At 34.3% G+C, this 69,816-nt stretch overlaps 9 protein-coding genes and 1 pseudogene across 12 annotated transcripts in view; 2 read left to right on the top strand and 8 right to left on the bottom strand.

The window, feature by feature from the left end:
* The window catches only part of LOC18045788, a 4,178-nt gene extending 1,496 nt beyond the window's left edge, over positions 1-2,682 (bottom strand). Inside the window, exons 1-2 of the mRNA XM_006440207.2 lie at positions 1,003-2,682; positions 41-187 (exon numbers count right to left, since the gene is read on the bottom strand). Of these exons, the coding sequence (XP_006440270.1) occupies positions 41-187; positions 1,003-2,544 (1,689 nt within the window). The 5' untranslated portion in view covers positions 2,545-2,682. The remainder of the gene's footprint in view (positions 1-40; positions 188-1,002) is intronic.
* A 9,944-nt stretch (positions 2,683-12,626) lies between these two features.
* LOC18045787 (ethylene-responsive transcription factor ERF038) lies at positions 12,627-14,144 on the bottom strand. Of its 2 annotated transcripts, none has more exons than XM_024188978.1 (2): positions 13,306-14,144; positions 12,627-13,063 (listed from the first exon to the last, which is right to left on the bottom strand). In XM_024188978.1, the coding sequence occupies exons 1-2, from the start codon at positions 14,016-14,018 to the stop codon at positions 12,916-12,918; spliced, it is 861 nt and encodes a 286-aa protein (XP_024044746.1). In that variant the 5' UTR covers positions 14,019-14,144; the 3' UTR covers positions 12,627-12,915. The 2 variants fall into 2 exon arrangements, with proteins under 2 accessions (XP_024044746.1, XP_024044747.1); XM_024188979.1 differs by having other exon boundaries at positions 12,627-13,060.
* A 5,722-nt stretch (positions 14,145-19,866) lies between these two features.
* Positions 19,867-21,544, bottom strand: LOC18047110 (annotated as a pseudogene).
* Positions 21,545-21,718: 174 nt separating this feature from the next.
* On the bottom strand, positions 21,719-27,867 carry LOC18047109 (peroxisomal acyl-coenzyme A oxidase 1). Its single transcript, XM_006440201.2, has 14 exons — positions 27,610-27,867; positions 27,120-27,228; positions 26,949-27,010; positions 26,552-26,761; positions 26,164-26,251; positions 25,921-26,083; positions 25,382-25,580; positions 24,689-24,886; positions 23,657-23,788; positions 23,364-23,484; positions 22,953-23,063; positions 22,800-22,869; positions 22,317-22,500; positions 21,719-22,213 (listed from the first exon to the last, which is right to left on the bottom strand). Exons 1-14 carry the CDS (start codon positions 27,745-27,747, stop codon positions 22,004-22,006), a joined length of 1,995 nt encoding a protein of 664 aa, XP_006440264.1. The 5' UTR covers positions 27,748-27,867; the 3' UTR covers positions 21,719-22,003.
* A 3,034-nt stretch (positions 27,868-30,901) lies between these two features.
* On the bottom strand, positions 30,902-33,480 carry LOC18047108 (O-fucosyltransferase 30). Its single transcript, XM_006440200.2, has 2 exons — positions 32,477-33,480; positions 30,902-32,361 (listed from the first exon to the last, which is right to left on the bottom strand). The coding sequence occupies exons 1-2, from the start codon at positions 32,923-32,925 to the stop codon at positions 31,320-31,322; spliced, it is 1,491 nt and encodes a 496-aa protein (XP_006440263.1). The 5' UTR covers positions 32,926-33,480; the 3' UTR covers positions 30,902-31,319.
* A 358-nt stretch (positions 33,481-33,838) lies between these two features.
* LOC18047107 (transcription factor KUA1) lies at positions 33,839-36,613 on the bottom strand. Its single transcript, XM_006440199.2, has 3 exons — positions 35,893-36,613; positions 34,977-35,185; positions 33,839-34,627 (listed from the first exon to the last, which is right to left on the bottom strand). Exons 1-3 carry the CDS (start codon positions 36,173-36,175, stop codon positions 34,118-34,120), a joined length of 1,002 nt encoding a protein of 333 aa, XP_006440262.1. The 5' UTR covers positions 36,176-36,613; the 3' UTR covers positions 33,839-34,117.
* A 4,011-nt stretch (positions 36,614-40,624) lies between these two features.
* Positions 40,625-45,303, bottom strand: LOC18047106 (2-oxoglutarate-Fe(II) type oxidoreductase). Of its 3 annotated transcripts, XR_002906646.1 has the most exons (12): positions 45,112-45,263; positions 44,848-45,040; positions 44,669-44,743; positions 44,455-44,506; positions 43,948-44,069; positions 43,179-43,279; positions 43,042-43,100; positions 42,664-42,720; positions 42,454-42,499; positions 41,715-41,794; positions 41,331-41,457; positions 40,625-41,155 (listed from the first exon to the last, which is right to left on the bottom strand). XR_002906646.1 is itself a non-coding variant. In XM_006440196.2 (11 exons), the coding sequence occupies exons 1-11, from the start codon at positions 45,187-45,189 to the stop codon at positions 41,394-41,396; spliced, it is 927 nt and encodes a 308-aa protein (XP_006440259.1). In that variant the 5' UTR covers positions 45,190-45,303; the 3' UTR covers positions 41,174-41,393. The 3 variants fall into 3 exon arrangements, 2 of the variants coding, with proteins under 2 accessions (XP_006440259.1, XP_006440258.2); XM_006440196.2 differs by lacking the exon at positions 40,625-41,155 and having other exon boundaries at positions 41,174-41,457; positions 45,112-45,303; XM_006440195.2 differs by lacking the exon at positions 40,625-41,155 and having other exon boundaries at positions 41,174-41,457; positions 41,660-41,794.
* Positions 45,304-45,532: 229 nt separating this feature from the next.
* On the bottom strand, positions 45,533-51,610 carry LOC18048196 (E3 ubiquitin-protein ligase HOS1). Its single transcript, XM_006440192.2, has 10 exons — positions 51,263-51,610; positions 50,640-51,030; positions 50,168-50,302; positions 49,872-50,047; positions 49,294-49,701; positions 49,029-49,187; positions 48,260-48,757; positions 47,524-47,661; positions 46,259-46,986; positions 45,533-46,127 (listed from the first exon to the last, which is right to left on the bottom strand). The coding sequence occupies exons 1-10, from the start codon at positions 51,368-51,370 to the stop codon at positions 45,947-45,949; spliced, it is 2,922 nt and encodes a 973-aa protein (XP_006440255.1). The 5' UTR covers positions 51,371-51,610; the 3' UTR covers positions 45,533-45,946.
* A 3,747-nt stretch (positions 51,611-55,357) lies between these two features.
* LOC18048195 lies at positions 55,358-56,935 on the top strand. Its single transcript, XM_006440189.2, has 3 exons — positions 55,358-56,160; positions 56,265-56,336; positions 56,438-56,935. The coding sequence occupies exons 1-3, from the start codon at positions 55,588-55,590 to the stop codon at positions 56,441-56,443; spliced, it is 651 nt and encodes a 216-aa protein (XP_006440252.1). The 5' UTR covers positions 55,358-55,587; the 3' UTR covers positions 56,444-56,935.
* A 4,901-nt stretch (positions 56,936-61,836) lies between these two features.
* LOC112100327 lies at positions 61,837-64,152 on the top strand. The gene is made up of 3 exons (XM_024189490.1): positions 61,837-61,893; positions 62,947-63,541; positions 63,638-64,152. The coding sequence occupies exons 1-3, from the start codon at positions 61,837-61,839 to the stop codon at positions 64,150-64,152; spliced, it is 1,167 nt and encodes a 388-aa protein (XP_024045258.1).
* The last annotated feature ends 5,664 nt before the right edge of the window (positions 64,153-69,816 follow it).

Genomic DNA, 69,816 nt, shown 5'->3' with positions numbered 1-69,816 from the left:
TGGAATAGAAAAGCACTTAAGTGTGCATGGATGAACATACCTGCAGCTGCTCCCGGATAGTAGGAACAAATCTGCATAAGCTATGAAGCTTTGATTTGCTAGATCTAGCTTGTTCGGCATGGAAAACAGTATTTACATTTTTTATAAGGTCCATAAGCTCTCTAGATGACGTCAACATATTCAGAACCTGATTACAAGAAACGAATGAACAAACAGGAGAAGAAACAATGAAACATGAAAGATTTAGAACAAAGACTGAGCATTAACATGGTTCAGCAACTATACTGCATATATTATTGTAATACATATATCTATTAATCTTCAAAAGAAAGAAAGAGAAAAAAAAAAAGAAACATACACCTTATTAAGAAGCTATTGTTTGCAAAACTTTGATACGAAAGAGATTATAGCAACAACACTTGTTTACGGATTCCCCCCCACCCCCCCAAAATAAAAAAAACAAAGGGAAAATGTAAAAGGAGAGAAGAAAGATTGATAAGAAATTAACCAAAATTATGCTAACATTGGTTATATAATTTGTGACTTACGAAACATGTCGTTATTGATTTGACGCTAACCAAACAAGTCATTGTACATCACCAGGTTCAAATACAGCATGCACTCTTGCCATCGATAAATCATCCCAAAAATAATACTGCAAATTCACAAAATATACTGAACAAATTGAGTTATGACCAGAAAGGATCATAGCAAAGAGATACTGTCCGACCAACAGGACATTATCAAAGCTTATCAATTCTTAAGGCACCGAGCTATTAACAATAAATAAACCAAATGCCACACAGTCAGTCCAAACATGAATTCACCACAGCTAAACAAAAGTCAAGTCAAGATTTAACGTTGAAGATCAAGAACTCAAATAGTTCTCAACAATCTTAGGTACAACACTGAAACTTTAAAGGATAATGCATGTAAAATTTATAGTTTAGATACCCATAATGAGACATATTAATTCAGCCAAGATTCGGATAGAAAACAAACCTTCAATACCATCTGGAGAATATATTCAGGATCAGTGTGGAGAAACTTGTGGGCAAACCCAATAAAATGCATAACCAAGGAACTGTAGTATAGATAGTTCGATAGCACATAGCCCTGCCACAAAGACGAATAACCACAATCCTGGGATCGAGAATCCTCCTTCCTAGCATTCTTAGTACACCCATTTATAAGTGCATCAAATCCAACAAAATCATCAATGGTAATACTCCATGGCTCCATATAACAAACCCAGATGGAAAACACCTCGGATGCATTCTTGATCGAAGTCCCCACCGGACAAAACAAGAATGTCCTCAAAATAAACCTGTACAATGGCCTTTGTATCCACACATTCCAAGACCCGACAGCAGACACACAAGGCACCACTGACGCCAAATCCCCACTCTTCACAATGCTATCAAACAAGACTGAAGGTGAATCTGTAACCATCCACTTCGGACTCCCACTACACTCCGCATTACTCTCACACTGATTCGTAGCCAAAACTGAACTCAAATTCAGATACTTAACAAACAACTTGACCAACTCTCCTAACCCACTTGTAGGCGGAATCTCCCTCAAAACCACCGACAACCGAGGTGACACACCAAACCACTTGCACACATTAACACTCAAAGGCGAAAAATCATTATCAATCAGCCAATAGTTCAGAAATGCATCAACCAGAAACTCCGCACACAATAAAACTGAACCATCATAACCACTAGTGTAATTCAAAAGTGAGCTACGATAGGGGTGCTGGTGCATATTTAGATCACTAATAGGCACAAATTCACGTAAATATGCATACAATAGGCGTAAGTAAAGATTACACTCAAATTTTTGCTCTGGTACACGCTTAGCATTGCTAGAAAACCCAGGAATTGAATATGTCCAATTCTCTAACCTGAATTTCTCCTTTTTGGTCCTTTTAGTTAAGAGATTGTCAACATTGTTTTCATTATTTGCTCTGCATATTGGGTAATAAGCAAACCAAAACATGTAATACTCGAAAACATTTAACTGAACCTGGTACACTGAACCTGGACTCTTAATTGAATCAGCTTTCGCTTTACCTTTGAACAGCGGGCACAAATTTGAGAGAATTTTAACGTCCTTTTCAGAAGAGAGCATGAACCGGGCCCATTCCGGTAATCGTTCTGTCGGGAAGACGAATTTGACCAGAGATTTACGGTCAATGGAGAAAATCGAGTTGAAAACGACGCCGTTGGGCGAGAGGAGATGAAAAACCCTAGAGGCGAAATCAGGATCGTTCGATGAGGAAACAATGTCGATCCAGCTTGAACATTGGGGAGGTGACGTGGCGGAGGAGTCGTTGGTGAAGCCGAAGAGTTTGAGGATGAGAGTTGGGAAGGTTATGGAGAAGAAGTGGCGGGACTGATCGGACGAGCGCGAGTGCAGGAAGGTTTCAATGGTGGCGCAGGCGGAGATGATTTGCTGCGGAGTGGAGGATGATATGATCTTGGAGGCGAGGTCTTGTGATTGGGAGATCGAATCGACGGTGTAGGAGTTAGGGATCATAGTTTTAAAGGGTGGGAGATTTCAGTGTGTAGGCCTCAATGCTTAGGGATGATACGGTATTATGGTATGCCTCAGACCTTAGGGTTTTGATTCCCCTTCGAAGAAAAGAGAGGAAGCCAAAAGGAGGTTTAAACGAGGCAGCGGGGCAAATGTGGCGCGTTTTAATGGGGGTGAACCATGGGTACGTGGCGGCAAACTAGGGCTCTCTTGTTGACGATTGTGATTGGCTGTGGGCCCTACGTTTAAATTAAAATTTAAAATGTTCCGGTTCGATTACGGCAGGGAATCGAGGAAACGGTTTGATCAAAGTGGGCGGGAATAATCTCGACTTGTCCGGAGATGTAGGGTCAGGATCTTGCCACGTAAATTTGAATACAAAATGTGTGGCTCTCAAAACGTGTATTATATATATTATTAGATTATTATAATTATGTGGCAAGATGAACGAATTACGTAGTTAAAATTTATCCTATGTTGATGGTCACATTGTTTATGTGAATGAAACAACTGAAGACTTTTGAAATTCTGATACGTTCAAAAAAATTTTTTTTTTTCAAGGAATGATGGATACAATTTGAAAATTATAGGTTGGTGTTACTTTCATGGGATAGGATTTTAAATTAACCTCTAGAATTAACATAAACGACATCTTTAAAAAAAAAAAGGGGTACCACGACTGCAATTAAACAAAATAAATAAACAAGTAAATGCCAAAACCTATTCTACAAAAAAAGATTTCTACTTTGAAGGACAAAACATCATAGAAAAATGACACAATTATATATATATATATATATATTTAAATTGCATTACAAATTTGACTAACATTTATAATTAAAAAATGTTAAAACTTGCTAAAATCAACTTTGGTATAATATAGTGTAATTATTTAGACTCGTTTTATATTTTCTATAAAATATTGGTGCCTCCATTAATCGGTAATTGGAATTGAATGAATCGTAATGGAGATTAGAAATCAAAATAAATTATTTACTTTGTCTTTAGAATCACAATAGATTATTGCAAGTTACTAAAATGATCTTAATTGATTATTGTCATTATTTATTATAGTAATTGTGATTATATTTATTATTATTATTCAAAATAATTAATTGTTGTTGTTGTTCCTGCTGCTGTTGTTAAATACCGAAGGACCTATTTGTAAATATTCTAAAATTTTTGGGGACTAAAATATAAAAGTGACAAAACTTATTGAGAGCAATTTGAAAATTATGAAAATTTTACGAGGTAAAATGGAGAGTTCAAGGAATGAGAATTTGATTTCCAACTCCTCCATAGGAATTAAGTTTCCATTCTTTAATCTCAAAAATATGTAGGCTCCATATATATTATTCTCATTTCTCTTTCTACTTTAACAAGTAAACATTATCAACCATTTTCATTCCGGATTCTGATTCCCTAATCCTACAAGTAAACACACCCCAAAAGTACTTGGAAGAAAATTTTCTCTATTGCCATAATTTGAACTTGAGAAAATGAACAATAAAATATTCGGTTTTTTTTTATAGTCAATATTTTATTTAAAGTTATCTTAATCATTACAGGAGTAATGATATCCCACATTTTATCCCAAATGATGCATAATTTATTGAGTAGTTAGTAATTCTTTACAAAATCTAAGTGAAATTAATCGTATCATCTCACCAATCAACCGATGAGTGCCACATCATCTGAGATTATTTTTTAGATAAAAAATTAGAATGTATAACATTACTCTTAAAGGAAGTGTTATAAGAAACATATATTATTTTTTTAAGTATTTTAATGGGATATAAAAGAAAAGGAGTCATAAGAGGTTCTTAGAAAGATGCCGAGATAACATCACTCCAGTTTCAGCCCGACATATTTCAAATCCAAACTGGTTCCAGATGGTTCTTAAGGCCCACAAAATTGAGCCAGTTTGTTGACGGATTGGTAAACGTTGGGCCAGTCTCATTCAGCTTACATGATCCACGCCAATGAAATTTTGAACTTCAAAAAAAAAAAAAGGCAAAGCAAATTGGAGGAAGAAAGACAAAAAATATTTTAATTTTTGTCTCGTGTTACGCCACAAGGCTGCTGAAAAAGAGATACCCTTCAAAAGAAGAAGAGAATCCTCAATGTCTTATTCGACTGTCGCCCCCCAAATTTGATGAAACGTGAAAGGCAATGTGCTACTGCAACTTCACTTAAAAGTCATGCATAATAATAAGAAGATGCCAAGATTGTGCCAATTCATGCGCAGTTGATGCCCCCACTGAGCCTGTACCGTCTGTCACTTGTTTCCAACGTCACAGGACCGCAACGTCAACAAATTAAACACCACGCCCGATTTATTTTTATTTTCACTCATGAGTCATGCCATGCACGCTCAAATTATCTCTCCCGTATACTTTTGTGCGGTCCAAAGTAGAGTAGTAGTCGATTGTAAGAAAAAAATGGTCCTATTTTTCTTCTCCAATTGTTTAGTAGCGTAGTAGTAGTCGATTATAAGAAAAATGTGGTCCCATTTTTTCTCCAATTGTTGATCTCTTACTAATTTAATTGAGAGTGACCGTACAGCTCGATGAATTTGATGTGATACTCTTATTATTTGTTTTCATAGAGAAAGATGTTGCAACTATAAAGACGGAGATATAAATTTTATTTAAAGGGGATGATAACTTTGAACAATGATAGATACAAATTTCTTCAAATAATAATAATAATAATAATAATTTTAGGGTGGAGAGTTTTGACCCTTGAAAAAAAAAAGGCTGGAAACCATAGGATCTATTTTATAACTTTTCAAAGGAGGCATAAGGCAAAGGCTTTGACCGGACAGGAAAGAAGCTTTTTTTAATTTATAGGGACATTAGCCCCCGCTTGTCCGTCCCGGCAACACTGAAATGTTCCTTTCGACTTGTAGATTGAATGTAATTGGCGACTATTCAGGACACTAACTAGGGGGCAGAAGAATTAATCAGGGTCTGAATGTTGTTTGCTTTGAACTTTCACTTGTTAGTGATCCTCATGAGGAGATGTTTCCAAAATCTAAAATGCACGTTTGGTCTTACACAATGCTAAATAACTGCTAATCAAACGACACTGTATACGTAAATTAGGTGCTAGTCAACCGGGTATAATCGAACATGTATTAATATAGAATTAATACGTTTGAAGTTGCTTGTTCGAGTAAATATTTGTTTATTCCCTATATTTTAGCCTAAGTGTCCGTTTAATCCCGGTATTTTAAAAAATATCTCAAAAAACTCTTGTTGTTAGTATGTAACACTTGTGTCCTTACTTTTTCTTTGCTTTTATAGTAATACCCTTACAACAATATTCTTGAAAATATTAATCAATTTATCTACAGAATAATTAGTTAACAAATTAACCTTAAAAGTAAAGTAAAAATAAATGTAATTTTTTTGGTTATTTTACTTATAGGATTATTTTTTTTATAAATAATTATTAGCAAGATTATAATTGCAAGGTATTAAACATTGCCAGAATTATTTTATTTTAAACAATTAAAAGATTGTCGTAAGGGTATAAAAAGCACTAGTTCATTCATACCAATAATTATTGATTAATTTGCTAATAAATAATTATGGTTGATTTATTAATTAACTTTTACCATGGATTAGATAATTAATATTTCTAAAATTGTAAAAAAGGTATAATTGTAAAAGACAAGAAAAATAAGGGCAATAGTGTCACATAATTCAATAACAAGAGTATTTTGAGATATTTTTCAAAGGGTAAGGCTATTTGAACCACCAAAATACTCACAAAACCTACCTTTTAATGATTTTTTTATTACTAAAATATCTCAAAAGCAAATTACAAATATAGACAAGATAATATGTTTATTTTATTTTTTTTAAAAAGGCTCTTTCCATCTTCATCTCCTTTGCATTGTTCTCTCTCTTTGTTCAATGGGGTATTGATTGGATCATATTCAATGGTATTGAATTAATTGGAATCGTAGAGGATAATTGCTTAAGAGATATTCTTTGTCAATGAAAGAAGGAAAGTGCAGGAGGAATGAAAGTTAGTTGCTTGCTTGATCTGGCCTTACTCCAAAGTTTAAAGATGATAGAATTTGAATTTTGTTTCTCACATGCTACGGAAATAAAGATTAAAGGAAGTTGGATTTAGGTAATAAGTTCTTTCTAACGCAATTTCTTATTACTCGGGTGTGTTTTTAGTCAAGATTTCTATATTTGTGTGCGAGAATATAGTGCAAATAAATAGTGGAGAAATTTTTTTTTTTTTTTTTGGTGTGATTTATGATTTTGTTATTTGGTGTAATAACGAAAATACATTCAAAGGTTAATGGGACAAAAAACAATGGATGGAAAAATGAATATGAGAGTAAAACCTTAACATTTAATGGTGGAGAAAAATCTATAAATACTTGTAGAGATAGAGAAAGGACAGAGAAGCTGTGAAAATTTTTTTGCACAAATTATAATAGTTTTGTTCAGTAAAGATATAATTGGTATTGAGATGGATTTGGAAAGTAAAACATAAAATTTTAAATTATGATGATGGGTTTGTTAAGTAGTTGGGTTTAATAAGTATTTTAATAGGTTCAAATAATCCTATAATTTTTCAAAATATAAAAACTAAACAGATATTTAACCTATAATATAGGGACATTCATACTTGTTTAATAATAATTAGTCATGTGGAGTTCAAATAATAATAATAAAAAAGTATTCATGTCATTATTATTATTTTTTAGTTATCAGATTTGTGTGCCTTTTGACTTTCGCATCTTGTGAAACCCACCGTAATAGCCAAAAGTAAGAACTATCTCTTATTCGGATGAACAATCGAATGATGTTGTTTTAGACTTCTCTCTTTTAGTGGCTTTTGTTCACTGAAATATTTATAGTTTAAATTGTATTAAATATAAAAAAATTTAGTATTGTTTAGCAAGAAAAGATTTTGTTTGAGAGAGAAAAAAGAATTAGAAACATACTAGCTATTTGAATAGGATGATTTTTTTTTCATAAACTTTTGCAAATAAATGCTAAAACAAGTTCTGAATAAAATTTTAGGATCTTGCTACGTTACGTTAATCGTAACGTACATCCACAAACAACAATAATTTTTATAGCAAAACCTACAAATATTATTGTACGCACGTTACGATTAACGTAACGTAGCACCAGCCAAAATTTTAATTCATTAAGGGAAAGTGTAAAAGGTTAGGATAATCTTGACAGAACTTCGGTCAATCGAGAAAAAATTGCATTTTAACAGAAAATGGGACACATGTAATGATGTGACTTTTTGCCATTTTTGAGAGGAAGGGACACATGTAACTTAGTTAGAGGAGAGGAGCTAACACTTGCAAGCTGGACGTGCCTGAAATTATAAGCACATTAATTTCATTGAAAACGACGATCTGTCTGGTAATTTCCTGAAAATGGAATGTAGTGTGTAGTGATAGCATATTCTATCTTGTCTTGCAAGTTTAGGGTTTGTGCTTTCGTTGGGCCATCATCTTCTTTCTCTCTGATTCGTCACTCTTTACTCCTTTATCTCCTCATTAATTATTTCACTTTTTCTTTTTCTTTTTCTTTGTAAAAGAAAATATTGAATTACTATAAAGTATAGTGCGTGTGATGTTTTGTCGTGCGAGTACGTTTCGTGCTCTTTCTCAGGTTCCCATGTAAATACATTTTCGGTCTATTCGTAGTGGCGCACGGTGAATTCCTTGTCGGTAATATTATATTATCAAATTTAATTTTACTATACATGATTTTATTTGTCAAGAAAAAAAAAACATTTGAGATTAATTAAGTTAAGGTTCTATTTCTCTAGAATGCATGATGTCACTCAATGGTACTATGGTAGCATCATTTAATATATATCTACGAGTTCTTAGGAGTTATATTATATATATGGGTTCAGCTTTTCCGTTATTAGCTGGATTTAATGATTGAGTGCAACTGTGGTACCAATCATTTGTTTTCATAATAATTAATTATAATATTTAAAAATAATTATAATATAATATCACAGTTACACCATAATTAAATTCATATATTAATGAGCCCATGTGTTAGAATTTTAATAATTCATCAATTAGTTTAAAGTACAAAAAAAGGGCGTATCTGCGGTACGCATAAAATCCCAATAATTGATTAGATAGTGATCCCAGCTGGACGATGCGTCAAATTCTCTTAATTGTCTATCAATAATTACATCCTAATGTTTGCGATAAGTAAATGATCCAAGTGGACATGACAGAAGAATTTAGATTGGGACATGTAACAAAATAAAGGCACTTAGCCCACTCCAAAATAAAGATCTTATGCGGTGGCATGCTCCGTTCAATCCGTACGCGGCCTGGACTGTGGTCATTCCACGCACGCACAGGCCAGCGCGGTTTGTCGACATGCCATCAGATTCATAATGACCGGCGAGTGACTTCCTAACTTCTCAGCGCATGTTCGTATTGTTTTTAAATTAGTTTTTTTTTAATAAAAATAAAAATAATATTTTATAATTATTATATTTTAAATTTAAATATGTGTTTAATATTATTTTTTATATCTTATATTTTAAAAATGAAAATAGTAATATATATTTAGTAGATATAATTTAGAAGGATAAAAATAATAAATATGTGCTTGATAGTACTATTTTTAAAAATAATTTTTACTAAATAATTAAATGATATTTACAATCAAATAATTATTGAACTAATACATACACAAACATATCATAAATAATTTAGTATTAACATTAATATAAAAAAGTTTTATATTGTTATTATTTTTACACTATAATTAATATATATATTATAACACATAATTTAAACAAAATAATTGTTTTTCAGGCTCATTTCTTAGAACAATCAACTTGGTCCCATCATTCAGAGCTAACAACCTAACAACCTGTGTGACATCATTGATATGAAATGAAATGCTCACAAGCATCTATACAATTTAGATCCGGCAACTGCTTCAAGGAAACCAAATTGGTTCGTATTAGTAGGCACACATGCAATGAAAATGTCAGCAGTGTATTGAGAATATGACATTATCAACTAGAGCTGGCGAAGTTATGTTCGTATCATGTCAGTTTCATGTCATGTTAAATTTAAGTCGACTCAAACACGACCCATTTAATAATCGTGTTAAAATATTAAGACTCAAACCTGACACGAAAAATAAACCGATTATCTAATAATCCGTTTAATATCTATATATTTAACAAATGTCACACGCCCCCTCAAACTATTACACATTTACACTATTTAAAGTTTAAATTGTATATATGTAAATAATACTATATGTCGATATCATAAAATATATATGTGTATCAATATTTTACATATTTACACTATTAAAGTTTTAAATTTATATAAAATTTTATAAATAAAACATTGTGTATATGTCCGTCTTCCAAATAAAATTAAAAAGAGATAATTATGTCCAATATTTGAGTTTTGATAACAAGAACCTCAAAATTAATTTAAAATAGAAAATATAATCGTGATATTATTCAGATAAATGAGTCAAGAACTTTAATTATAACCTGACACAAAAAAAAAAAAAATCATGTCAACATGATCCAACCCATATAATAATCGTGTCAATTTTAACTATTTATACCTATTTATTTATGTCGTGTTCGTGTCGCCTAATCGACTCATGTTAAATTTTAACAACTCTATCATCTACCCTTCACAACAAAGTTAATTAATCTACTTTTATTGAGTTAAAACAAATTCAAATTTCCTACTGTTGACCGATCTTGACCAGGTGCCCATGGTTTCAAAGCCCGCCGGTGGTGGTGCTTTGCCACCATCGGCACCACCCCCACACACCGACAACCTTCCTTCAGACCAGCAGCTACCATCACAGCCCGTTCACGGCCAAAACGGAAGCGAAACCTGCGACCAAGATCTCAAATCCCGCCCATCACCGCCGCCACACTTGCCACCGTCGATGATGACCCCCTTCTGTCATCGATCATCTCTTCAACCCATCCCCATGTTGCCTCGTTGTCTTTAACCTCTCAACAGATTGCAAAGAAGGACATAGATTCGTGTCGCATGTTTTTAATTTCTTTAAAGGGATTTTTATAATTTGTTTTACAAAATGCGGAGAGCGCCTAAAAGTTGTTTCCTGTTACATGGCTAATTTGTGCCACTTGTATTTTGCATTTTTCGAGTGTGCTTTCATAATACAATTGCCGAACTCGTACTTCACTCAAATTTTTGAAACAAAAATGAAAATGGACTCCATAAAACGCTACTGAACAGGCCCTTAGATTTTATGAAGCACTAAAAATAAGGTAATGTTCCGACCCTTTTGCTCAAATCACGGTAGAGCCTCCTCACTCTATATATTGAGTGATATTTGCATATTTTACAATAAGAAATCCATTAAATTTTATTTAGATTAAAGACTGGCTTCAAGTAAAGCTCATGAAGAAGAAGCAAAGTAGCCAAACTTATACCAAATGGCAATTTTTTGTAGGTTTTTTTGTTGTTGGGGGGGGGGGGGGGTGGATGGGGTGCAATTAATTAGAATGGTTAGAAGTTTCAAGTCTTAAAACTGTAGTCATAACACAAAATCAAGAGAGAATTGACTCGAAGTCTCTTTTTAAATTTAAAAAAATGCTAAGTAGAGAGAAAGTTGAAAAAGCATTGAGAGAAAATATGAAGAAAATAATAGAGAGAGAGAAAACTAATTTCTCTCAGCTTTCTCACCACCTAGCACTGATGTTAAAGGATGCTCGTCGACATGTCTTGGGATAAAGATAAATCATACCCACGGTTACCCTTACAGTAACTTACAAGCTGCATTTTTGTCAAATTAAGAATCTCTCTCATGCATCAAAAGTATAAAAAGGATACTATTAATCATTTGAGTAAAAAGCCTTTTCCGACGCAAAAGAAAGAAAAAGAGAGCTAGGACCTTCCATAGCCACTTATCTTCTATTTATTGGGTAACTCTCTTTTCATTCTTTATGCGGGCCATTTTGTTGTCCCTCACATAGACATCAATAAGGATAATATTCCAATTCAATACTGAAAATAAAAAAATAGAAAAATAAATCAGACCACTGAAAATAACCTATATATTTTACGCTAATTATTTCATTAAGGTCTTAATTAGAGGTATTATCTTCTTCTTCACCTCCAGGACAAAAATATCCTTATCAAGTGGTTTAATTCGTGCAATAACTTACACGTTTTAATACGCTTTTGCAGCATTGGATGCTTGAGTCACACTCCGAGCTGGTCATTTTCTCTTGAACATTTCGTGTTTTAACTTTAATAATTAGCGTAATTAGAAACTCTTTAATTGAAGGCGTTCTTTTTTTTATTTTTTATAAAATGTATGTAAATTAAAAGTCGGGACTATAATAAATGTCTCTGCACCAGATTCATCTTATTAAAAATAATTTTATATTTATTTGATTGAGATACTTAAATTTATATTTCAATTACTATAACAAATTAGATCAAATTATGTGATATTATTTAACTCACCCAAGTGGTAATTAGTTATTATACCAATCGATTTACGTTCATAATTTAAAACAGCGACATTCACATCGAAGGCTCGCTTCCTTTAATAATTGCCCATAAGAAGACAATCAATATTACAAATCGGTCTATGGAATTGAAGATTGGAGACTTTAAATCGAAAGATGTATCCGCTGTATACAGACAGCCTTACAGCCTGGAATTAATGATTCTTTTTGTGCTGTGATTTTTCTAATTCGTCCTCAACATTTTTATTCGGTCAAAAATTCAAAATCGACGTTAAAATTTATTGTGAGCATTTTCATTTTCTCGTCCAGTCAACAACATGTGGTCCACCAACTTTGATATCTAGCGAAGGCAAAAATTTACTACGCTAATGGATCTTAATCCCTTCGCTTTCACTCAACAAATGGAAAATGAAAATGAAATTTTGAAAAAGAGTGAGTAAGATATTTTCTTCTCCTTAGCTTGTGAGCCAGACTGGGAGCTTTCTTTTTCTTTTTTCTTTTTTTTTTCTTTTTTAATAAATCATACGCTGCCGTGTGTAACTAAATATATATTTTAAAATGTGCGGACATCGATCGGGAGTGAAGGAAACTTTTTCTTTATTATAATTTTCAAAAGATGTAACCGTGGCACCACTAAATTTATGATCAGATTCCTATTGCAATGTCGTCTTAGATCAATTTATATGTTGACATAGTCCAAATGTTTACAGTACGAATTAAGCAATCAAATCAAATCTAGTCCAATATTTGGATAAGAATTAAAGCGCATCACTCAAAATATTAACGACTTTAATGAGTTGAATGCAGTGACATTAATTCTTGATTCTACCCAGATGCTTCCTCACACGAAACGGTACTTTAATTTGTTCTGCAATCCGAAATATTCTTGCAAGTGTAATAATGAGATAATGAAACCCAGAAGAGAATTGTCATGCTGTCATCATCACAACCTGATGAGTGATATGGTAGCATTTCCTTGCAAGTATATAGCACGCAGGAATTACTGCTGAATTTAACAAACTGAGTATTAAATTAATGCTCGAAAAGATAAACAGAAACAGCATAAAGTTTAAAGGCCATGAGATCTTATCAGAAGCATGAAATTAAACTTTCACATTTGTTCTCTTATATACAATGACTTGCACTTGATGGGTTGTTATTTATGATGTAATTAATTAATTTATAACTTGACGGGTTGTTATTTACGATATAATTCATGAATTATAGTGACAAGGCTCCTGATCATACCAGAATCCAAAACCAACAGGCTCTGAGACAGGTTCAGTCAGCTGCTGCCATGAAAATGAGTCCCATAACTCATCCATTTGGTGCCTACCATCGAGTAAAAGATCAGGCAGGTCAAAAAATGCATCGTCGTCGTCGTTGTTTAATAATGGCGAGCTCGCAGATTCTTGAGTGTCATGAGAAGTCACAGTGCTAGCCGGAGAGGGAGGATTTGTCAGTTCTTGGCCTTTCGGGAGGCTTACTATGGCGGCTGCCTTGGCGGCGGCGGCTTGAATGTCCTTAGGGGACGAGGTGGCCGGCCGGGGAAGTTCGTGGGCAAGCTCAGGGAAGTTGAGGTAAGCAGAGTGGCCTTTGATGGCAAGAGCAGCAACGTCGTGGGCTCGAGCTGCCATTTCAGGAGTAGCAAAAGTGCCGAGCCAGATTCTTGATTTTTTCCTTGGCTCTCTTATTTCCGATACCCATTTCCCCCATTGGCGCATTCTTACTCCTCTATAAGTTGGATGCTTCAGATCACTCACCTTTCTCGTCTTGCTTTCATGGTGATCGTTATCGCTAGCAGTTTTAGTTTTTTCTTCTTGAATAATAATTCTTTTAAAGCTCTTTACAGTCTTTGTCGGTGAAGAAGATGATGATGAAGTTGATTCTCTGGCAGAACATGGATGAGAGGAACTTGTGGTGGCTTGAGCTTCATTCTCTGTATTGAGTGATACTTCCATTTGGGCAATTAAGGGCTTTGTGGTTGTGGAGCAGGACAAAATGTGGGAAGCATAGCTTTTGATGCGGGTACATGAGCTTCTTATAAAGGGAGAAGTGTTCAATTTCCCTGGAAATTGGGGCCTAAACCGAAAAGAAAACAAAGTTTGTTTGTTCTTTTATTTTTGGCAACTATTATATCAAAATTCACTCTAATATTGGAGCTGTAAATCTCTCTCTCTGGATTTGATTACACTCATCTTAACTCCTCTAGAGTAGTACTGCACACAATTTGAATTTATCATGTGAAAAATGAGATAATAAGATAAATAACCACTTAATATTTTATATTTTGTGATAATATCTTGTCGGATATCACATTTGTATTTCAGCTTTGCAAGATTATTATTACTATTTTACCTCAAATCGGTTTTGAACAATGAATGAACTGCGAAGTGATTATCTAATTACATGGTAGATTGTCATTTTATTTCTTGGCCTCTTCTTGTGATTGAATCAGTTAGCGTTTCTCCGATTAATCAATTGAAGCATTTTCAATATCTCATGTGCACGGTTGATGATAAGTCATAAAAGTACCAAAAGTTTTGTGCTATGTTTTAAAATTGTAGGCCAACAAACAATAGACATTATTCAAATTGCTAGTTCAAACCAATGCCGACGTGTCCTAATTCAAGCCATATTATAATAATGAAAGCTGTCTTTGGATCCTTCTTTTTTAATGTCCATGTGGTCAATTTCCTGTCATTATTTTTTAATTAATATGATTAATTATTGGATTGATTTCTAACGATATGGTGTTTAATTAGATGTGCCCTTATTACTCTAGTTTTTCTTTGAGTGTTAAAAATATCAACATCTTCCAATAAAAAAGAACCCAGCCTCGACTGAGAAATCCCAAAGACTTCTTTTAATATCCTTATTTTTTAATAATATACATGATTGGAATATTTCATAAAACCTTGTTTGTTAAGCAAACATCTATGGAAGGAATTTGACAATAAATTAATGTTATGATTAATTTCTCGTTCCCATGGTTACAAAACTTTACCGGCGCGTTGTCATCAAGATTTGTTAACCATCAAATCATAATTGGCATAATTATATTTCTTGACAAAATTTAGATGAGGAAAGGATAAATGTTCCATCTACTAGATCAAGTTGCACCTCAAAACCTTCTATTGATCCATGGTTTATGATCTATCAGCTTTATATATACTGTATTTGAATAAAATATGACAAATTGACCAAATGCAATATTCAATATTTAGTATACGACGTACAACTAACTTTTGTCTGCATAAATTATACACACTCATTGTTCATTACACACACACACACACATATATATATACACCAAAATTTAAACGTGCCATGAAACTTCCTTTGGGTCATAGTCATCAACGACAAAACTTTTTCTTTTTTCTTTTTCTTTTTTGGATAAAAATATTAAATGAGTGTAGGTCGTGCATGATACTTAGTGTAAAATGCAAGATCATGTAAAGAAAAAGTTTATGCACATAATGTGTTTCTCTTTGTTCGTGGAAATTTCTTCTCATTTCACGTTCATTAATTAAATAACATTTTTTTTTTCTATTATATGTAGATTCTCATGGCACACATTTTTGGATATTTTATGGTCAAATACATTAAGACTTCATCATTTCAAATTAATGTATATTCATTCAACGAAGAAAAGCTTGACTTTGCACCACAAACTAGAAGAGGAGAAAACATACATGAATCTTATGAAAATGGTTTTCTAAGAATTTCTACTCATCAATGATCACTCTTTTTGAAAAAAAAAAATAACAGTTAAAAAACTAGAGTCATCTCTTCCATAATTGTTCACATTTTCTTAAAATTTTAGCAACAATTTTTTTTTTTTTTGGACCTAGAATTGTTAAAAATAATAAAAAAATTTCTTAGTGATTTGTAAGTAATTTTCTTTATTTGGTCACTTGAGTTTGAATATTGAAAAAATAGGAACTAAAAAAAAATGATTTTATTTTATCCACCCTTACCTTAAAATAATAATAATTAAATAGAGTTCGTTATTTTTTCTCCATTACGTACCAATATAGATAGAGAATTCTACACTAGTTATTGGTTATGCTTTCTCTCTCATTGGAGAAAATTTTCAAGCAATTCTCATATCCACCCATGGCAAATCAACAATGATCCCCCGTAAAAATAAGACAACCAGTCTTTTTCGAAAATGATTAGTAAAAAATCATATTTAGGTTCTAAGCAGCCACAATTTAGAGGAAGCCTTCGATGAAATATATTAAATTAATTCTTTGAGTGAGAATGTTCGAACCTCATACTTCCCCAACGCCGCCGACCAACTCCTGGTTACAACAACCGAAAGATCTTTACTGAATTTGTTTACATTAATTAATAACCAGGGTTTCCATAATCACTTTTTGTGTGCACGTGTAGAAGCAACTCCTCTTAAATGCATTACTTACACGCATGTTTGGTTGGAAAAAACATAGGATGAGAGTAGATGAATGATAAAAAGAGAGCGAAAAACGAAATGAGCAAAAAGAAAAATCAATTTCAATTTCATTACTTAGTTTGGTATGGAACCATCTCTGACGATGCCTACGTATTATATATATTTATAATTTTAAGATAATATATTTTTTATTTGCATAATAATAGGTTAGTGAAGAAACACTTTAATTTGTCCCAACAACCTCATTGATTGTAAAATATTTTTATACGAAATATTTTTTTAAAAATGTTTTTTAACATTATACTTTCTTGAGATTCGATTCCGGATGCGCAATTAAATAAAATTACTTGAAAGCTATTCGACTACGTACTTGAGAACACCTTGGAAACCTCTTAAATAAGGACTTGCCTGTGGCATTAATTCAATTAAAGTTGCAAATCTTCATCTGAAATTAATTCATGTGGCCACCTTATTGTCCTTTTTGTTCTTGGACAAGATCACTTTTGACAAATCCGAAATGTCTCTTGGCATTGCTGAAATTGTACTATACGGTTGTAGCATGTAACACCCACTCATCTTGAGGGCCCACCGTTTGTTTGTGTAGGAAAAAAGTTGAATCAGAAGCGACTACCTCTTCTACCTCTGCGGGTGATATCACGTGGTGGTGACCAGTGATTAGTGAATGAGTGTTGTGGAATCTTCTTTATAAGTGGTGAGACAAGGACTGATTGATAATTTGATATATTCATATTTTTCATGAACACATGAACCATGCATGGAGTTTTAATGTCCACACGCTACATAGCAAAGAATATTTGGTAATTGGTAGGGTAACCATTTAGTTGATAAAATATTAAATGCAACATTTCTTATTAATATCAATATTACGTACGTCGACCACTTTTTTTTTTTTTTTGTCATGAGTAACGCAGTCTCATCAAATTCAAACTCCTTCCGGACGTCCGCATGAAAGTAAGTCCGGATTCGGCGTTTCATAGTATTGTAAAATTATTTTTGCCATCATAAAAAAATATATTAAATTCACATTTTATTTTGTGCAAATCTTGGGAGAAAGCATGCGTGTGTATGTCTCTCTGTTTGTGTATATATATGGGAAAATTTTTCAATACAGAATTTTAAAGTGTGAAAAAGTTTAAAAAACTTTAAACCGAATTTTCCCACCCTTTAAAATTTCGAACTAGAGAACTAATATACACAGAGAGAGAGAGAGAGAGAGAGAGAGAGAGAGAGAGAGATATATATATATATATATATATATATATATATATATATATATATATATATATTCTATTCCAGGATTCTAATTATTTTGTTAAAGTTCAGAAAACCTATTAAACTTGTGGTTTACTAGAGTAATAACCGTGAAAGCTATTAAACTACATGGTTTAATAGCCCTTAGACTTTAATAAAATTTAGAATTTAGTAGAGATCATGTCAAAAGGAATACGACTACTATGTAGATTAGAAGACAAAAGTTATGGTAACCTTAGACTTCTGACAAAACCGCTAAACAAGAATTTAGTAGAGATAATGTCAAAGGGGATGGGACTACTATGTAGATCAGAACACAAAAGTTATGGTAACCCTACCTATGTGATTGAAGATCCCATGAAATATATTCGTAAGGGTACATAATAGGTTACTTGTTGTCTTATAGCATTATCACTATTTTGTAATCTTCATTTTATTTAATAGAGATTTTCTTTATTTATGAGTCCTCCCTATGACGAGGTAGTGATTATTGCAATGATTTAGGTTGAAAAATTAAACTCTTAATGAACTCTATAGCCTATATTTTTTTGCATGGTGGTATGCTGAAATTGCATGACACACTTCATGGAGGTTCACTTATGTAAGTGTGGAATTGGGTCAGTTCCTAGGAGAGTTAAACAGGCTTCTTTAGAGTACTCATAAATCCAGAGACACAGGGCCATTAAAATGTCAAATCGTAGAACAACAAAACATTGTGAGAGTTTAATGTAAGCTTGTAGTCCTCTGCCTTACACAGAAAGAATATTAGTTCATAAAAACTATAAGTTTCACCAAGTTCATATAAGACAGAGTTAGTTGTTTAGTGGCTGGTTCATAGCCCAAAAGTCACTGCTTCATATGCATTAAAACTCTATAGACAAGTTGAAGATAAATGAAATTGGGTATTTTGAAATACGTAGGGGGATTGTTAGAGATTGAGTTGGTATTTCAAAATACTAATATCCCACCTTACTTAGATAAGAGAGAATAACTTGGTTTATATATAAAAACCAAATATGATGTAATAATAAGCCCATAAAGAGAAGGCCCACACGCAAGAAAGCAAGCCCAAGAGAGGAGCTTGGTTGAGGAATATATTAATTGGGTGCTCGCGCCCAATAACCCACGCATAGGGGGAACCCCCTTCTTTCCCCACGGGAATGTCGTGTATGTGCACGGGCTAGACCAGCTTTTATGTTTTTGCCCTTTGTTTTAATTTTATTTATTTTTAGTTCGAATTATATTGATAATTCGATTCCTAATCGAATTAGAATTTATTTTAAATCATTGTATAATTATAATTCAAAGTTACAGAGGAAAACGAGCTAGGACATATCTATTTAAAGAGCCAATCATATCACACTATGATTATATAGAAAATGCTCTCTGTTCTACCTTGATTTCTTTGCCTTTATCATTACACTTTTGTTGTTCTAAACTATCGCGTTAAAGTGTAACATTGCGATAATGCTCATTGTATCTTTGAGATCAAACCGCCTTTTAGTCATTTTTGCACCACGATATTATATCTTGAGACGCGGAATTTGGTCTTAAGGACAGTGTTGTTGCACGCCTTGACTTTTTTTTTGGGTTTTAGTCTGGTTTTCCCACCAAACTTCCCCTATTTTTTGTCTTAATTTTCCAACAATAAGCACTATGTATTGAGTGAGTTTTTAATCAAGAGTCTCTAACTTTATTAAAGCAAGAGATAAGTTAAAAGATTAAAAAATATATAAATTTCAAAATAGTATAGGACAAGATAGAGTGCATTGGAGTTTTTTTTTTTTTTTTTTTCCTTTCAATTTACCTCTAACTTTAATATAGTGTGATCATACACACACACACACATATATATATATATAGAGCCGGCCCGTACAATATATATATATATATTGAGAGCTGGCCCGTACAATATGATGGATATTTTAACATTGTTGCCCCCATTTAACTCCAAATTAAACACTCAGATATTTGTTAATTTTTTTATCTCAAGCTTAACTCGTAAAACCTCTTGGAATGATTGAAGAGGTTTAAGGTTGGAATCCACTTAGTAGTGAAGACAAACTTAGATTGCCATCATATTATCATTAAAAAATATATATAAAACGCGTTGGGGGAAGCAAGTATATTTGATTATGTATTATCGAGTGTCCGCGTCCCAGCACCAGGGGCTGTAATTAGAAGGCCAGAAAATACCAATATGTTTGATCGAATTGGTCAAAAAATGACAGAGGAAAATGACACTGTAGTATCTACAGAATATGGCATACATCGACCATTTATGTAGTTACGTTTGCGATATATATGCCTCACTCAAACATTACTGTTGCTAGCCGGCTAGCTACTTGCAACTCAAAACTTCATTGATTGACTCTTTCTCTTTTCTCCATGGCGGTTCATGTATATACGAGCCCACAAATGCTTACGATTAACCAAGAACTTTGCTCTGGATTGACCATTTAGAACCCGAGGTATCACGGTTGATGTAGTAAAAACAATACGTCCGAACTGAGGATCTTGCCCCGGACGAGTGCGCTCAATGAAAACATCTTGCACCACGTCGCCCCATTTGCTGCAAAACAATACAATGCAACAATCGCCGGCGCAAAAGCAGGCAACAAAATCCAAGTGAGAGAATAAATTGAGCAAATTAAAGCAGTTTTTCTTACGAGATGAAGAAGTTGATAATTTCTTCGCGGGTTAGAGGATGGCCTCTCGAAAACGTCAAGAACATGGTCCTGACATCTTCGGGATAAAATTTGGAAGCTTCAGGATTTAAATTTGATTCTCTTGCTGCTTCAGGTATGTGTGCATAACAACCCTTGCCAAAGGGTCTATCTCTACTAAGCACAGGCCTGGTCCCTGACTCATCAACTTCAATAGCCCCGCTTTCACCAAATATTTTGTCACAGACAGTTTCCATAATGTGCATGTATCGCTTGCACATGAAGTCCCGGCTGTAGTTCTTTGTCTCTTCAAAAACAGGGGTGTGATGCAACACTGCTGGTTCTGTTTTGTCGGGCTGAATGTATTCCAGGCAAAGCAATGCCTCGTTAAAGAGGGCTTCGATGGTTTTGTTATTTTGGTAATTTATCGTTCGTATCAAGTCGTGGTAACCAATCTCCTCTAGCAAGAGCCAAAGTGCTATTGTCGTCTTCACTTGTTGGGGATTTTTGCCCAATGTGCCGACCATTCTGTTGAAGAGTGCTCTCTCTACTGTGTAGAATAGCAACAGGTCTACGAGGCTTCCTATTTCGGCCATGCTTCAGCAACTAATTTGAACTAGATCACAAGTGCACTGATGCATGATGATAAAGGTTTTTTACTTTTTAGGGGTTTGAATTTTGTTTTATTTTTTCAATTGCTATAAATAAGCAAACGAAGGGTTACAAAAAAGCGACTCTTTGGGACACGGGCTTGGTTTTATGACTCTTTGGGAAAGAAAAATGCATGTTCGTCTTCTACAGAGAGTAATGCTGTTGTGTTTAAATGTGACCTTCCCATACCCCTATTAATGGAAATTTGTCTATGTTATATATTGACGTAAAGAAAATGGTTGCTAATTGATTAAGAGAGCGTCCCTGCCTACTTTTTTCAGCACATAGGATATTAGGAAATGGAGTTAAGACTTTATTATATAGAATGTAACATACAATAAATTTATGAATTGTCAGCCATGACAATTAAATTATTTCACATGCTGTAATTTTTAATTTTAGGTGATAAACTCAGGAATTAGTATACGTTACATATAATATAACATAACATATGATCTGGGGAAACGAACATGACTGTGGATCTTCGTCCCCCCCCCCCCCCCCCCCCCCCCCACTATGCTCTTTTTCGAGACGATTCTTATTAACATTCAACTTGAGGAATTGTTGTTCCCCCGCAAATCAAAATTGACGGGCAGTGGAAGAGGATAACACAGCATCATTGGTTAATTTGAGCTTCATCAATGAAGAATAAAAATATTGCGAAAAATAGTGCACATAAATAAGAAAATCGTAAGCAAATCGTATTACAAACATTTTATCCATCTACAAATGAAGAATCTTCTTCCATAACGTGAAGTCTAACAAATAACCCCGAATTCGTCAACGATCTGATGGATCAACTTGATAGTATCCACAGACCCATATTATTCTATTGTGGGTGGTCAATATGTTAATTTTATTGGCAAAAATTATTGATAGGATAAAAAGTGTATACGATTTGAATTACTTGGGTATGCACCACACCCTTTCATCATATTCTTTAGAGTCTTGCATTTCGAAGCTGTTGTTTCAGAAGAGGCCTGATGTATTCATGGTAGCCATCAGGCACAACTGAGTCATTTAGAGGATCCTTCCATGCTTCCTCGTAGAGTTTCGGGTACACATTTCCATCATACCGTCCAAGGACCGAGCCAAGATAGTGGTCGGTGTAATTAAACGCATCGACGAGTGCAATAGCATTAGGTCGGACCTAATATCATGATCAATTGAAAATTGTAATTTTATCTAGTAACAATCATTTATAACCAGGCAAGCAAGCAAATATAATTGAATTATTTGACACGAGTAAATACCTGGGAATATAAAGATCTTAGCTGTTCATTAGCTAGGGAAGCTTGCTTGGCAGTAATGCAGCCAGTGGAGACGAAATCACCTAGATGTTTGTGAACAAGATGCAAAGCATAGATGTTGCATAAGATCTCCAAAATTGGTTTCACCCCCTTTCCTGGTATGTCCTGCTGCAATTTCTCAATAAACCTGAAAACAGAAGTGTGCACTTTTTAAGACAAAGTTCACAAATTAAAAGGAGGTATAGAAGTCACAAGAGATTATTTGGCATTCAACTTCATTTATGAGCAGCATCAACATATAGAATCATTGCAGATGTTGCCAATTCACTTATAAGTGCAAGGCATTGAACATAAAATCGATGTTGGGATTTAACTCATTTAGTGTCCAGTCAACAACAAATAACTTTGCAGCATATCACCGTCATGTCCAGAAAAAAGCCCTTCAAGTTTTTAAGGATTTTTCAATTGGATAAAGAGGGAACTCACTTGGAAACAACAATTAGCTGGCAATGAGCAACAGCTGCCTCAACTAAATCAGCTGCCAGTTCCGCAAAACCTGAATATAGAAAGAACATTTACTTCATGAGACCCTGAGCCTAAAAAGTTTTAAAGAACCTATATCAAGGATGAAAAGATTACCCTCTTCTTGATTTGTAAACTTGCTCAGGTTTTGAGCACAGGCCACAGACATCCTAATAGCCCTTGCTTCAAAGGCCTCCAGTATGGCAGAAGGATTTAACCAATCTTCAGCTGCAAGACATCAAATAAACACGGTTAAAAAAGCAAGTATTAGCATGTGTAGGAGTCAGGGATGAGTACCTGTCCGAGTGTTAAGACACCAGAAATTGGATAATTAATCCTAAGTTAATCTAAAAGCTGATGGTGCGATGGTTTTATATTTTTAGTGATAAAGGTGAGTTCTCATGTTCAAATGGTGTCATGTTGTGCCAACTCAGGTACAAAGGGATGATGAAACATAAACGATAGACTGAAAAAAGGCAACAATAGTGCTTTGGAAGGGCTGAGAGGAGAGGGAGAGAGAAATATTACCTTTTTGGACGCCACAATGACATTGCATCAATTGTTCTGCCCGTCCCATATAAGTTGTTGTCCCAACAGGCATATTTCCGGATCCCAGCTGAGATACGGTCTTCATGAGAAACCTTGCAACCTAAGAGAAGAATTTTGTTGATATTAGTAGCAGTTTAAAAGAACAAGATCCCAGCACTAAGATAGTTCGGGTCAAAGAGTAGACCAAACCAAGCATCAATATGTTATGACAGCATAGACATGATATATCTTAATTTAAAAAGGGAAAGATATTAAAACAATAATTCCGATACCTGTAAGAGCAGCACAATATTGTCTCCTTCATATGTACAGGCAGGCACATAAACTGCAAATAACTCTGGCAAGCCGCTACTACATAAGTAACCGTGGCCACCACATAATTTTCGACATTCTTCAATCCCATCCTGCAACCAAAGAAATTCCAAAGAATCAAAAGCATCCCAAAGAAATTCCAAAGACTCAAAAGCATCCCAAAAAGTTTGATATCTAAAAATAAGTGCTGGTGAACAGATATCTCGAAAATATAAAATGCTATGGCCATAAAAACAAAGCCAGCCAACTGACAGTCATCTAGCCAACAACTAATGGAAACATTATTGCACAAATACTAGATTCAGCAGTGCAGATAGGATCAAAAGCCCTGAATCGAGTGGTGTATATCAGTAATGAATGAACCTAAACTCAAAAAATTCTCCCAAAATAAGCCACACCAGGAACATCCCAACTTCATCCATAATCGTGCTTTAAAAAAATTGGGAGCAGATTATGTAACTGTCTCAAATCTTCAGTGTACATGAAACGATCTGCCCACTTGTAACATATTGTCCGCTTTGGGTTTCACAAATATGTCCTTCACTCTCATGGTTTTGTCCTCAGTATGGCCCATGTCCACCCAGAAGGCCTCTTTCCAGGTTAGTGGGGGCGGCCGTTTTTAAGCTCATTACTCACATCATTCCCAAGAGATGTAGGATGTCACGGTACTACTACATAATCTAGTTCAGCACTCTTATTCAACATTCATAATGAGTAGTTTAAGGAAGCCATATGGATCCTTCAGTATGTTGTTATTAACAAATACAGTGAAACCAGTAGACATTAAGAAACTTGACAATTACACTCAACTGTGTTTGGCTTAGTATACATGTAAGTGTAAATTCAACGTAAGCTGAAACCTATTGTAAGAACATACAAAGAGCAAGTGAGAGAAAACCAAATCATAGAAACTAATAATAATAAATTCAATTAAAAAATTACTAAAAGATTTAAGATTTAAAAGGGGGTCAAGATCAGTTTCAGTAACATACAGCAGTGGCAGTAGTAGTCAGAGACTTCAATCCTGCAGTACATGCATGAGCCTCAGGCAACGTCGAGAAATCATTGGCTTGCAATCTTTGGGTCACATCCGTATAAAGCCATTTCAACCACTCACCAACAAACCTGAAAGCATAGGCGGACGCCAGCAATGGGAAGAGTCTATTTTGCTGAGTTTTGTAATCAATCACCTAGAACATGGAAGCAGAAATATTAATAAAAGTACTTTGTAACAAATTGGAAAAACAGAGAAAAGGTCACCGACAGCAAGGTGAAAACAGTTGAAAGCAGTTTTCTCTGTGTTGTATGCTACATTCGTAAACAAGAAGACTTTCACTATGAAGGCCATCTAAAGAAATATTTCAACATATTACTGCAATGCCACATATCGAAGTTGAAGAAAAAGGAATTGGATGCTCCCAAAGCTGTGAATTTTTCTTTTGGGATTTTCCTCCTATTAGTATTATCTAAAAGTTTAATACTAAGACGAATTAGAGTCACTAGGATCTTCTTCATAGACATCTTCTGGCTTAGAATTCCTATAGTATTGGGAAACAAAATATAAACTAAATCACACATGCCCAATCACCAGAAATTTTTTTTATCGCAAGCATATAAAAGGTTGCTGCCCAAACATTAAAATATTTCTCAATAATATTAAAAAGGAATGGGTTCTGTAGCAATACCTGGGTCTCGGGGCCACCATTCTTTGAACCAAATTGTCTACGGACAGCACTATACCTTGTAGCAATGCAAACAGCCCGTGATAAGGCACAGGAAGCATCAGCTACTATTGTTTGTCGTACATACACCATTGTGCCATAAAGCAACTGCCTCGGTACATTAGATTGCACATACTTCCCTTCCCTTGTTACCTGTGAAACCCTGAGATGATTGAAACAAACTTCAAATTGCTATTTCTAAATAAAAATTATGATGACAATCAGAATAGACTTTCTATGCCATGGAGAAATAAACTCAACTTATGGACTTTCATACTATTATTTGTGTGTATGCTTGGAAGCAGGGTACTAACACAACTCTTGTTCTCTGGCAGTCAATATATCAAGGTTTTTTGCAACAATGAAGATGAAGATGCTGATGATGCTCATTGGACAAATTAGCACAGATAATGACAATTTTTTTAAAGCAATTTGCTCGTTCTGCAGTCTATGCAGATTAATAGCTTCTAAACATAGGGAAGGAGAGGAGACAGAGAACCAACCGCATCAACATTTGATTCCTAGGGATGCGCACATGTTCAAATCTCAAAACACCATTGTCCATGGTGTTATACGCTCCATTTCCAAACTTCATTCCAATATCACCAATGGTTATGCCGGGAAGAGGTGAGTGATCTTCCAAGCTTCGGAGCTGTACAATGAAACCTGAAAATCATAACCTTAGCACAATTAATATGAAAATAGGCCATTTTCCATGTAATTCAGAACAATGATGTTGTACTTACCATTTACTCCATGGTCCTGACCATCAGTAATAAGACGTGCATAAACAACAGCATGCGTAGAAACTTTACCCAATCCACCGGGCCACCACTAATAACAACAACGAAGTAAAGTGAGAATGATAAGAACCTTATCAGAGAATGATCAATCAATGGAAGACAAAAACGTACCAGCATAAAAATTGATGCAGTTGTTAAGAAGTCAAATTACTTTTCTTAACCAATTTCATATAGTATTTGCACGTACAAGGAGAAGTCAAAACGAAAACAGAAAACTTTTTTTTTTAAAAGTAAAAGAGCTACTGAAGTAGCAGAAGATAATAGTGTAAGTATCATATAAATAGAATCAATCTCTCACCAACCGTATGGTAAATGCTATACATTTACTCACCTTGCTCGAAGTAAGCGTAGGACTATGAACGACAAATTCATCTGTCTGGGGATCAAAAGTTGCAGTGGTTTCAAGCCCCTGAACATTGGAGCCGTGACCAAGCTCAGTTTGCGCATAGCAGCCAATTATTTCCATCTTATATGCTAATGGTAACCACTTCTGATGCTGCTCATCGGTGCCCTGTCCTTTAATAGCTGGTACAAACATTCCCTGTCAAGAAAATGGGAATATCGGAGACAAATAGGAATTAAACCTTGAAGGATTAACAATTAAAATTGCAATGAAGGCAACAAAAGAAACTCAGAATTTTATCATCCAACAAATATGTTAATGTTACTTAGCCCCGTGTACATGACTGCGTGTAATTACAATGCCACAATAAGAAGGATTAATATACCCAATGGAGATCCGTAAAAGCAGGTTCATCCACAGAAGACCTTAACATAGATGCTTCTTCTTCTGTAATAATAAAGTATTTGAAGTTAATTTACACTATTATCCATCACAGGCCAATATTAACATACAATTGAAAGGAACAGCACTAATGTGTGAAGTTCATTAAACCCACCACTAAGACGAAGCTCAATGATCCGTTTCCATGCATAAGCTGCCTTTCTCAGTGTGTTTTTAAACAACTCCTTCCTACTTAGCATAGCCCTGTTATCCTTGCGAAAGGCCTAACAACAACAAAAGCACAACAAGCACAACAACAAACATCAGAAACCACAAAAAGGAATGCATCCTCAGCATGAAATTTCTCAAGCAGCATGAAAAAGCATTAAAATTTCAGATTTTTTAACAATATGAGCAGCCTACCATCAATGATTAATTTCTTAACGGTGAACATTCCAAAATAAATTACAAATATGACACTAAACAAAAGAAAATTAAAAATTAAAAGCTAGATTCAATTCAATTCAACTGAGCGGATCTCAATGCCATAATTTCCAAGGCAGTAACGATAACAGAAAATTAATATCATTAACAGAAACTAAAAGGGTATATAGAAGAAACTAGAATAGAGTTTTTATTTTTATATTTTTTATAGAAATATATACAGGATCGGAGGCGACGAGGCGAGCAATCCGATCGGAGACTTGGAAGGCGTGGCGGGAGCCGGCCCACACGATCTTCATCTCGTCGACATCGAACTGTGCCTTCTTCCTCTCAGGAGCAAGCTGATCAACCCCGTCCATGATCGATCGATTTGATTCAGATAAAAAATAAATATATATAATTATTGATCGATTACAACTTGCAAAAGGAAAGCTCCTCTTCTGTTATAGCTTATTTGTTCCGAATGGCGTTTAACTAACCACCCAGAGCTTATTTATAGGAAAGGGACCACCAGTTAATTATGAATTGATAAGGTTGCTGACTTGCTGCCGTTGCTCATACACGTTTTCATTTCCTTTTCCCCTTTTTCGATGCGATATTCACATTTCACAGCACGTGCTTATTTGGGCTTCTTTTGACATTGAATGTTTATTTTTCTGTGTCTTTTTGTCCTTGTTCCGTGGTCGGAAAAGTTATATATGTGTAATGTACGGCTATGGGCTAGATACTACTGGATGGCCGATGCCATGTAGACGTAGTACTGTGAGGGAAGGGGGACAAGAACCTTCATCGGAGAGTGAAATAAAACATGAAACCGTAAACTCACAATCAGTGTGAGAAATCGGAGCTCTAACTGTGTGCCTATTCAAGAATGTGCCGATGACTCATAGGCAGTGACTTGGTTAAAGGAACCATCTCAGCCGTAGCAAAAGTTAGTCTATACATACATATATTAATCTTTCGGCGAGGACATGTTTGTTTTAATAAAATAAAAATATTACTGACAGATTAAAAAATGTAAATTTTAATATATTAACAGATAAAAAGAATATAGTATTTAATATATTAAAATCTATAATATATATATATATATATAGTCTATATATACATATATTAATCTTTCCGGAGAGGACATTTTTTATTTTAATAAAGTAAAAATACTACTAACAAATAAAAAATATAATATTTAATATATTAAAATCTATGATATTTTCGTATTTTTATATACACCATCATTTTATTAAAGTGAAGATACCTCTATATATGTATATATATATATATATATATATGGGTAAGGGTTTATATGTAAATTTATAAAATTAAAATTTAGAAGGGAGTTAAGTATAACAATGATTCAGACAAAAATTAAGTTAGGATAAGAATCATTATTATTATTTTTTTTATTCAGAAAGCTTTTAAATTATGGAAATTATAATTTTCCTTTCCTTTCCTTTTTTTTTTTTTTTAAGTATAATTTTCCTTTCCTAATAAGATACATCTGTTATCGCTATTGCTCTTGCTTTGTTTTGTCGGTAAACCCGAATTTTGACTTCCAAAATAATTAAGGAAATTTGGCTCGGGCCTTGTCTTGATGAAATCGCATGCTTGCGTCGGCTCCAATTCCCTCTGATCAATCGCTCTGTTCGTTGGCAATCTCCATAATGTATGCTAGGGCTCAATTAAAGCAATTATTTACGGATTTTTTTATTTTTTATTTCCTTTGTGTTTGAGAAAAGAACGTGACTTGAATGCTTTTATTTTATATTATAAAAAATTTGAATGTAAATCTATCTATATAAATGCTCGAGCAATGATGTGTCCCCATACCCGTATGAGCGGACCACGCTCCTCGCTCTATTCCGGAATCCGGATATGCTGTCGTGGATCAACAACTTCTCTTAAATAGAATGGCAAATTGAAATTCTCATGCATTTATCCTGTATCCATAAAATACTAAATGAATGAATTCGACTTCTCTTTAATTCTAAAGCAAACGAACAACCATGGTTTGTTTTTGGTGGACCTCGAACACTTGTTTTCTCCCAGCATGTCAGCAAGATCTTAATGATTTATCAAATTGTCTATGGTAATAGATTGAATAATTACTATAGATTGATCTCATTACTATTATTTCTTTTCTTTTCTTGTCAATTGTTAGCCTACAGCTGAGTCGACAAAATTTGACACGACCAATTTACTTAACATAAACATAATATGAATAAATAAATATAAATCGTGAAAATTAACAAAATTATTAAATAAATAGTGTCTAAATCAACACATAAATTTTCTCATGCTGAATTAGAGTTTAATTTTTTGACCTATGAGTCTATGATGTGATTAAATAGTTTACCAAAACTAATTCATATTTCTATTAAAATATGCTTAAATTAATTTAAAATTAGCACGATTCAATCACCCGTTTTGCCAGTTGTAGCCTTAAGCATCCCAAAGGATGCAAGTTTGGACTGCTTTCAAATGTTTATTATCTATCGGGCAATATTTGGCTAGATCAAAACTTCTAAATTTAATTGTTTATTTTACTCTTTTGGATTCTACTTTCTACAACTGAAAATTTGAATAGGTTAAAAACTTTGAAATTTAACACATTCTAATCAAATGACAAATCAAATCAACAAGGAGCAAGGAAACACAAATGGAAAATGGTATTTCACCTATTTTACCAGATTGTTTAAAAATTTAAAAGGTAGAAAATGGGGGAGGGGGGAGGAATAGCCCAATTAGGGGTGGGCATATTTTAACCGAACCGATCCAAACCGACCATTTGGATCGGTTTCATTAGTAAAAAAACTGGTTTCGATTTATTGGATTGCAAACCGACATCACTCGATTTGGATTTCGGTTTGGAAGGATTCCAAACCGATTCAAACCGATCCAATCCAGAAATATTATATAATTACATTATATTCTAAGTTAAGCAATCTAACTAATTATATTTATCATTTTATGCAGATTTTGACAAATTAAAAATAATTGAGCCATAAGTTTTGACGGACAAGATGCACAATATTTTAATTGTCAAATATTGTTCAAGTTTATTTTTATTTTGTGAGTTTGTTTTGAATGAACAGGTTAAGAACTTGTTTATTATGATGTATTATGATGTAAACTTGTATGGATGTATCTTTAAATTATTATGTAGATATCAAAGTAGATATGAATAATATAAAAGAGGTATCAATTTGGATTACGGACACAAAAAAATAACAAATAATTTAGGTAAAATAATATAAAAGAAATGGGGTTTTAGCTAATAAGTTCAAACCGGATCCAAACCGGTTCGGTTTGAAAAAATTTTAGGTTGATATCGGTTTGAAAATAGTTCAAACCGATAAGTTTGGATCGGTTTGAGAATATGTCCCAAACCGATCCAAACCGAATTTGCCCACCCCTAAGCCCAATGGGATAGGGATCAACTTTGTTTTGTTTAAGACCGCAAACTGAAGTTAACACAGATCATTGTAAATCAGCAGTATAACTTGGTTTATATTGCAATTTAAAGAGTGTAATAGTGTATTAAAACAATTGGATTATATAACATTACAAATTTACAATCTACAGAGAATCAGAAGAGTGCTTTCTCACCAAGGTAAAACTTGAGCGCCAAGGAATCAAGCTGGCCCTTCACCGTTAGACCTAAACATGATATTTCCCTAAACAAGACACCAGCCAAAATATTTTCCTTCAATCTGGCAAGATCAGCTGGATCATTCAGAACCATGGAAAAAGGATGATCGAAGAAAATTGCAATGCCCAACTTGCTTCAAAGGCAGAGAAAATCAACCAAGGCACATATTTGTTCAATGCTTGCATGGTGGGAAGAAAATCCCATTCAGGAGTCCAATTTTGATCTCCTAAACACAATGCTTTCAAAGAACTAAAATCAACAAAGATCCCGAGCCAGGGGCAGTCAATTTTGAGTGGAACATACATCAAATTTTCTCATCAGTTCTATACTCTCTGCAAGAGTTGAGCCAGCAGTCCCAACAAAACCAACTGTAGCACAGCTGCAAACAGTTTGCTCTATGAACAAAAGAACATCAGAAAATCTCTGAGGGCAAGGCTTCTCCATCCCAGTTACTCCATACCTCAAGCCATGTCCTGCAGTTGCAAGTTTCTGAGCTGTTTGTGCAAGCAACTCATCTTCTTTTCTCAGAAAATACAACTTAAAAGAATCTGTATCCTTCGCTAAATCCCCCAGGTAATTTCCAGTCCAGTTAGTTACAGGAAGATCAGTCATCACAAAAATATTAATAGGTTGAGGACCCTTTTGCCTTAAGGAATCTAATTTTTCCTTCAAGCGCAAAAAAGTAGCTTTCCAGTGGTTCTTGAATTGCCCATCTAACAATCTGAGCTGTGCACAAAGAAAAGGAGCCTTAATGGTCTCGAAAGCATACTTCTTTCCGGCACTCAATATTTCTGGGACAAATGGAATAAATTCAATGTTTTCAATTAAAGATTGTATCCTTTGATCTCTTGGAGCCGCATTGATATCAATATAGAGCTGGGAGCCTTTGTATGGGGCCGTAAAAAGGGTTCCAAATGCCAGAATAGTGGCCGAGTCAGCTTTAGAACCTGATCCCAAAGCCTTGTATACATCTCGACGCCTCCTAACATAAGAAACTTTCTTCTTTTTCTTGAGTTGTTCATCAGGTTGGAATGGATCTAATACACCATCTTCATCACCACTTTGATATGTCCAAACGGTGGTTCTACAATCATCATCAACAGCAAAAAAACACCCATCTACATTGCCATTAAGCCCAGATAACATAGATACACATTGCCTAAGCCTATCCAACAAAGATGGTTGCGTGTTTAAGCTAATCAAGCAAGCCAAATCTACATCCAAACCACACCATAAAGATGCAAAACGCCGAAAATCTAGGACTTTAACCATGGAAGAAGATACCAAAGACGAAATATCAATAATGTCAGCCATGGAGACATACCTGAACAAAAGCAAAAGATATGGCTAAATATTTTACTAGAGCTTAAGAATCAACAATCATTTAAATAGCCTATACAAATTCACGACTGCACACAAAGCGACAAAAAAGAAGTTACCTTCCACTTCGAAGAAGCTCGATCGCGTGATGCCAGACTGAGATTCGCATCTGATTAGGACTCTGTACCCTAAACTTAGGGCAACTACCGAGAGCAACGGCATGGTGATCAAGAACCGGAGGGACAATCAAGGTCCGGTTCAGAATTCCCGCCATTAGGATCGCATTCTTAAATTCTCCAAGTTGGTTGCTGAATCCACTGTGTGGGGCATACAAGAAGAATTTTTTATCTGGGCTTATGGCTTTGGTGGTATGGCATTGTGAGAATTTGGGATCTAGGGTTTTGGATGAGAGTGAAAGGAGAGATTCGGGGATGTGATTGTAGGCAATGAAGAGGAGGAGAAATGTGAAGATTGTGATTGAGAGGAATAAGAATGGGGATCGGTGTTGGGATTTTCTCCTGCCGCCCCACGGTTTTGGGGGCTTTGAGAGAGTGAAAATGTTCTTCATGTTTCTGCTTTCAGTTTCTGGGATTTGCTCCCCCTTACGGCGTAGGTGTACTGGGCTTCTTACTCAGTCATCTAGGCCCGGGTTGATGTATATAATAAATGGCTGAAAGAAAGAGCAGCCCAAAAAGAGATTTCGCTTTTTTTTTTTTTTTTCATTTTTAATTATTCATAATAATATATAGCAGGGCTTCATTCGTAACCATAGTTAAAACTTAAAAAGGTACATAAAAAATTCAAACAAAGGGAAAAAAAAAAAAAAATTCAGCTGGGAAAGTATCCAGCCACACAACCGAGCCTGAATAACTATAAAAGCTAACTTGGCTAGAACACAAGCGGCAAGATTTAACACCATGCAAATCATGCCTAGAAGTGAAGATTCAAAAAGGAATTATTTCATTCCATTATGTCTAGAAAGTGCTGGAAGGTTTCTTATCCTAATTTATAATATTTGATTTTTGCAAGTAATTTTATTTGGCCGGTTACTTGGGTTTGATTTTTAGAAAAGGTAAGAGATTACAAAATAAATTTAAATTTTATCCACCCCCTCGTAGAAAAAATATTTTAAAAAAATGAAGAGTAAACTTAAAAGACTTTGTAAATAAATTCATTATGTCTTGTCTTATTATTATTTCTTCTTTTTTTTTTTTTTTTTGTGATGGGTTATTGCTTATCCTTTAAAAGTCGGGTACATCGTGGCGGTGAAGTGACGCAGTAATGAAATTTATGCAAGGCATCCAATAATTTTTAATATCAATTTTATTCACCTTCCTCGATTATTTGGCCAAACAATCAGAGCTCTAATCTACCTGAAAAAGCCTTCTTTACTCATGGCAACCCAGTGGGCAGCGACCCACAACAGCTATTACCCGAACCCGATGCGTTGCTCATTGGTTACAGTGACTGCAAACAGGACGCTTGATCAACATAAGCCAAATGAATCGAATTAATATTTTAAGGCAAACACAAATTGTTAAAGCTTAAAATAATTTCTAGCGAGATGCTACAACCACCTACAAGCTAACAACTGAATTAAGTTAATGACACCAACAAACCACCTTATTAAGGTATTCCACATAGGTATATGACCCGACCCGAATCCCACATCACATTATTAGTCTTTGTATTAACAGTAAAATTGTTGAGCTCATCGGCATTGAGCTAACAAACACCATCACTCCAAGCAAAAGGCATCATTAGAGTGCATGAATAGGACTGCCGCTTGAATTCATTCCAGAGCTGCCAGAGGCTGGATTAGCATGGAAGGCTGACTGCCTAGACGACCCTTCATCAAGTTTCAATGAGAGAGAAGATGGACCATTCTGACCAATAGATTCTCCCAAACACAGTTTCGACATGCCAACCAGTTCATCAACATTTATAGGACTCTTTGAATGTACTGCTGTAGGCTTCAGCACTTCATGTGTTTCCTTCTGTGTTGGCTCTGTGTTGTACGCCGACCAATATGGATAAGTAAATGGAAAGAATGGTGAGACATAAGCAGCAGGATACACCATTGGGATACAGGACTGTGAGTTTTCCGGCTTCGGAGGGGCCGGCTCTCCATCATTGGAGTTGGTAGAATCCATTGATTCACATTCTTCATCCAAAGCAGGAGGAGCAGGCAGTGGGTTGTTGCTTTGTGTTTCACCCTGCGTATGGTTGGCAGAAAACAAGTCCTGTGATGCAGCTGGAGTGTCGAGTGGCTGCACATAAGTGATACACACCAAGAATAGTTAACAAACATTAGGGGAATGATTTTAAAAGCATAAACAATTGCAAAAATGAGCATGCATTAACAGTCAAGCCCAGGGGAAGAAACCAGCTTCTGCTTTGACGGGTCCAACAAATAACAAAATGCACATGGTGACAGATCCCCATAAATTAGCCAAAAGACAATTTCTCATCTGAAGTAAATTTACTATTAATATTGTCCAGAAATAGTGGAATTTTTTACCACCAGACTTTTAACTGTCAAAAAACATGCACATGCATTTGCAGAAGATTTGAGGTCGAAAAGCCAATCAAAAATAAGGTTTCAGAGAGAGTACTAACTTCATCTGCAACAATATCAAATAGGCTGGACCGTCTTTTTCTCCTAGACACATTGCTTTGCCTGATAAAATATTTTTGAGCATGGCTGGCAACTTGAGTAGGTGTTCTAGATACAACATAATTGCGTGCAATTCCACGCCAATCACCTTTCCCCAGCTTCTGCAAACCAAGTAAAAACATCCTATGCTCCTCTTCAGTCCATGGAACACCTGCAGAACAAAATTATAAGCTATTCAGAAGAAAAACAGGACATTCAAGGCAGATAACATACAATTGTATGATCCTAATGGGCTCCTGCAATACCTCTGGAATCTAAAGGTAATCCAGAGCATCATGCTCCCATCTTAAACATTTTTTGTACTGAACAATCAGTTTTCTAATTCCATTCCTCTATCTTAAACAGCATCTAAGTGATCAATAGATAATAAACCTAAATTGGCATAGCTGACAAAAAGATGCTCTCATCAGAATATCAGAATTTTGACATGGTAACACGAATCAATAGCATAAAATTCAATTAAAATCATATTCCTTTCTGGTTGGAACAAAGACGCTAGTCCTTAATTTTCTCCTAAACCGTCTCTAATTCCAGTTCAATAACAAATTCCATACTGTGTTATTATCCAAGAAATTAAACAGTAACAACACCCAAGCAGACATCAAACTACAAAACCACCATCACGCTAGTTGCTAGCTATCCAGAGATGAGCGTGAATGACCCTTGAAATCGAATTTTCAAGCTCCTCCAGGCCCGAACTCTATGACCTAATTTTATAATACTAGAATATTTTAACACCAAAATTACAGTGAAGACAACTGGAAAAACACCGAAATTAAGCTTAAAATTACACAGAGATTTCAAAGTAGTAGGTAAACAACCGAAAACTCAAACGAATGAATAAATAAATAATTCAACCTTTCTTGCGTTCGCGACTCGACGATGACCCGGGAACGAAATCTTCCGACGCATACCCGTCAGCATGATGATCCGGCGTCTCACCGGGCGAATCAGGAGTGTTTGACGCGTTATTGTTATTATGACCCGAAGTCGAACCGGCGTAGTGGCTGAGATTGCCCATACTAGCACTCTTCCGGATTGAGCCGTCGGTCAATCGGACCCCGAAGATCTTGACCCCGCGGTTGGGGCAGGTCCGAGAGTTGTGGCCGTTGTGGCTGCAATGCGAGCAGCGCCGCGTCATTTTCTGTTCGGAATCGGCGAGCCGGATTGGATTAGGTTCGGGGTTGCGCTCTGCCGTGAGAGTTAGTACAACACGGCAATTCGGATTGGGATCTGGAGGGTCCGAATCATTACAATACCCGAGCACGGGCCGTCCTTATAATCCCACGGATGGGAGATAGGGGGTAGTAAGAACTCGAAGAACGATACGTGCTTTTATAACGACGACTGTAGGCAGTGATATGTTAGGTTAGGGACTTGGCACTTTATTTAAGGATATGAGGGGAGGCGATGATTGCGTGCTTCGCAGCTCGAGTTGGGAGTTTGTGTTCTGGTCGTTCGATTTTCTTTTTAGTCAACATTTGTTTGGACTGGTGATTTCGCGTTTGATGATGCTTCCCTTCCCTTACAAACGATTGACCTCCTGCCACAACAATTCTGCATCAAATCCACGATATGCGTGACGGGCTAGAAAATTTTTTCTTTTCTAATAATCTAAAAATCTTTTAGATAAGACAATAATTGAAAAATGGGGGATTTGGGAATACGTGAAATTACTATTTTCTTTCCGAGATGACACGTAATCACTTAGGATTCAGATTATGTGTGCACTAATTAAATGATTTTCTCCCCAAAATTGTTGGGGGAGATAATATAGTCAATCCATTCTATTGATCTCTTACTTTCACTATCAGAGTTAACTCAATTAAATTATCTTTTTGTCCTTCAAAAAAAAAATTTAATTACTTTTTTGAACAAGAATAAAATTAGAATGCAAGAATTTTTTTTTTTTGAATACTGATTAAACATCAGATTACTGCATTACACATATATTTACAACAACTGCTATTATAACAGATATATTATACTGATAATTACAATCAGATATATATAATTGAGACTTATATTATTACATTAAATTATGTGAAGTACATGCTCAGATAAATAACCCCTCACAGAGGAGGGATATCCATACTCCACTCGCATTTCGCAAGAGAGAATGATTTTTACCTATTAAGAACATTTAGCCCCCACAATATTTAATGATGTATTTAATGATGCAATTCTGTGAATGCATCATTAAATATTTAATGATGTATAAAGTGACACATTCTATTTGTAGTGATTTAACTCATGCTAAAACTTAATAATAATATCGTATAACATTATCACTATTATGCATACATTTTAAAGTTAAATAAGTGATTGTCATTAAAAAAAAAAAATCAAATTGATGGTGATAATAGTGTATATTAAATGGTCTTTGATGAAGAAGAACGAGTATAAAGAGTACTTCAACAAATAATTTTAATATCGCATTTTAAGCAAATTAGATTAATATGAGATACATAGAAAAATATAAGCTTAAAGTTCGCAACCAGATTCCAAATTCAATAGGGGACAAAATTTTATTTTACTTTAAAGGATTTGATTTTTCTCAAATATTTTTCAAATAATTTTATATTTAATGTACTTATTTAAAGTGAATTTCACGACGAACATTTAATTTTGAGCATACATTTTTGTATATTACTCAAAATTGTCGGGGGATAAATCAAATGTCTTATTGGGGGCAAATAAAACTTTTGGTTGAGATTTAAAAGTTTTTAAAAGAAAAAACGAACGGGACACCTACCCCTATTGGCTTCACATTTCTTAGAAGGTAATTGTTTTAATAAGCTTCTCAAAATAGTTTTCAAATAGTTTTATTTACTTAACAATGCGAGCTCGAGTTCAAATTTTGAGAAAATAAGGATTACATATCTCACCTCTATTTGTTTAATATTATACAAAAATTATAATTTTGCTTCCGAGTGATCGAATGTTGTTAAGAAAATGCAAGTGATTTAAAATAATAAAGTATTATAATAAATGATTACCATATAACTACACTCATAAAGCATCTTAAATCCCTACTTGCAAATATAGGAGAGATTTACTCTCAAATACATGCAATTTAAGTTCAAGCTATTAAGATGAAGCATATGATCAATCATTAAAAATATAAAATATAGGCAAGTGCTAAGTTACATGTATTGTAACTCACACTACTCACACGAATACTGAGTGAGCCCCATACCACCCACTGTTTATGTGAGTGAGTGTAAGTTACATTACATATAACTTAGGGGCTCCCTAATATATATATATATATAATACTAAATGTAACTAAAGATCATCATCATACATGGTAACACCGCCTTTTGATGAATCCATTTTGTTATTGTAATTTGTTTTTGAAATGTCATTGTAATAAAATTTGATATCGAACACTAAGTTTTACTTGGGCATATATAATTTAATTTCACATTTGATTATTGTTTTAAGGATGGAGCGTTTTAAACCCATCAAATTACTCTCTGAACTCATTTTAAAAAATAAATTCACCATTAAAAAAAAAAAAACTCAAAAATACCATTCACGAATCTCTTTCTCTACCTTGCAATTGTGTATTCTCCATCTACTCTCTTATTTTGCAAGGTAAACACTCAATTTCACTTTTATTTAACCTTATTATTATTTGTCTTTCTTAATGTATCATGATCTATATTTTGTGGTTTTTATATATAAGATTTTTTTCTTTATTTTTACTAGCTCTTGTGTTTGGTAAAAATTAATTTTTATATTTATTAACTTTCATGACGGATAAAAGTATGTTGATGTTCATTTTTAAATAATAAAATTTATTCATATTCGTTGGTAATATCAATTATTTATAGTTAAAAAAAATATACGAGTGAATTAGTGAGAATTTATGAAAATGACAAGAGAAAGAGAAGAAAAAATTAATTAAGCAAATTTTTAAAAGTTATTTATATAATAAAATTTTTAATTTAAAAGAGTGCATAGAAAATAAATTAGTTGGTTTCATCGTAATCTCTTTAACTGCCATTCGTCCATACTCAAAATTTGCCCAAAAAATAAATAAATATTGTGTAGGGTGTGTTGTGAAATGCTTGTTGATAGTTGTGCCCCTTAATTAAGGGTCCACTGCGTTACATTTTAAAATTGGAGAGTCTATGTATATTATATATATGGGAAGAAGATAAACACACCCCAGTATTTAGGAAAAAGGACCAAAATCTCTTAATGTTTAAAAAAATATATTTATAACCTAATTTATTATAATTTTATCATTATACCCTTCTAACATATATAAAAAATTATTAGATTATCAAATTTGTCAATATATTGTTAATAAAATTATAAATATACCTCATTACCCCATCCCTCTATTTAAATTTTTATTAATAAGTAATTTTTAAAAAAGACATCTACACACTTAAAAAAATTGTAAATAAATTATAATTTTAAAAATAAAATTGGTTATTAATACCATAATAAATAACATAGAAAATTGGTTATAAATGTACAAGTTTAAATTATTGACATGTGGTTAGTTATTAATAACCAATTTTATTTAAACTTTAAACTTGTATATTTAACAACTCTCCACATGTCAATAATTTAAACTTGTACATTTATAACCAATTTTCTATGTTATTTATTATGGAATTAATAACCAATTTTATTTTTAAAATTATAATTTATTTACGATTTTTTTAAGTGTGTAGATGTCTTTTTAAAAATTTAGTTATTGATAAAAATTTAAATAGAGGAATTGAGCAATGAGGGTATATTTACAATTTTTTTATAATATCCAATTGTCTATTTATAATTTTATTAATAATATATAGATAAATTGGATAATCTAATATATATTTTTTTTATATATTAGAAGTGTATAATGGTAAAATTATAATAAATTAAGGTGTAAATATTTTTTTTTAAATATTAAGGAGATTTTTATTTTTTTTTTACCTAAACATTAGGGTGTGTTTGTCTTTTTTCCTTATATATATATATATATATACATATTATTCAAGCCGTGGAGGGAGAAAATAAAATAATCAGAGACACAGAAGGGTGAGCAGCGAGATTCAGCAGGACACGTGGACGGTGAGGGGGCGTTGTTGGGGAGCATAAAGCAAATCTTGGTCTAAAATTAAATCTAAGGCGATTCCTAAGTCTAAATCCAAAGGTAATAGACGCGGGGACCACTGACTAACAGGGTGGGAACGGCATATTGTAGATTTGTAGCGTATGATGGCATCTAGGATATCATATCGTACGACCGAGGATTATAAAAGCTTATCCACCTTATCCAAATCACACATTTTTTTTGCCTGTCTGACTATTTATACTGGTGGGACCCAACTATGGGTTGAAGAGTAGACTATCCCTTATGTTATTGGTGTGGTCCTATTGATCTAGAGATTAGTCACATCCAAGTCATATGATATGAGGCATGTGATCCATTGGAGAAGAGGGAGGTCGGAGGCTGCAGCCCCATGTGCAGTTGTGCACTATTAGCGGCTTTTTTTTTTTTTTTTTAAATAATACAAAATTAAAGAATTAAACAAATTATCGAACTGATATTAAAAGATTTAAAGAAGAAAACTTAGCGGGCTTCAATGCAATGTGGGGCATACGTAAAAAGAAGAAAAAGACCATGATGATAACAGGAAAAAAAAAAAAAAAAAAAAAAAAAAAGGGAGGTGACCGCGTGATGAGGAGAAGACACTTACGCGGTCAAGAATAAATCACAACAGCAACCTAACAAGAGGTTGTCCTTTTGTGGGTGACCATTACAGACGCCTTGGTTGACGTGCAGTCTTCACACGTTTCAGCCCTACACGTTAATGGATCCTGTGATAAACATTTTTACAGAGCCACCGTATGAAAGAGCGTTCTCATTAACGTTGTCACCACGTGTCAACGATCCACACGTCCTAAAGGTTTGGAAATTGTCCCGTGGAAACAATGTGCTTGGATTTGGTCAATTAGCGGCAGGCGAATTCGTGGTCCTCTTAAAGACTGGCGTTTGTTTTGGAACACATTTCGTATCCCAATTTTCACGTAAAAAGATCTTAAAGATCACATGCCGACCCACAAATTCAACTCAGTTGTTCACAATTCAATCCTACTTGACCGGCGATCCCTGCAGCAAGCATCAAGCTTCAAAATTAAAATGTTATATATGACGTAAGCTTTGTTTTCATTTTTATAGCAATTTTACTATTACAAGAAAGTTCCAAATAAATGTTAAAATGGATGAAATTCAATGTATAATGCACAGTAATGTGGGTTGATGCATTTGTATCACTAGCTCCTACTTGAAACTATAATCTTCAACTGCTGCTGCCTCCACACAATCACTCTGGTCTCTGGTACTCGACCTATGAGCCATAGGTAAGCCTGATTCGCTCTTTGATGTAGTCTCCGCTGCGGATTGGGGCAAATCTGCACAAACACAGCTATCAATGTTATTCCAATCTCGCTTTATGTCTTATCAGGCATTTCATCAAAACAAAATCCTACAAAAGAATCAACTTCCGAATTGAATTTGTATTTCAGCTTTCTTAACAGATTCTAGACTATTTTTCAATTCAACAAAATTCAGAGAACCCTATAGGCAGAAATCTCAACGAGATAACGGCCTTACGAAGTCATCAACATGGCCAGTTGTAACAAAATAAGGTTGGTAGAACTATATGTACTTTGGAGGATTCGATTCACTGCAACAACTTTCCAAGCATTCCACTACACAGTCACCGTTGGGATCCAAGAAGAATGCTGCCTGCAATGGTGGAATTCCAGAAAACACTGATTGGAACAACTATATAAGTATGTAATGGAACTTCCTTAAAGAAAGAAAGACGAATCACATCCCAAAGGCACTTTTAGATATTCAATGAAAATGAGATTGTTTCAATGTGTTTGCACAGGCTGTGAGAAAGCACTTGAAATCACTTTCCACAGCTTTTGGAACAATTTCATATTGTTGCATGTTTAGACACATTATTTCTAGTTTTTTATCATGCTCTGTACCAACAGACACATTTTTGGCAGCTGGAGCATTCAACAGAATGGATTTCATCCGGTGATAAAAGGAAACTGCTAGCTTTCTTTTCTTTCTTTTTTTTTTTTGGGTATGAAATACAACTTAATTAAAAAAAAAATCCAACAACCAATTATCTTTTTGTCAATGTGAAATTTTTAAATTTGCATGATCATCTAACCCTCCAAAACCTCAGACAGCTAACTTGGCTATTGCTACATTCAATGTTCTCCTACATCAATCTAATGAAATAGGAACAGGACTCATATAGATCCTAGAACCTTGATTTATCAAGTGCATGCGACTTATAGTGCTTCAAAACCTATGATTCCAAACTACTTACAACCAAAGGCATTGGAATGAGGAAAACATAAATGGGAAAGAAAGCAAATGATTACAGAGTAGCGTTCTTGTCCTGAAGACATCACTCTGTGGAGGGTTGACCTACAAATAGAGGATGCAAATTAGGATAAAAAGCCCATAATCAAAATAGAAACAATTAAGTATTAGCCTCAAAATGAACTCATTATAACATTTGATCCTAATTAAGATTAATAACTCTGAGGTGAAACATAAATGTTTTTCAAGGTAGCAGAATAACAAATTACCGAAACAAACAATTAGTCCACCTCTCCATCATGTCCCCAATATTCACAATGAGGGCCCTGTAAATTAGACAATCAGCTAAAGTTGGAATGACAAAGCAAAATACCATCAAATCATGATCATGATAACATAAATATATGTCAAAGCAATGACAAATCATGGAGAAATAACTATCAGTGTCACAATATGGAAACAACAAGCTAAGCAAAGCAAATACCATCAAATCATGATCATAATAACATAAATATATGTCAAAGCAATGACAAATCATGGACAAATCAAGCTAAGCAAATGCTCCAATTACTACATAGCATGCTCCATCAGTCCTAGCTAACGGGACTTAATCTCTTTACACCAGAAATATTCCATCCTGGACTCACCCCTTGATATTTGGCACATCCTCCCATAATCGTGGTTGATTGAATTTCTCCCTGCAAACCTGTAAGAACTGGTAATTTAGAGGGGCAAAACCTTTGCTAATAAAAGATATGATGCTGACAGTTTAAGACAAGCATGCCTGCAGTCCTGGAACACCATCAGTTGCAAGGAGAGTGATCATTCCATAATCTGAATGAGCAGAAGCACCACATACTTCTTGGTTCGAAGAAACTAATTCACCTAAAATTATAAATAGGGGGCATATTGTCAGTAACACACAAGGATCTCCTAGGAAAACTGCTAGAGAAAGTCTTAGCCTTATTCTCAACAAATCTACTCCACTACTTGGGTCTCGTTCTTTTTGGCCCAACGATCAAAGAAATAGATCTGGTCAGTTTAGATCCCAAAAAAACAAGCTTTTTTTTTTTGGGCGGAAGACTGTCCTAAACAAGCAGAGTTTAAAGCAAGTTAAAATTGGTCATATTCTTACTCAAATGTTACTGCAGGAACATGATAGAATTCACTAACGCTCTGTGCTTCATTCAATATGAAATATGGCCCAGAAAAGAGACTGGAGACGTTCAACAGATCCTTCTATTTTACCAATAAATATTTTACCAATGCCACTTATTTCAGAATGTACATGAATGAAACTTTCATACACAAAAATGAAGAGATTATGTTTTGAAGAGCTTTGAACATCTCAGACAATATAAAGATTATTGAATTAGCATGGAACAATTATTGCTCAAGCACCAGAAGAACACAAAATTTGTCTTTTTTCTTATGTGGACTTACAAATTTAAAAAAAAAGAAAAAGAAAAAGAAAAAAGAAAATACCTTAAGATGATCAACCGCAAACTGTATAAGTGACCAAAAAACAAAGAATCCAAATTGACTCTTCATACCTGGATAGTGTAACAGGCGAAGAAAAGCCATGGGTGCATCCAAAGCTCCAACTTTCTGAAAGAAATCTCCATTCAAGTTCAAAGCTAAAGCTATTAAATGGATCAATCTTCTACCAGCAGACCTGAGACAGCACATATAAGACCATGTAAGAGTGTCCTTGTCCTAGAAAGGTACCATTAACCAACATAGAATCAAGGCATGAGTTGACAATTTTGAACTTTCTCCTTAGGACATATGCAGTCACAGGAACATATTCCTTGTAAATGACAGTGAAACTATATAGAAGCACTTTGTCAACAGTAAACACTGCAATCTGACTAAAAGTTTTAATAGACATCTCAAATTATTTATATTGGTTAACCAAAAAAAAAAAGAAAAAAGAAAAAGAGAAACATCTATAAATAACTTAAAAAACCATGTTATCAAATTTAATTACAAGTCCAGTGTAAACATTACAAACGCTTAGCGACCATGCAAGTCCAGGGTAAGTTGAAATCAAAACTCACAGGACTTTTTGGTGGTAATACTCCATTGTGGATCTCCAAGTTGGCAGAATTTCTGAGATTTCCTAGGCAAAATAACAGCCCACCCATGCTTAATAATTTTATTGTTAATTTAATCTCCCAATAAATCACATGCGGAAGATAATAATTAAGTAGAAGTTGAAGGACTAACTAAAGAAATTTTTTGAGAAATATTTGGTAAATATAAGAAAAACACCTAGTGAGGGCCACTGATTCATGCTACTAAGAGTTCCCTCTAAAGGACCAATGTAGAAACTCTCTTTTGGATCACCTGTTCCCCAATCAATCAAATTAAAAAAAAAAAAAAATTCAGACATCATGTTCCATCATATGTACTTGAAACGACTACAGCATGATAATGATAAGATAAGGAACCTTCAGAAGTTGAAGAAGGGTCAAGGATCTCGTCGCACAGTGCAGTGTAACCTCTATGTTCTTTGCGTGCTAATTTCATCTTGTCTTCCAATTGAAGTGAGAAAAATTTCTTACTCTCGTTAAACATTTGATAAATTAACTCTTCCTCCACGCCATGATTCACTAGATAAAAGAAACCGTAATCTATACATGCCTGAAAATATTAAATAAGACACTGTCAAGCCTTTGAAGAGTAATGAGGAAAAAATGAAAAATAATAATAACCTGACGGATCGATTTAGCAGTGGAAAGACGGTCCGGCGAGGAGAGATCTATAACAGGAAGTTGCAGTGCTTCCGTCATTAGCTTCGCTTGCTTCCCGCTACTAGTCTGCACTCTGCTGACTGCTCTAGTAAAGCTGCCCCATAATTCACACCGTTTTTTTTTTTTTAACGGGCGAAGATCTGCTGTGGTCTTTATTTGATGGGCTATTCACTATTGAGCTTCTGTCACGTGCACACCACGGGGCCTTATGAGTCTGCCCGGATATTCTTGTGATTTTAGGCTTACGTGAAGCAATTTTTATTTTTTTTATTTGAATGATTTATTTCTACTTCTTCATTTTAAAAATAAAATTTAATTCCTCCACTCGAAAGGAAAATAGCCTGCAAAGCTCACTTTTTATGCAAAATTTTTATATTCGTTTTTCATTTGTAAAACTGCTTTATATCATTGTTGCTATTTTCAGTCTGAATACAAAGATGTTCAGCTACATAGCGGATACACCAACTTGGCTTGCCTCAAGCTTTCGCTTCCTAAAAACCAAAAAAGAATTACAAAAAAATATATGGCCAACACCATCTCATGATTCAATTAATATGGATTACCAAGGGGAAGAGAGAGAGAGAGAGGGAAAAAAAAAATCCCATGTTAGTTCATTTCGATGGCAGGAAGGCTGACCTATCATATCAGAACTGAATGATAGATATACTTGCAATGCTTGGTTTCCAAACAACCGCATGGTAAACTCTGGTTAAACTCTCGCCCCTTTTTGAGGAATTTCTGTGCTTCAAGCTCTTACAACTTTTCCCTCTTCTGAACTGTGGATATATTTCAATCTTCATCTTCTAGCAAATCTGCTTCTTCTAATTCCTCTTCTGGGAGTTGTATAAGAAGCTACTCCCATGGCACTCTCTGGACTCTGCTTCTCTTCCTCATCACTAGTTTCATCAGACCTCCATCTTAAGCCACCACCAGCAATTGCTTGCCTGTCTTCTACAGCAAATCCCTTCTTCCCATTGCTGAAAATGGATAACGTGATATTCTAAGTAAACATTTGAGAATGAGACTACCTAACTGCTTAAGCAAGATCCCCCACAAAAAGATTAAGATTAGGTGCAAGGTTTAGAGAACAAAGAACTGAGATTCTTACCTCAAAGAGACATCCATTGGATCTTCTGAAGAGATCATATACCGCAGCCCATCTTCCCTATCTGAATGAACTCTCTTACTAGACAAATTTGAGTGCAGGTCGCCTGCAAGATCATTATGCAAGCCACGGTTGCTGACAGGTGTAGAAGCTGGATTGGTTGTCATCCTATGAGAATAGTGATGAATTGTATTTAGATGTTGGCTTAAGAACCCATTTTGTTCAGGTACAGGTGAGATTTTATCAGAAACTTTGTCTCGCCGGTGGCTATTTGAAAGAGTTCTTGACGAGAAATTTCTGCCTTTCAGTGGTGTTTGATTCATGGGGCTAGATTGACAGACCCCAGGAGTTGAGAAACCATCAACTTTAAACTCTTTGCTGACACCAAAATCATATGTTGACCCTTCTTTGTTCATAAATAACCTTTCGTGAAGAATTGATGGACCGTAATGACCAACTTCAAAGTGAGGGCTCTTGATAGACCTACCAGGTCCTGTAGGAGATTCAAAAACAGATGAATTTGCAGGAGTCAAATTGCTCGTCGGCAGAAGAAGCGAAGAATCAGCAGTTGTAGGGATCAACAAAGTGATGGATTTCAGTTCTTGTGACCCATGAAGATCAGATTTTTCTGGAATTTCAACTTCTTCACTAGAGTTAAGAGCATTCAGAGGCAATTTCCCATTCTTTAAAAGTTGCCGTTGGACTTCTGGCAGCAACTCTATGGATGTATCCTGTTTAAAAAAGCATGTAAATTCAGTATATTGAAAAAGGAAAATTCAGATCTGACAAGTGTCCAACTCAATTCTTTCCTCATCAGTTTTAAGTAACAAAAGTGCATGTGCTTTCCATGTACCTAATTAAGCTGCACTGAGTCATAAAATTGGAAAAACCAAAAAAGCTTTTTCCATAAAGAGGACTTCTTTCCTTGCCTGATCAATTATTCTATATCCCAAACTACCTTGCTTCAGGGAGATTAGGGAGGGTTGCATCTAGTGAGTGCTCAGGAAACGGTTCATCAAATTTTGACTTAAGATACACACTTTGGACCACTGCTTTAGGTTCAAATTGGAAGACTACAGCAATTAAGAATAAAGCAAACAAATATCAATCAATATACCTCCCACTGCTAGCCATACAGGAACTGCTTTTAACTCAACTGCTTCCCAAAGCTTTAGATTTTTACTTATAGTTTATCTCTGTTTTTATTTTAATATTTGTTATGAGGAATGGGAAGCCATTGTTTGGACTAAAAAGTTTAAACCACTTACAATAAATTTGGTTCTCCAATGAATTTGTGATTGCATCCTGGATAGAACTTCTTCACTGACAGGATTCTTTGAAATGAAATCCTGCTCCACACTTTGAAGTTTAAGATTAACTTGGTATGCCTCAGCATATCGGTAACGCTGAAATGAAAAAGCAACACAAGTTGTTAAAAAAAAAAAAAAAATGAGTTCATAAGCCAAGTACAAATATTACTTCCAACAAAAATTATTCAGAATAAATGTCATTCTAACATATTCAGACATGACCGACTGAATAACTCATTGGTAAATGGACGCATGACAGGTTGTGCCAAAAGGACAAGAGAAACAGACACAAACACACACACAGAGACAGAAGTCGGGTGTTGCTACCACTTTCCAATGTCTGAAACAAGCCCACAAGAGACAAGAGTTCCAACTCACCTACCATTAGTCAGAGATCTACTAAGTGCTAATATAGTGCTGCATAAATTTGGAGTATTATAATGCCTGATTGTCATTGGCAGTAGAATCCCCTTATAAAGATGTTATTCATCAAAGTCAAAATGTGTCGAACAGACTCCAGACATCACCTTGTAGCATGTGTACATGTGAGATGGATGACAAGTGTCTATTCTACCAGACTCATAATGGTGGACAACCTCCTAGTATCGGACATGTCAGAAATTCGGAAAACTAACCCCACCCAAAAACTGTAGTTCATTACATATAAATAGTCTATAGAATAAAAGGAAGTTACCTGAATATAGAATACGACAAGAAGACTGCCAACAGTTGTCGAAGGGTCGTCAGTAGCCGAATCTAAGAGACATTTATGGAGATATTTCTCCTCATCAGTGTTCCAAGGTAGCTCTATCATCCGATCCACTAAGTTTCTCCGGATGCAAAGACAACAAATTTCAGTAACCAATACTTCTAACCATTGTTCCCAAGTCTTGAATCCACCCTTTAGATCATCAAAAGTTTCCCCAATTGTTCCAAACTTCAACTTCTTCTCCCTCACTTTAGTGCAGAGCATCCTCTGATATGTAAAAGCTTCAGTCAAAAGTGCACACTCTACCCTTATCCGAACAGCAGTCACAGCTTCACTAAGAGAAACCAACGGTGACCCACCATCACGACCAGACCAACGTAAAACCATAAGAGCTGCCTCAGGATTTTCCCTTTCTAACAGAACTTGTGCAATCTTAGGATGAGTTGTCGGGCCAGAGATCTCAGGAAGAAGGTGACAAGCTTCCTAAGTAACATTAATTCACTCAATGATGATTAGCATATAAAACAATTTCCAAAGCACAAAGATATTCAATGCATAATTAATAATCCTCATTATCATCCCAAAACATGACAAAAGATACTTCTTAAGATTCAATCTACTACAGCACAAACAAGCACTCCCCCGGAAAAAAAAAAAAAGAAAAAAAGGAGGTAAGATTAATATGCCTTCTGCCTTGATGGAAAGCAAAATCTGCATTTAACTTTGGGTGGATATTTTGATCTATTAAAATTACCTGCAGAGCCTCATCTGCTTGGTCATCCAGAAGATAGAAGGTAAGAGATTCCAGTAATGAATGCCTGGTTATACTAAAGGTGGCTGCAAAGTCATCCACAATATGCCTCCAATTTTCATCAGGCATGGTCCAATGCTGGTCAAACAGGTAATAGAGAAACTGTTCCTCATTAAGAAAACAAAGGATATGTGAAAAAGGAAATGCCCTAACAAAGCCAAGAATAATATCTAATATCCAAAATCTAAGTCAAATAGAGAAAGGATACAATTGCCTGCTTTGCAAGCACCAAATCGGAACTACCATGCAAAAAGAGTATGTCAACAGCAGCTCGAAGATTTTCAAATGGGTAGCATCCTGATACTCCCTCTATCTTGGACCTAACAAAGGACGAGCCTTCATCATCCTTGTGCAAAGATGTAATATCTAATTCCTCTCCCCTACCTTGAGTAAATTCCTGCTCTATCTCAAGATTAGCTAGTGCATCTTCAATGAACAGGGAACCATCCTGTTTGGTGGACTCCGCACAGTTTTTTACTGGATCATACCATGCACGCTCAGTTGCAGCTGATTTCCTTTGACGGACTAGAGAATGCCATGATGTGAAACTAGCATGACGAGACCTCACATTCTCCAGAAATTGGTGCTTTGCACACCACATCATAATCTCCAAGTGCTGGAATAAGAAACCAATACTTAGAGAAAATATGCCAATTCCTATGAAGGCCAACTGTTCAACAAAATTCATAAATCGAACAACCAATATTGGAGAAAACGTCTAAAACAATACAAAGTAGATATACGACATGTACATCATTAAAATTAGGTATCTAAGTAAGTATAAACCTGCTTAGTCTTCAATATGCTCTCCTGAAAGTGGTGCAAGTCATGAACCTGTGCTGAAAGATCATCCTTAAATGACGAGGCGAGGACTTCAATCACACTAGATATGTCGCGCAGCTTCATTTGAAACTTCAGAAGTAAACTGAGCCTAGTTTTCATCACCTCCACTTCCAGATTATCTAATGAAAAAAGTTAGGAAGCAAGCAATACGAAGTGTGTAAAACTGCAGAGACGCACGAGCACAAGATAAGAAATCAATAAGCTTTAATTCCAAATGTTAACAAGACTGGTATGGATACATATCAGCTTGAGTTCCGCTATGATGTTCTTGAATGCCCGCTTGCACCAATCCTTGACAACCACTTCATCCAACAGGAAAGCAACGACAGGATCACTAGACACAGCAGCTTCATCCATGCAAACATCTCTAACATCTATTCAATTTCTATTAAGGAAAAAATGCATTTGCAGCAAAAAAAGAACTTTCACCAGAAATAACACTCATATCATGAGCATGCCACACAGTATTAATATCAAACTGTCTAACTTCAAGATATCCCTGAGGTGTCTGTTTCAGAGCTATGTGATGATTCCTCACAGAAATTAGGGCTGAAAAATATTCCATGCTTAGAGAATTATTACCTATTAAATTACAATAAGCTGGTATCTATAAGAAGTTCAAAAAAGGGAAAAAAAAGCACCAGCTTTCTTTTCCTGCAGTAAAAACACGCGCTCTCAGAGAAAGACATACATACGCAATGAATAGGATACAATGGCAAATCAAAGAAATCAAGTTATTCTCCAAAGCAGTGTCAAACAAGGAATAAAGGCGTTGAACATCAGCAGTTATCTGATTCTCCGCATCTTCAAAGTCATGGTATCCTTCCTCACATCTTTTCGAGATAAGACCAGCCTCTACACACTCGTCATAAAGTCGAAGTCTAATACTATTCCTCTTCTTTGGGACTGGGATTCTACAAATCGGGCAAAAATCACACCGCTGACGACACTCTGCACATAATGAGGCATGTCCACAAGAGTTCAAGACATACTGCACATAACGCCCGCAACTTCTCAAGTCTCTAGTTGCCCTACAATGCTCCACTTTCGCTTCGTAACGCAACTCGCAGAGATCAATAGAAGCCAAGTGTTCTAAAGCTTCCTGAAATTAAATTTAAAATGAAAACGTTATTCCTATATAAAACCAATGATATGAACAGAAATAGAAATAAACTTTAGACAATAGAATTTCAAAAAGATTTCTGTAATTCTATAAACTCTACATGGTTTAATATAAACCTAAAACCCTAAAGTAACAGCTAGGGTTTAACTTACACATGAACACTAACACGTTATATATATTTAATGCATTTGCAGATAAATGCGCCGCGTACCTGAACGGCGCGACTATTGTAGTTAGGCGGTGGAGGCGATCTAGCGCTGGCGTCGGTATCGGGGGAAATTGTGGACGAATTTGGACCGTTGATTTCACTTCTATCCATCTGTGCAGTTTCTTGAAGAGTCGTTTCAAGTGGAACAATGGCTGTGTAATAAATGGTGACGTCAGAGTGACTGGAGTGTGTGTTTCATCCGAAACTTGAAATTAGGGCTCGAACGCAAACGAATTTTTTTAAGATTGCGATGGTGAGAATTCAAATTGGAATTTCGGAAATAATGATTTGGTCCGATAATTAGTGGATCGGATCCGGTGGGTAGTTTTAGACCGAGTTAAATGTTACGAAGAAGCGGGTGCCCAGACCCGGCCCCATCACCTTGCTTTTTTTTTTTTTTATAAACTCTTTTTTAAAACACGCAAACTTGTTGTATAAACTATAAAATGCAAAAAAAACAAAATTCAGTTCAAATCCTGTGAAATTATAAAATAGTAATGATATAGTCATAAACTCTTGTACAAACTTATGTGGCATGATAAAATTAATTAAATTGAATATCTCTTGATCCACATGATTTATTTTCACTATTTAATATTTTCATTCAACTAATGAATTGATGCTACATCAGTTTGTACAAAATAAATTTATACAAAAATTTGTGGTTGTATCATTATTCATTATAAAAATAAAAGAAAAAAACTATATAATTCGTTCATATAAATATAATAAATTTATAAATAATACATAAATACTAATAAAATAAAATAAAAATGTGTGGTGGGTTTTGTTTCTGAATACCTCCTCCTAATGTTAGGTTTAAAACTTTAAAGATAGTTTGTTTACCAAATTTAAAGTACTTGGAACTTTCTTTGCTATTAGGAAGGAAATGTGGTCTTCTTAACATATTAAATCTTATATCTTTTTTGATAATATCACGTGGCATGATAAAAATAAAGGTCTAAGCGTTGCATTTCTTATTGAGTTGTGATATCAGTTTTTTGTCCGAAGTTTTGAACCAAAATTATAAAAATATATGAAAACGAAATGCAAGTTGTTTAGATAAATGAAAAAGAAATAGAGGAAGGCTTTATTGACACAGACGATGATAAATATTTATCTTAAGATTAATAAACGGTTAACATAATATTTACATGTTATATGTTTTCAGTCAACACATCTCAATTCTTCATTAGTATTGAGCTATTAATTAGCCAAATTTAATGAATAGCAATTTTATTTTTTTTTGGGGGGAGAAAAAACTCTCATAATATTTTTATAGTCTTATTAGAGTATATTTTACCAAAAAAAAAAAGTAAATAAATAAATCTCTCAGCGTTGATCACTCAAGATTTTGTGCATCATGCCAAAATTTGGTATCGCTGTCACTCTTTAAATAAAAGCCACCTCCAATGAATGAGTATCCTTTTCGTTTCTTTTTCTTGCAAGAGTTGTTAACGCGGCCTGTGACTGCGTGGACTCTGCCCCGGAAAACAATTTTAAAAATAAAAATAAAACGAAAATAACAAAAAGAAAAGAAAAGAAAAGAAAACCACCATAACAAAATAACTTATTTAAATAGATTTGCAATGGCTTTGTGGAAATTTCATATTCCCTACGGCAAGAAAGTTCTCCAGGTAATTTTATTTCATTGCCTCATCAAATTATCACTAAGGATCGTGGAAGCAGATAAGAATCAACGATCCAATTTCGTTTGAAGACCTTAATGTATATTACTTAATATCATAATTGACAACTGTGAACTATCACAAGTGCTATTCATCGGCTCGTCATTTAATAAAAACATAATTAAAAAAAACCTTTTGGCACATTTGGCATCTAAAGGATAACAAAAATAAAGAGAGGTAAATTTAATAGTTTTTGGGTTTTAATTCCTCTTTTTACAATTTAATAAATGGAAGTGAGAGTTGTTATTTTAGCATTACTTATTTTCTTTTTATTCATTGTCACGTACATACTTTAATCAATTATAATAATAAATATACACAAATACTAAATGAATAAAGAGTAGTGTTACTAGAGCACAAGAGATTTTCTCCATTTAGTGAGGGTTTTTTTTTTTAATACTATTATACAGGACTTACTGATATTATATCAGGTATTACAATTAATATTTACAAACAGATTCTACAATTGAGACCTTTTTCGTGGCATGTACTCCTCTGAAGTGCTGCTCAGATTCTTTAAACCATCTCAAATATTCGAGAATTGTCCATTTCATTCATATTTCGTGAGGAATAGACTGGCTCCACTCAATTATTTGATAATTAAAGAAAGATTGTAAATAACCCCCATAAATATTTTTATAGAGGTTCGAACCCTTACACTCAATATTGTAAGTGTAAGTGTTCTCTCCCACTGGACCAGAGACTCATTGATCCATTTAGTGAGGGTTTAGTGCATGGTTGTGAGACTTTAAGTGCCAGATACATGCCACGTATCTATGGCAGTTGTTGCCATCATAATATAAAAAGTAATGGATAGTAAATAAAATATGGTACATCTCTCCCATGATGGTCGCATCTACCAACCGTCGCATTTCACGTCGAGTAGGACTGTCCATGTTTATGTACTCCACAGTAATACCTCAAATCACAGAAGCAATATATATTACAACAACTACTTCATAAATTATGAACCTCCATGACATACTAAAAATCAACAATTGAAAAACATAGGTAGAACAAATTAATATATTGGAATCGAAAAAAATAAAAAAATCGAAAAAGTGAATATTAATTCACCAAAATTTTGTTTTAACACATTGACCTAAAATTGAGAGTGATAAAATATTATTTAATTAACATTTTACTATGTATTTGGGAGAGATTATTTTACTAAATTTGTTGACTTAAAACTTACCACAAAATTTTATGGGTTGATGATCTCCATATAACAGAATGCTATATATTAAAAAAATATTTAATTTAAAATTATTATTATTATTATTTTGAATAAAAACGCGCAATTCATATTATTAGTTTTAAATAGTTAACAACAGTTTTTTTTTATCCAAAAGAACTAATATATGTATTAAATACTATCCATATTTGTTAAAAGGATAATTTTTTTCAAATTTTTATTTCCACCGTAGTAAAACTTAAGTTTTCTATAGTTTCCATCTTGTAAATGAAATTATCATGGGTTCACATTTTTAAATGAAAATAATTGTTATACTTTTTTAACTAAGCCCTTTGTACTATACTATATTCGTTTGTATAATCATATAAAACTATCTACGGCTCTATCCGTAAACAAAATGAGGAAATTACTAACTATCACGTGCATATTTTTATTTTTTAATTTTACAAAAATGTTTAAAAACTAAGTTTTTTTTTAATACTGATTAATCATCAAATTACTGTATTAGACAAATATTTACAACAACTGCTTGTTGTAGCAGAGATATTACACTAATTTTTATAATCAGATATACATAATTGGGACTTACATTATTACAATAAATTTTATAAAGTACATGCCCAGATAAATAACCCCTCACAAAAAAAAAATATCCATACTCTATTTACATTTTATATAAAAAAAAAATTTAAATATAAAGAATATTTAGCTCCCACAATATTTTTATTGGGGCTAGAACCGCTGTAGAAGCCCACCACTTCGGCCGTGGCCGAAGTGGCGTTTAAAAACTAAGTTGAGACTTGAGACAGGCGTTCTTTTATTATTGCAATTAAATTAGTACAGGAAAAACCTTCGCACATTGATGTAAAAGGGTCATATGACATGTCGGGTGAACATTTATATCGGCGTAAAGATAATAGTACGTCCCCCTTGGATATTATTAACAGAAACGTAAAAACTGTACATGTCAATTAATCTTTACGCGAACACAAAGTCGTATGACGTGTCAGTTGGGTCCTTTACACACGCAAGTCGGCAAGACTATTCTGTATGGCACTGTAGACTGTAGTTGACGAAATGGACTCAAATGGAAATAAACAAACATTGTAGGGGCAAAACTGAAAAAAGGAAGAAGAAGCGAAAGGCGTAATTGTAATTTCTGAAGCCGCAGCAGTCCAATATTATGAAAACGAGCTCCCCCCGTCTGTGCTTGATAATTTATATGGTACGCTCACATGACCTACCTCTCTCTCTCTCTCTCTCTCTCTCTCTAAAGCAGCTCTCTCCATCTTCACCGTGCCTGAAAGTAGCTCTGAAACCAACTCTCCGCTTTTTAGGTTTTGACTCTCCTCGAGTTATCCCTCTGAGAGCTACAGGCAACAGCACACGCACTAATGCATTTTTAGTTTTTATTTTTCTTTAATTTTTCGGAGTGGGAGTGAGAGATGACAACAGCACCAATGAAGTCACAGCCGCTGCACAACTTTTCGTTATCGTTCCTTAAATGGGGCACTCACCACCCCAACCCCAACCACAACCGCACCCGAACCCCACCCCCAACCGAACCCGACACCACCGACGACTCGACACGTCATCACCGGGTCGTCGGATCGCGGTCTTCTCGAGCGCAACGCCTCTCCTTTCCTAGCTCGACCTCGAAACCACAGCAGGACGCCGTTGAGAGGCCCCAGAGGCAGACGGCCGACACCGAGGAGGAGGAAGAAGATGAGGTGGGGAGGCCGTGGAACTTGAGGCCGAGGAAGGTGCAGGAAACTCTTGTCGACGTGGCGGTTTTTCAGAATCGCGGTGATAATAATGCGAATACGAAGGCGCCCAAGTCCACGAGATTGAGAGAGATGGTGGAATCGAGAGGCAGCAACGGTGACAAGAAAGAAAAGAACAAGTTCTGGGTTACTCTGTCCAGAGAAGAGATTGAAGAAGATATTTTTATCATGACCGGCTCTAGACCGGCTCGCCGCCCCAGGAAACGGCCCAAAAATGTCCAAAAACAGCTCGACGTGAGATATTTTTGCTCGCCTGGCTTTTTTCTTGTTCTGTTCTTTTCTTTTCTTTTGTGGACGACTGATTTTTTTCTTTCTTTTTTTTTTCTTTTTTTCAAAAGAACGTTTTCCCTGGGTTGTGGTTGGTGGGATTGACAGCTGATGCCTACAGAGTATCTGATGCTCCAATGAAGGTATTGTTTTGATATCAATACGTTTTATTTTTATTTTTGGAATTTTTGGACTTGTTGGGCGGCTCATATTAATATGATTGGAATCTTGCTTTTTCTTGCAGAAATAGATTTGCTCGTAGAGACTTGTTCAGTCCTTGTTACGAAGGTCTGCTTCTCTTCCTCTGTACTCGATGAATCTCAGAAGTTATTTCATGCATCATGGGATTGTCTTTTTCCTTTTCAAATTAAAGTTTGACGATGGTTTTTGCGGAGGTGATGTGGTTACATCGAATTTGGGAGTTCTGAAGGCTTATGTGGAAAGTCGGGAAGATTGCACCTACAGTATTTAGACCTCGATTTGAGGTATATTGACATGAAATCTGTAAAAAAAGAAAGGAAGTTATTTTCTAAAGAAAAATAATAGTTAAGAAACGGGGAAGGAGATCTAATTTCTCTCCGTCTTGTGTTTTTTGTTGTGCGTTGGAGTAATATGCAGAGGCAGAATTTAGGTTGGCTGCTTGTCAATTAGAAGCTTTAAGATGTAAACCTGTGGACGCATATATGGATAAGTAGTGAGAATTTCAGAGTTTTTTTAGTTTTAACTTGTTTATTACGAGGCATTGTGAAAGGTGTTCTGCTGTTTGGAAGTTTATTATATGTTCTAATATTTTTATTACTTATAATATTTGACAGGCTTCCCTACAAAGTTGGGGGGCAGAGTAGCAAGCATGTGCTTTGTTTTCAAAACCATATCAGATGCAGGATTCATTGTTGGAGGCACTGCTTGCTTCCCTTTAGTGGATGGGCTTTACTTTGTTGAGCTCAGCTTCATCAAGAGCAACCATGATGAGGTTTAAAGTTTATATGTTGACTGCATTTTTCCTCCTTTCCAGTCCTTTCGCGTTATATCTAATGCATGATAATTATGCTCATTGCATTACCACAAACGTTGCTAAAATAAACATCCAACCCTAAGATTTTCAAAAAGTTGTGTGTTCTGGAATGTGGGAGACTTTCTGATGTTCTCTGTTGCATTTCTGATGAGGAATGTATCAAGGTCATGCAAATTTTACAATTAAGGGGATGGCAGCTTCTGGTATTAATTGCATAATGCTTATCTATTTGCGTAGCACAGCTGATCTAAAAAATGAGTCATGCTTCTATGATTTGTACCTTTTGGGTAATTCAGATTGTTTTTCTGTCTGAAGGTTAGACAAGTCAATCCATTTTATTTTGGTTAAATTTTACTTTTCTTCTGGATGTGGTTTACCCTGTTTTTATCCTTTCAATTATTCTCCAAAGTGTGTGAATAAGCTTGTCCGCATAACAGGTGCAGGGCACACACTGCACAGATGCCAACTAATGCGCTAGTAAATTCTGTTCTTAATGGTCTGAGACTTGACTTTCAAGTCTCAATGTGAGTTCGATACCTGCCATTATAAACTCCTTCTCTAGCTTTCATTCAGAAGATAAGTGTTTTTTTTTTTTAAAAAAAAGGCCTTAGGATGCTGCTATTCAATCTCTTTTTCCCGTTGTTTGATAGCGCTTTTCCAGGCCACTGAAGTGATGGGTGAACATGAGGTTTTGTGGCCATTGGGCTAGTCCTATTAATGATTTTGACTTTTTACTTGAGTCACCATATATAAAATTGATATGTGGTTCATGTCAATTACATTGATGATCAATTGTGGTTGTACGGAAGTGTAAAATATCGTACAAAACTTGACTTAGCATCTGAAAGTCCATGCCTTTGATACAGATAGCTTTTTCTTTGTGGGTTTATCTTTTCAATCTCAGTATTGTCTGCCGGATCCTTTTAGAATGAATCCCTTATATCATTTATTCTGTCCTTCCTACTAGCAAGCAACATCAGGCCATGTACTTTTGGAGGTTGTTGATTTGGTCTTTATCGCTTGCTTTTGCTTTACAAGATCCGATGTAGGTTACAGGCCTTCTGAAGATTGATGAATATTAGTTTGATAATCTTATAACAGTGATCTGTTTTATATCCAATTTTATTTTAAGTAGGTATCTTTTCCCATGAAAAGGATGATGTGTTATTTCTTGGCTTAGAAATCTGTGTGTAGCAGAATTGATTGTCTCATTTTGCAGTTAAATATTGGTTTGGAGTTTTTGTTTCCTTGCAAGACTGACAATTTTTTCCATTTGTATCTCTATTATTCGGAAGTAGTTTGAAACAATCAAGCAGCAGCTTGCAGTAGTATTTGACTACCATGCAGATGGACTACCAACTTATATGTGTGCATGCACCCACTAGTTGTGTGGATTTAATTGTATGGGTTGGCCAGATTAGACAGGTGTCTCTGTTAAATCTAAATGTGAAAAGCCTATAATTTATACTGGAGCATGCGCCATTTGTGGCCATTTGTGATCCCAGACCAAAGGTAAATTCATGCTCAAAGTAGAATTATTTTATTGAATGGAGGCCTCGCGATCGTGTTAATTTTAAGATTTGTTGTTAAAATGTAATTTCACAATCAGCTGTCATTGATTCAAATGTTGGTCTTTATGAAGGTTTGAAATATTATTTGTATTACTGTTTATGTGAAATTTTCAGTCTCGAGTTGATTTCTGCAAATCAGAGGGAGCGCAAGGATCTTGTCCAAAATTTGCTTAAAATAAAATCTGGGTGGGGATATTTAACTTACTTACAGCTTGTATTTAATGTCTGCTGATCGCGAATGAATATCAGAAACACGGAAATTTTAGTTGTGAACAAGAGGATGCATGTTTTTACATGCTTGTAGACGCCGGACAGAGTTGGCTTGGTGAAGACAGAGATGAATAGAAAGAAACAGGGAGCTCAAAGCTCAAATAGAAGGGCATTTTTGCCCTGGAGTCGCGTTAAAGGAAAACAAAATTACTTGTGACAATTCAGTAATTTTATTCTTTGAATGATCTGACTCGGAGGATCGGCCGGTCAAATTTTGCTATCATTATTCATTTGATCACTTCTTTGCCGTCGCTGTCATACCTTTTGTATCCCGGGTTGGCAAAATCCCGAGCAGGGTCCAGGTATTACAATGACAGGATCCTATTCGGATACAATTGATTTGGGTCGGATTTTAATTCGGGTACTTGAATTTTATATTTTTTAATATTATATGTGTATATATATATATTTTTTGGTAATTTTATAAGTTTTAAATTTATTTCAATAAAATTTGACATGAAAATATAAACTTTAAGTGTTTAAAATTTTATATATGTATAATAAATGAGTCAAATAAATATAAATATTTAAAATAATATAATATTTTATAATATTTTTTTAATAAAATTCGAATTCTGGGTTTATCAAGTGATGCCTAAGACCGACCTGATTTTATACCCGAGCCGAATAATACTCGATTCACAACGCCTGTGTATGGTCCGAGTCTGAACCGAGTGGGTATTTTTACCACCTCTAGTTGTATCACATACGGCTACGTTGGTTGCTTGGGTTTTAATTTTTTGTCTTTTTCTTTTTTGACTTTCAATGATTCATACATATGGGAGACGAACCCAAATTTTTCTTGCCAGAGCTTCAAGATCATGAAACAATTTTTAGGATTTAATTTAATTTGATTGAATCTAATTTGAGCAGTCACCGAACTTAATTGGAATTTTTTTGTTTGAGATTCAAATCTTGGCTTTGCCTTTTGAATAAATTTACTATATAGTATTTATTTATGGAAGTATTACAATATAATAATATAACAGACATTTCTTTGCTAAAAGCAATAATGCAATCCTTGACAAATGAAGTCGTAAGTGGGCTGCCGGTCCAATCATTGTTATCCGAGCCCTGCCTCAAAAGTCGAGGCCGAACTTCAAATCTTTTGAGGTCATGATACTGAGTTGAGTTATTTGCCGAAAGAACGTCAATAATATCCTGCTACACCCTGTTTCTATAGAAACCCAAATCCCAATCGACGAATAGTGTGGACTATTTGGCACCCCTCTAATATTCTTATGAAATCTCTTTTGCAATTATATTCTGAAAATGTCCCATTTTCTTCTTAAATACATTCTTCTAATTTTTAATTTAATTTTTTTATTGTTAAAACTCAAACTAGTAGTCTGGTATTTTTGTAATAGTGATTACTGAATTGAGTTTTGCTAAAAGAACATCAATAAATCCTGTTACACCCATTTTCTATGGAAACCAAATCGAAAAAGAGTTTGGACTATTTCGCACCCTTTTAATCTCCTTGTGAAATCTCTTTTTCAATTATATTTATCTTATTTTTTAAAATGTCCCCTTTTTCTCTTAAATATATATTTTTTTATTTTTTAATTTAATTTTCTTATTTTTAAAACTCAAAAAACTATTCTATTTTTTTCTTTTACAATATTGTCATTTTCCTACGCATCAATTATAAAAATTTCTGTGTGATAAATTTTTTAATGTCAATCATTGACTTATTAAATTGTAATTTGAAAATAATTTTAAGTACAAAAATATTTAATCAATAAGAAATACAATAACAACAATAGGTTATTCTAAATTTATGTAATTTATTTTGGTTAAATAAAAAGTGACAGGTAAAAACTCAAAAAAAAAAACGCGGGGGGGGGGGGGGGGATTGATTATGAATGCAGCTTATGAAAGTAATTTATTAAAAAAATTGTGTTTAATTCTTATTTGTTCTTGATTACAATTTTATTTGAAGTAGAATATTACAAGGATAATGAAGGGGTGCCAATAACTTTCATTTTCGACTAACTATGCATTTTTCAGGTGGAGTCCAGCATTTGGTATGCTGCGTGAAAAGAGATGAGTTAGAGAAATATTAAAAATTCGTCTGTCCTCACCGTAGATTAATAGAATGTTATAAACGTAGAGAGCAAATATCCCAGTTTCGATTAAAATAGTATAAATTAGAAGAAATATGATGACTTTTGTGAAGAACTAGCAAATGAAGAGAAGTGTTGGATGCCAATAGTTATAGCTTTTAAAGTTTTGGGGGGAGATTATAACTAAACTTTTCAAAGCTATTGTGCATGAGCAAATGCCAAAATGGGAGCTAGGCAATGGAGCTTGTAAACAGTATTCGGGACAAAATGGTTTTTTAAGGATTTTTTTTTTAAAACATACAAATTTAAATCTCGATAAAGGTGGGTTTAAAGAAAAATCTCTCTTTTTTTAAGAGTAGACGAGTTGTTAATTATTAACTTTATATATCTCTCTCTAAAAAAATATATATATATATCTTATTTAGGCAGGCCTGAGTCCTGACGGTTGTTTTATTCGATGATTGATCTTTAATACTTATTATTATTATTATTATTATTATTTTATCTCCCATGCTTTGCTTGTTGATAGGCGGTGGTGCACCCATTCTTCGTGACAACTTCGATTCCTACTCTCATGCTTCATCCAATAGTATGTTTGGACGGTTTGTAAACATTTTCAAGTTTGATTTTTTGTCTATCATGTAAACGCTATTATTTTTTAGGTAGTTTCTAACCTTAACCTCACAAACTCTACTTTTGATTTTAGACCATCTCAATCAAAATGTGTTTTGGATACTCAGATTGGGGAGGATTTGAGGATTATTTTGCTTCCTTGCAGGTTGGTTCATTTAGTTTCCTAGTTGACGCCACCACCTAGGTTGTTGAAGTCAAGTGGGTGGTTGGTTGTTTTAGGGATAATCCTGATATGTTTATTGCTAGTGGTGTTTTGCGTGACCATTGGGCTGTGGTGTTAGCTACCTCTGGATCTTTTTTAGGTCACAAGCTGATTTTATTTTTTTATTGAGCTGGCGGCAATATGTGAGGGTTTGGATTTTACTATTCATTTTGGCTATCCTAATATCAAGGCAGAGTCTGATTTGGCCACAATTGTTTTATGACTAATTGAGAATGTTCTTATTAGACTTATTAGTGGTTTTGGGTTATTGAGACCTTCGAGTTGATTTGATTAGCATTCTTCAATTTAGATGCTTCTATGACTCCACATTTTAGGTGTTGATATTTTGCTTTTTGATATCTTTTTTGGGCCGTTTTATGCCTTATTGTGTTTTTTTTTTTTAATTAAAAGTTTTGATCTTATCCCCCTCCCCTTCCTTTTGTATCTTTTTTTTTAATCTATATTACAGGGGAACAGCCTAAATAACTTGGTGGTTTAACCCAAAAATTTAATATAAAAAAAATCATTTATGGAAGCAACTCTATCAAAAGCCTATAAGCAGGAAGCCTTGTAAATGAACTCGTAAGAAGAATTGGGTAGAGAATAATGAAAATGGTCTCTTATTTGCTTCTTATTCTTCACTCTCAACTCCTTATATCATAGGCGGATCCATTAGTGGGCTATACCGGGCTGTAGCCCGGTATAGAAAAGGAAAAAAATCAAATATGTTAGTTAAAATTACAATCATGCCACTAATAATTAATTACAAGAGTGCCATTGAAACTAAAAAAAAGGAAAGAATCTTTACCCAATTCACTTTTTCTTTACTCTCAACCGACAACAATTCTCAAAGCCAAGAATTAAAAAAATCGATTGTCCTCTTCACGATTCTTCATCTGCTTCGTCTTCCAATTTCTTGGGCTTTGCATATTTTTCTACTGGTATGCTTTCACAACTTATATAAAAATCTTATTTTTTTGTGATGGATTTTACTAGTTTGCTCTATATTCTAAAGAAGTGCATGAGGTGTGGTTATTTTTTTCTAAGTTGAGTTCCATTGTCAACTTTGTTAATGCCTCTTCCAAACGTTATTCTGAGTTGAAATCTGCTAAAGAGAAAGGAATTATAGAATTGATAGCTTCAGAAGAGCTTGAGACTGGTACAGGTGCTAATCAAGTTCGAACTTTACAAAGGGCAGGAGATACTCGTTGGAGCTCACATTTTACTTCAGTTAGTAGGCTTGTTGAGATGTTTGGTGCAACTCTTGAAGTTCTAAGAAAGATGATTAATGATGGGCCCAGTCGAGATATGCGTGGAGAAGCTAAAGGTGCATATAGAGAAATGAAATCCTTCGAGTTTGTGTTCATTTTACTTTGGTTGCATAGAGTTCTTGGGATCTCTGATATTCTTTGCCGAGCATTACAAGCAAAATCTTTAGACATCTTGAATGCTTTGAATTATATCACAAGTACTAAAAGGCTTTTGCAAGAATTTCGAGATAATGGTTGGGATGATTTTATTAGAAGTGTGGAATCATTTTGTGGAAAGCATGACATTAGTGTGGCTGATATGAGTGTTCGTTATATGGAAGGTACAAGACGCTCTTGTCAACAAAAAGATTATATTACAATTGAGCATCATTATCACTTTGATATATTTAATTATGTAATAGATTTTCAATTGACAGAGATAAATAGTAGGTTCCCAGAGCAAACTATGGAACTTCTTACTCTAAGCTCGGCTTTGGATCCAATCTATGGGTTTAAATTATTTGATATAGATCGTATTTGTTGTCTTGCTGAGAAATTTTATCCTCATGATTTCACTGCAAATGAGATTTTTGCTTTGAGAAGAGAATTGGAGCATTACAAGTTTGATGTGCTTTCTCATCCACTTTTTCAAAAAGTTGCATCACTTTCTGAGTTATGTCAACGATTAATTGAAACAAAGAAGTCACAACACTATTTCTTGATTGATAGATTAATTCGTCTAGTGTTGACTCTTCCAGTATCTACAGCCACAACAGAGCGTGCATTTTCAGCCACGAGCCTTATCAAGACATCACTTCGCAATAAGATAGAAAATGAGTTTCTTTCAAATTGTATGGTTGTCTATGTTGAAAGAGAAATTGCAAATACTATTGTTCCAGAATCCATAATTGATGAATTTTATTGTTTGAAGCCGCGAAAAGTACAATTTTAGTTGTATTTTTGTTTTGACTACATTTTTATTTATTTTTATATAATTATTTTGTTTAAAGTAATTATTATTTAGTGTAAGATTTCTAATGCTCTTATCTTATTATGTGTATTTTATTTTTTTCTTATAAAATTTTATGTTCACTTTACAATATAACCTTCCTTTTAAATTTAGCCCGAGGTACTTTCAAATCCTAGATCCGCCCCTGCCTTATATCTCTTTCACTTATAGAATTTTCATGTAGCTTCGAAATACTAATACAGTTTTCTTTTATTTATTTTTATCTACATTAACTTGTAAAATCATAGGTACGTAACAGGTATTAATTAGTAATCCTTCAGTGAATTAGTATAACTTCACATGAAATGGAGAAGATTGAGATATTAATTGAAAAGTGTGGAATCATAATTATTTATACATCATGCAAAGGACTGCTACATTATGAGCAGTCCACAGAAGAAATTTGCTACTTGTAACATCTGGAAATTTAACATCTTGTTTAGTAGCAATCTATTTATGCTTATGTTCTCAAAGGCGAAGAAGAGAATAGATGAAACAAAGCCAATTGTTTGCAAGAACAATAAAACTCTAATGCGAATCATCTTTTTTTTTGTTACAAAACTCATTGGTGTTTTATGACAGAGGGCAAGGAAAGTGGATAATCAATGTAACCCTTTAAATCCAAAAGCGGATGAGAGAGAATCAAGATTCAAGAATAGGTTTGAAGGGATGAGAGTTTGTAGAAATATCTAATCTCATAAGGGACAAAATGGTAAATGTGGGAAAGGGTGGTTTTTTCAGAACTTTGGAGGGGTGGAGAACTAGGGAACCTGTGCTTTTGCGAGAATGGTTCGTAGGCCAAGAACCATTAAGTGAATTGGGCAGATTACACTCAGCCCAGTCGGACAGGCCTTCGCAACCAGCAGATTTTCTAAGTTTTTTATATGGTGGTGTATGAAAACGATAAAGATTATAATGAGAGTAAAGTGAGGAATCATAAATAATCTACCATCTAACCCTGATTTAAAAAAAAAGAAAAAAAAAAAAGAAAAAGCACTCATTAAATTTATGCTTATTTTGAAAGCATCAGTTTATAATGTTAATGCCAAAAATGTACCAAGATTTGCTAAACCTGAGAAACAGGCCTAACGAATAGGTAAAATGCCAGCACGCATTCACGTGCATATGGCTTTTCTTTTTTCATGTTTTTTTCCCCTTTTAATGACAATGTTTGTCCATGCACGTGTACACTTGCCATTTCTTTATTCTTCCACGAGTAACTCGGAAACAGAGAGTAAAAACGAATGAAACCGATATTTGTTTATCGCCCACTTTTGAATCAGTATTTATATATATATATATATATACGCACTTTTAAATTATAAAATTTAATAGAATTAATTTTTTAATGCTATTAAATTATATAAGTTTATAGTATATTAAAAATTAATTATATTAAAGTGTATGATTTAACAGCGTGTCTGTATTAAAAAAATAAAAACATCCGCATCTGATAATGATCTCAGTATATATATATATATTATATAAAAAAAAAAAAAAAGGTTCTCTTTGGTAGGCAGAAACAAGTTCCTTTCATCGCATGAGGAGGTGGGTACAGAAGATGTAAACTTAACGCGGTATTGGTTGAAAAAATGTGAAAAAGAGACAGTTTAATTTGTTAGGTCACTCAAACGATGACCAACAATAATTAAAAAGAAAAAAAAAAATGGTTCGTGAATCATGCAACTTCAGTTTTCAAAGCCACCATCTTCAAGCCTGAAAGTAAGCAAATATCATTGTTTAATGCAATCCAATAAAGGCATAAGTTTTTGAGTGTCCTATTCTATATGCTTCTTAAAACTATCTACTTTTAGGAGTTAGGTTGAAATGAGGTGACTTTTGAACAAAAAGGTCCCTTGCCCTCTCCATGCCAACTCAAGATTTGTTTCATATAAAATACTGCAAGTAGACCATGTTAATAATGCCCAAAAGAAAATTGTCATCATTCCAAGACCAAAGGGAACATATTTTAGTAGAAAGCTAAGCAAAATATTCTATTCAATTTTAAACACACTATGGCCGCCCTCATGTGTACAGCCAAGCTAACTATTTTGACGCCCAAATCATGATTAATCGTCTAACTTGATCGAATTTGAATGATAATTATTTTGATGTCGGTCTTTCCCCTTAGATTTGCAAATTAAATATCATCAAGTGGGCTTTCTATTTCTTCATTAAATTATGTGATCATCGTATCATACAATGATGGGAACCGGACACATGATTGTTAGGTGTGTGTTAATCTATTTTTTTAAATTGTTTCAAATGATTCACTGGTGAGATCATCATTATATTTTAAATGATTAAACTAATCAATCGCCATCAAATTCCTTTTTATTCTAATTAAATTTTATTATATAAAGTCAGACCAACCAAACATGCTGCTTCCCTAAATAAAATCCTCAAAATCATATTCTTGTCTAGTTTCCCATAACTACCCTTCTTTAACAGGAGATTGTATGTTTTCCGAATGATTAAGTGGGGGATACATAAGTCCTTTTGCGTGTTTTATGAATAAAAAACTAGAATTTATATCTGAACCGTACATGCAGCACACGTGCAGCCCAATTCGGGTCTTAACATCGATTAACTGACAATACCAAACTCGATCAACGATTTGATTAACCGTTAATCACACTAATCACATGGTCACCAGCTCAACCGGTCACATGGTTTGATACACTAATCAGAAATAAAGCTGGCTATGACACTACTTTCTTGATAAAGGGGGCATGCACCTGCAGAAAACCCCACGATCAACGGCTCTTCGTTCTCTTTATTGATGATCTAACGGCTGGGAGGTGTCCCTACGTGCGGTCAGCCGCTGTTCCGGTAAACGAAAGTGAGCAGGAAGGCACGAGGGTACAATTGGTATTGAGGACACCAGTGGGGTTTGACCGTTGGCCAGATCCAGCGAAGACAAGATAACTTTGACCGAAAGTGCACGTGTGGTGGTGGAGGATACACGTGTGCTTTGCTGTCCCATCGTTGTATAGAAAGTTGTGCACCACGTAGGATCCACATGAGTGGTAATAATGGAGGTGCAAGTTGTTTTGGAAGCCCGAGGTGAAACCACTGTTCATTTGATTTATTCGCTCATTATAATAATATGGCATGAAAATCACGATAAGTGATTAATCATAATTTGTATAAATAATATGCAAGGCTCATAAATTTAGCATAAATTTTATAAATAAATATTAAAAGTAAAATAAAATATAAATTATGTTAATTGCATATAAATTTATAAATATAATATAAAAGTTATAATATTAAAATGCTTGAAAGCGATCGGCAGTTAATTACATTACTAACTTACACTACGCTATTTTGGTACACTAGCTATTGCGATTTAGAAAATAAATTGATTTGATCTACTACTTGTATGATAAACAAACATGTAATATCTTTATTTTTTTGATAAAATTATTATTTAAAATTGAATACTTATTACTAACTATTAACTTTTATTTCATAATTATAAAATTTTCTTCAACAATTGCAACATTTACACCGCAGTTCTAAATAGGGGCTAAAATCTCCTCAACAATAACCCCAAATGATATTTAAGTACAAGTAAAGGGCAAAGTTTAAAATTATATAAAGTATTGATAAGACTCAAATTTATATTAAATGCTATTGATATATCATATACGTCTAACAATATAAGAATATTTTTCAACTTTGTTTTGACTTGATCCACATCAATAAAATTTATCTTACTTAATTAACCCATGTAGTTGACAAATATTATTTTATACATACATGCATGCATGCATTTATGCAAGGTTGTTACTAAACAATTTTATGTCTTAAAATGAATATAGAATTTATGGTTGATACCCAATCAATAAAACTTATTCTAATTGTTTTCATTATAATTTTTGTTATTGATGAGTGAGTCTTTTTTTCCTTTATTTAATTAAATTAAATGAATGAAATATTTTTATTTAATTAAAGTTTAATGTTGATTTATAAATTATAAATTATTCTTATAAGTGTTTGTTTCATTTATAATTTTAAAACACTAATTTATTATTTTTATATTTAGTTTATGTATTTTTTTCTTCTTTTAATACAATTTACGCATAATTTATCAAGTTTTTGTTTTTATCACAGTGTCATACAATTTTCCCTCTAGGTTATGTCAATAAATTAATTAATTCTCCACTCAACTCTTATTTATGAGACGTAACAGGCCAACTTTGTGTAAACGCTGCAAGTTTTTGATACATTATTGGAATGACGTGCTCATTATTCTAATACTTTTTTTTTTTTTTAAATCTATGATTTTGTATAATCGCAAGGCATAATTTTACAAAATAAATGGGAAATAGTCGATAAATAAGATTTTTTTTTTTTTTAATAAATGGAAGTACAGCGTATACAATGCTTAAAATTGTGGAGCAATTCTCATGTAACCAGAAAGCAAAGAGACTCTTGATGATTAGGACATGAGAAACCAGACTGAGACGTCTAATCAAAATGGTTATCGAGAGGGGACCCACAAAATAGGAGACCCGAAGATGCAGCCACGTAACAAACAACGCACATCATTGAACAATAAATATGCTTACGGTCGCGACAACATGAGAATTATCTATGATCTCAAGTTGATGGGAGGGCAACTTACATAGGGCCGAGTTCACGTGATAATCACATGGTGATAAGCCTGGGACGGCCAGAAGCTGCGAAGTGGGGTCCCTGACGCCATTGTCGAAAACGAAAATCTCATTTACGATTTTTTACTCGTCAACTTTTATTTTTATTTTTTCGCTTTCGGATGATGGAGCAAATGTCATTCTTTTTTTTTTTTTTCCCGTTATATTATATTTACGTACACAACTATAAGAAATCACTTCTATTATTATTATTATTATTAAAGAAATTTAAATTCCTCATCTTAAAATTAAAAAGAGAAGACATAGATCAATTCAATTAAAAAGGAATTTTTTTTTTATTTTTTAAATAAGAATTCCGGTTTGAACTTTGGAGTACAAATTACACGATGTAGAATAAACTTAACAATTGAGCCATATATACTCGTTATAATTGACGCAAAATTTTTATTTTTTTGAAAGAAAAATAGAAGAAAATATTTGCATCAGAAATTTGTTTGATCTGAATGTTAGCCAAGATAAGAAGACAAAAGGCGCAAAGGAAGAGTGCATGAACATGAGGGAGGTAGTGGCATGGTAAGGCCAAAAGAGAAGAAGTTTGATTGAAGGAAACAAGGAGTTAAAATGCAAAAGCCAAAAGGGACCAAGTTCACGTGCACATCACATGAAGAATGAGCCTCGTACGGTTGTAGGGAGAAACCAAGAGGAGGAAGGGGAATGTGTCGCGTGTGGCTTGGGAGAACCCCATGACCATGAGGATGATGAGTAAGCACATCACATTTAAAAAGAGGGATCCCACCCACTATTTAATTACTTTTACTATTTTTTTATTTTAATTTTGTTATCATTATTATATATTATATGGCCAACAAACAAAAAGTAGAGAGAGAGAGAGAGAGGGAGAGAGAGTTAGAGAGATGCAATATTAAAGGTTGGGAAGAGGGAACACGTGGGACAGCTATCACGCACCCGTGGGGACAACTCAATC

This window comes from Citrus clementina, unplaced genomic scaffold (genome assembly GCF_000493195.1).
Source record: "Citrus clementina cultivar Clemenules unplaced genomic scaffold, Citrus_clementina_v1.0 scaffold_3, whole genome shotgun sequence".
Classification (NCBI taxonomy): Eukaryota; Viridiplantae; Streptophyta; class Magnoliopsida; order Sapindales; family Rutaceae; genus Citrus; species Citrus x clementina.
Note: the sequence above shows the minus strand (reverse complement) of the source record. Positions and strands in the feature narration are given on the sequence as shown.

Excerpts from the sequence above, each read along its gene's own strand:
- LOC18045787 (XM_024188978.1), bottom strand. The coding sequence starts at position 14,018 with ATGGAAGTATCACTCAATACAGAGAATGAAGCTCAAGCCACCACAAGT. Across the intron at positions 13,064-13,305 it reads CCTGTTGGTTTTGGATTCTG|CAGTAATTCCTGCGTGCTAT; the intron begins GTATGATCAGGA and ends TGTTAAATTCAG.
- LOC18047109 (XM_006440201.2), bottom strand. The coding sequence starts at position 27,747 with ATGGACGGGGTTGATCAGCTTGCTCCTGAGAGGAAGAAGGCACAGTTC. Across the intron at positions 23,485-23,656 it reads ATATTGTGCTGCTCTTACAG|GTTGCAAGGTTTCTCATGAA; the intron begins GTATCGGAATTA and ends TTCTTCTCTTAG. Across the intron at positions 22,214-22,316 it reads TAAGATCTTTATATTCCCAG|GTCCGACCTAATGCTATTGC; the intron begins GTATTTACTCGT and ends TCATGATATTAG.
- LOC18047108 (XM_006440200.2), bottom strand. The coding sequence starts at position 32,925 with ATGAAGAACATTTTCACTCTCTCAAAGCCCCCAAAACCGTGGGGCGGC. Across the intron at positions 32,362-32,476 it reads GAGCTTCTTCGAAGTGGAAG|GTATGTCTCCATGGCTGACA; the intron begins GTAACTTCTTTT and ends GCTTTTGTTCAG.
- LOC18047107 (XM_006440199.2), bottom strand. The coding sequence starts at position 36,175 with ATGACGCGGCGCTGCTCGCATTGCAGCCACAACGGCCACAACTCTCGG. Across the intron at positions 35,186-35,892 it reads GAGTCGCGAACGCAAGAAAG|GTGTTCCATGGACTGAAGAG; the intron begins GTTGAATTATTT and ends TTTGTTCTGCAG. Across the intron at positions 34,628-34,976 it reads TTGATATTGTTGCAGATGAA|CCACTCGACACTCCAGCTGC; the intron begins GTTAGTACTCTC and ends ACTTATGTGCAG.
- LOC18047106 (XM_006440196.2), bottom strand. The coding sequence starts at position 45,189 with ATGACGGAAGCACTGCAACTTCCTGTTATAGATCTCTCCTCGCCGGAC. Across the intron at positions 45,041-45,111 it reads CTGCTAAATCGATCCGTCAG|GCATGTATAGATTACGGTTT; the intron begins GTTATTATTATT and ends TAATATTTTCAG. Across the intron at positions 43,280-43,947 it reads TCGCCTGTTACACTATCCAG|GTGAATTAGTTTCTTCGAAC; the intron begins GTATGAAGAGTC and ends TTATAATTTTAG.
- LOC18048196 (XM_006440192.2), bottom strand. The coding sequence starts at position 51,370 with ATGGATAGAAGTGAAATCAACGGTCCAAATTCGTCCACAATTTCCCCC. Across the intron at positions 51,031-51,262 it reads ACAATAGTCGCGCCGTTCAG|GAAGCTTTAGAACACTTGGC; the intron begins GTACGCGGCGCA and ends ATTTAATTTCAG. Across the intron at positions 50,303-50,639 it reads GATTTCTTTGATTTGCCATT|ATGTTAGAGATGTTTGCATG; the intron begins GTATCCTATTCA and ends GAAATTGAATAG.
- LOC18048195 (XM_006440189.2), top strand. The coding sequence starts at position 55,588 with ATGACAACAGCACCAATGAAGTCACAGCCGCTGCACAACTTTTCGTTA. Across the intron at positions 56,161-56,264 it reads ATGTCCAAAAACAGCTCGAC|AACGTTTTCCCTGGGTTGTG; the intron begins GTGAGATATTTT and ends TTTTTTCAAAAG.
- LOC112100327 (XM_024189490.1), top strand. The coding sequence starts at position 61,837 with ATGTGTTTTGGATACTCAGATTGGGGAGGATTTGAGGATTATTTTGCT. Across the intron at positions 61,894-62,946 it reads ATTATTTTGCTTCCTTGCAG|TTTGCTCTATATTCTAAAGA; the intron begins GTTGGTTCATTT and ends GGATTTTACTAG. Across the intron at positions 63,542-63,637 it reads GAGTGTTCGTTATATGGAAG|AGATAAATAGTAGGTTCCCA; the intron begins GTACAAGACGCT and ends TTCAATTGACAG.